General features: G+C 45.6%; 4 protein-coding genes across 5 annotated transcripts; 3 read left to right on the top strand and 1 right to left on the bottom strand.

Moving 5' to 3' along the window:
- Positions 1 to 34,113: 34,113 nt before the first annotated feature.
- LOC112890928 (serine/threonine-protein phosphatase 4 regulatory subunit 2) lies at positions 34,114 to 38,923 on the bottom strand. The gene is made up of 8 exons (XM_025957813.1): positions 38,801 to 38,923; positions 38,406 to 38,617; positions 37,203 to 37,283; positions 36,783 to 36,831; positions 36,597 to 36,705; positions 35,582 to 35,634; positions 35,364 to 35,426; positions 34,114 to 34,930 (listed from the first exon to the last, which is right to left on the bottom strand). Exons 2-8 carry the CDS (start codon positions 38,597 to 38,599, stop codon positions 34,574 to 34,576), a joined length of 906 nt encoding a protein of 301 aa, XP_025813598.1. The 5' UTR covers positions 38,600 to 38,617; positions 38,801 to 38,923; the 3' UTR covers positions 34,114 to 34,573.
- Positions 38,924 to 41,548: 2,625 nt separating this feature from the next.
- Positions 41,549 to 44,807, top strand: LOC112890990 (39S ribosomal protein L46, mitochondrial). Its single transcript, XM_025957883.1, has 6 exons — positions 41,549 to 41,869; positions 41,970 to 42,035; positions 42,764 to 42,838; positions 43,828 to 43,957; positions 44,083 to 44,202; positions 44,366 to 44,807. Exons 1-6 carry the CDS (start codon positions 41,670 to 41,672, stop codon positions 44,513 to 44,515), a joined length of 741 nt encoding a protein of 246 aa, XP_025813668.1. The 5' UTR covers positions 41,549 to 41,669; the 3' UTR covers positions 44,516 to 44,807.
- A 118-nt stretch (positions 44,808 to 44,925) lies between these two features.
- Positions 44,926 to 48,403, top strand: LOC112890989 (uncharacterized membrane protein At3g27390). 2 transcript variants are annotated; one of them, XM_025957881.1, is made up of 10 exons: positions 44,926 to 45,485; positions 45,636 to 45,744; positions 45,898 to 46,090; positions 46,184 to 46,320; positions 46,518 to 46,806; positions 46,918 to 47,024; positions 47,151 to 47,322; positions 47,407 to 47,602; positions 47,715 to 47,955; positions 48,041 to 48,403. In XM_025957881.1, exons 1-10 carry the CDS (start codon positions 45,392 to 45,394, stop codon positions 48,270 to 48,272), a joined length of 1,770 nt encoding a protein of 589 aa, XP_025813666.1. In that variant the 5' UTR covers positions 44,926 to 45,391; the 3' UTR covers positions 48,273 to 48,403. The 2 variants fall into 2 exon arrangements, with proteins under 2 accessions (XP_025813666.1, XP_025813667.1); XM_025957882.1 differs by having other exon boundaries at positions 44,929 to 45,485; positions 45,636 to 45,749.
- Positions 48,404 to 69,337: 20,934 nt separating this feature from the next.
- LOC112890294 (very-long-chain 3-oxoacyl-CoA reductase 1-like) lies at positions 69,338 to 70,719 on the top strand. The gene is made up of 3 exons (XM_025957208.1): positions 69,338 to 69,677; positions 69,762 to 70,050; positions 70,210 to 70,719. Exons 1-3 carry the CDS (start codon positions 69,350 to 69,352, stop codon positions 70,610 to 70,612), a joined length of 1,020 nt encoding a protein of 339 aa, XP_025812993.1. The 5' UTR covers positions 69,338 to 69,349; the 3' UTR covers positions 70,613 to 70,719.
- The last annotated feature ends 231 nt before the right edge of the window (positions 70,720 to 70,950 follow it).

Below are 70,950 nucleotides of genomic sequence, written 5' to 3'. Positions count from 1 at the left end.
AACTAGAATTCATGTAACCCTGTCCTCCCGGATATATAAGGGCGGGCAGGGACCCCCTCAAAACACATCAACACCCAAGGCAATATAAACCACCAAACAAGACGTAGGGTATTACGCACTTCGCGGCCCGAACCTGTCTAAACCTTGTGTTGCTTGCACCTTCGAGTTCCTGATCTCGGTGACACCCTACCTAAAACTCACCACCTCGGGTATACCCCTCGGTGGGCAGGCGGTAAAACACCAACAAGTAGCATATAATCCCTTTATGGCTCTAAACCAAAGATTTTATGAGAAAGTTGGGAGAGCATGGTATAACGTCCAGATAAAGTATCAGCAATCACATTGTCTTTCCCTTTCTTATGTTTAATGATGTAAGGAAATGACTCTATAAACTCAATCCATTTCGCATGACGTTTGTTCAGAGTAGCTTGCCCTTTAAGGTACTTCAAAGATTCATGATCCGAATGTATGACAAATTCTTTAGACCATAGGTAATGTTGCCAAGTTTGTAAGACTCGCACTAAAACATAAAGTTCTTTGTCATATGTAGAATAATTCACCGAAGGACCATGCAATTTTTCACTAAAAAAAGCAAAAGGTTTACCTCCTTGTATGAACACTCCTCCAATGCCAATCCCGCTTGCATCACACTCAAGCTCGAAGGTCTTCTCAAAATCAGGAAGTTGCAGCAATGGTGCCTGTGTGAGCTTCGACTTGAGAGCATCAAAAGCTTGTTGTTGTGCTGGTCCCATCGAAACGGCACTCGTTCTTTGTCAACCCGTGGAGAGGTGTTGCAATGGTGCTGAAATCCCGCACGAAACACCGGTAAAAACCTGCAAGACCAAGAAAACTTCGAGCCTGTGTGACCATAGTCGGAAGTGGCCAGCTTGTGATGGCAACAATCTTTACCTCGTCCACCTCAATGCCCTGCGATGTAACAACATAACCAAGAAAAGACACATGATCGGTGCAAAAGGTGCACTTCTTAAGGCTACCAAATAAACGTGCATCACACAAGATATTAAAAACAGCACGCAAATGTTCAAGATGTGCATCATATGACTTGCTGTAAATAAGGATGTCATCAAAATAAACCACCACAAATTTACCAATGAAAGCACGTAAAACCTCGTTCATCAATCTCATGAAAGTGTTGGGCACATTAGTTAAACCAAAAGGCATGACTAACCATTCACAAAGACTGAAGTTAGTTTTAAAGGCAGTTATCCATTCATCCCCTAAAGCTAACGAATCTGATGATATCCACTACGTAAATCAATCTTGGAGAAAATAACAGAACAACTCAACTCATCAAGCATGTCATCCAAACGAGGAATAGGATAGCGATATCGAATGGTAATGTTATTGATAGCTCTACAATCAACATATATGTGCCAAGTGCCATCTTTCTTAGGAACCAAAACAACAAGAATAGAACAAGGACTAAGGCTCTCAAGAATGTATCCGCGGTCCAGAAGGTCTTGGACCTGTCACTGAATTTCCTTAGTCTCGTCGGGGTTGGTCCTGTAGGCGGCACGGTTTGGCAAGCTCGCCCCTAAAATTAAATCAATCTTGTGCTCAATGCCTCGCACAGGTGGTAATCCGGGGGGTATCTCCGATGGAAAGATATCCATATACTCCTGCAAAAGGTTAGCAGCAGTAGGTGGCAAAGCAATGGACGTGATCTCAATGGAATATAAAGCATATTTGCACACTAAAGCATAGCATGGTCCAGTAGAGGAAGATAACTCATCAAAATTAGATTTAGTTGCAAACAAAACAGGATTTTTTAATTTAATAGGTTGCTGATTTTCAGAATTGAAAACACCCTTTTTGTTTAGCATTATTCTTTTTCTCATTCTCAAATTGCACAATTTTAGTGGGAGTCATTGGCAGCAACACAATTTTCTTGCCCTTATGCATGAGAGTATACTTATTAGATCTACCATAGTGAATAGCATCAGTATCAGACTCCCAAGGACATCCCAACAAAAGAGAGCAAGCATCCATAGGCACCACATCAAAATCAGCAAAGTTATGGTAAGCCCCAATTGAAAAATATATCCTTTCTATTTTTTTACCTTTGCCTTACCGTTGTTGTTAAACCATTGAATGTGATAAGATTGTGGATGCTCCCGCGTGGTCAAGCCAAGCTTCTTGACCACCTCAACATTCACCAAATTGTTGCAGCTACCTCCGTCAATGATTGTGTGCACACGGCAGTCCTTGATGACAAGAAACACGTTGAAAAGGTTGTGATGTTGGCGTTTGTCGTCCTCTCCTACCGTAGCGCTCAAAACTAGGTTCACAATTAAGATCCTGTAGTTGTTGGTCACAGATGTGCCAAGAACCTCCTCAGCACCATCATCAGAACCTGAAATGTTAGCTGCAATAAGATTTTCATCTTCAATATCAGAAGCACTAACATACCCACCGTCAGAAGTAGCAATGATCGCCCTTTCGCTAGGGCAATCTCACTGCATATGGCCAAATCCCTGGCAGCGGTTGCACTTGATGTCGGAAGTGCGACCAATGGAAGTGTTGCGCACCATAGCCTTTGCTGCAACACCAGGAGGCGTCTGGGACTTGCTGCTATATTGTCCTGTTGATGTTGAAGGTGCGGTGCTGCGTACAACACCGGTGGAGGGAGGTGTGGCCGCATGTACGCTCGAGGAGGGTGTCGCTTTGTCTGGCGCCAGAAGCTGCCGTGGTGTGAAGGTGTTGTTCCGCCGCTGCTGTTGGTGACCTGCAGTTCTTTTTCTGCCAATATAGCAAGTTGAAATAAATATTGTATAGAATGATATTCCTTATAATCAACTATGTCCTGGATCTCACGCCGCAAGCCCCCATAAAACCTAACAATCTAGTCTTCCTGATTCTCAACTACCCCACAATGAAGCATACCTTTCTACAACTCTTGGTAGTACTCTTGGACAGACATGTCACCTTGATCAAAGCATTATAATTTCTTACGAAGATCACGTTTATATGATGGAGGAACAAACCTAGCGTGCATCTCTTCTTTTAATGCGGTCCATGTCTGTGGGTCATTACGTGCATTGACAAGTTCATTCCACCAAATGATAGCAAAATCTTTAAACTCACTAGTGGATTGTCTAACTCTATGATGCTCAGGAACAAGATGGGAGCTAAATTTTTGTTCTACCATCATATCCCAATCCAAGTAAGTCTCAGCATCATAAGATTCATAAAACGGTGGAATAGAAAACTTAATCTTAGCATAAGGATCATTATCTTGCTCAGGAGCATGAGAACGACGTCGATCATTACCTCCCATACATTGACGATGATGTAGAAGGAAATGGCGTTGTTGTGCATCAATCTCGTCATCGTCGAACTTGTCCTCTGTGTCATTGTGAGCAAGGCCGCCGGCAGCAGGGACGATGGGGGGTGGAGCATGGTGGGGAAAACGAGCCTCCACCGTGTCCAGCCATGCGGCAAGACCATCAACACTTGTATGAATCCTCTGAAAGGTGTCTGTTGTAGTGGTCTGGTACTTGTTGAAAGCGTCAGTCATCACCCGCATCATGTCTTTTAGTTCCATATGGGACACGCGCTCATTATCGTCCGGAGGTGTAGAAGGAGAGATCTCGTCCATCGGCTCCTTTCCTGTCATGGTTAGAACAAAACAGAAATGAAGGCAAAAGGTTGTGAACCCTACAACTACACACTCTGAAGTGGAAGTGGAAAACAAGCAGTAAGATGTGTCTTACTCCGCTCTTACAAGCATCTTACCAGCACTGCAGGTGGCAAACGGTGACCGGTATGATAACACGAAAAGAGTGGGTGTGATTGCAAAGGTTACCTATTCTGCTCGGGAGAAGGTGGAGCTTGGAAAGGCTCAAATACAGCATATGTATGTGGCACACAAGTTAGTAAGAGATAGCAATGCTGAATAAGTGTACAAAGAACTTGACCTAGTTGCTGGCCTAAAAATGTATTAGAACAGATGTGGCAGCAAGGAACAAGGATGAAAGATGATGAACAACAAAGGTAGTATCAGCAAGTATCTAGTAGATCACACAGAAAAACACCAAATTTACCCCATGTTTTGTTTTTTAGCACTAGTAGGAATCAAATTTTTGTTTTTTGTTTTTGTTTGTTTGATATTTTTTTCTCAACCAGGGGCACAAGAATAGGAACAACATCAAGGATCTGCTCAAACCGATGAAAGAAGTGATCGGTAGAAATTCGCGAGCGTTTGGAAAAACTGGTGTTGGAACTTCGGAAGTCGAATCAAGTGCCTTCCTAATTTTTTTAATTTTTTTGAGATCACCACACCTAGTGTAGTGGGGAAATTGTATGTGCAATTTTTTGAGAGCTTTCCGAGAAAAAAAATTCACCACAATCAGAGTTCCGAGCGAAAAGTTATGCCTGTTTTAAGGAGGACCCTCCAAATTAGGTTTTTGTGGCGGTGGAAACTGAATCGGATGCGAATTGGTGGATGGAAAATTTTTTGTAGATTTAAGTTTTTTGTAGATGACAGTGGATGGAAGAAACAAAACTGAACTAAAACAAAGTTAAACGAGCAACCAAACTCAACCTAGGACACGAACTCAGAACTACGGACTCCGAAACTAAATTGTGCAAAAGGCTGAGCGAGGGTAGTATGTCGGAAAGAGTAAAAAAAATTTGGCTTTTTTTTGGACTATAGAATGGAAACAAAATGAATCTAAAGTCACACAAGTATACCTCATGAGCAACCTGATAACTCATACCACTTGATAGAAGGATGAGTCCCGATCTTCCGAGAGGTACGGTAAACTTGATTGGTGGAGAAGTCGGCGTTGATGAACCAAGGCTCCGAACGAACAGAACCTCGCAATCATTACACCACTGCTCCATTGGTTATCACCCGTGTCACATGGATAACCTCAACATGAAGGCTTATCCCTACAAGCGCAATCAAGAACACAAGTAAGAATAGGAGATGCAATTAAACAAACTTGGTTACGAGATGGGGTCTCACAAACCGATGAATGGTGACACTTTTTTATGATAGATTGAATCTAAGCAAAACTCAAACCCTAATGTAGTGACAGCTACTAAATAAAAAGGAGTTAGGGGCGTGCAAGTCCCCTGGACGCAACCCTAATGGGTTCCAACACAGTACATGGGCCAACGGCCAAACAGACAGCGACACAGCACCCTGATAGATTCTGGACGCCCATTTGTTTCGATGATTCCTGTCAACTTAGAAGGAATTTTGTGCCATTGGAAGCTCTACAAAATTCTAGTTCCAACCATATATAGAATGTCCAAATCCGACTTCGTATGTGGAAAAGGCATCAATTTTGGTGAAGTCAGGTTCTGGAATCCGAGGTGGAGTCGAAGTCGAGTTGGAATTGGACTCCTCCGTGGTGTGGATGTCCTAGCTCCTCCTCCTTGACTTATTGGCCTTCTCCAAGTCCTTGATGGTCCTCTTCATTGTTCCTAATCAATAAACATGCATGGAACCATAAGTTCTGAAAAATAATTGACAAGGTTAGAACGTACCTGGAGATCCAACTGTCGCGCACGAGCTCTAGTGATCAGTCTTTGCATTGTATGCAAAGGAGAGATATCCTCATCACTGGGGAGCCTATCAGACCCGGGTACTCGGGACTGTCCACGTGGCACACTTCTCCTAGGATACGGGATGGGACATGACCCACGCCTACATCTGTTGTAACTACTCGTAGTGCAGTAGGATTACTCGTACAGTAGTTAGACTAGTCGGACACGGTAAGACTACCCGAGAAGTACTCGGATAAGACTCATTGGCTTGTACCCGACTAGAAATTCTATGTAAACTTATCCCCTCAGACTATATAAGGGCGGACAGGACCCCTCCAGGGGGAATCACAGGGATCCTCCAGGGAACCACCCAGGAGATCACTCAATCATCATCAAAGGTAATACAAACCATACAGAATGTAGGGTATTACGCTCTCGGTGGCCCGAACCTAACTAAAAACTTGTGTTCCTTTGCACCTTTGAGTTCCTGATCTCGGTGACTCCCTCGATTGGTGTGACAGTAAAACACCGACAGTTGGCACGCCAGATAGGGGGGCTCATCGAAGATCCACCGGAGAACTCGATGGCATCGTTCAACTTCAATAGCACTATGCTCGACGAGGGCATGATCTTCATCTTCGGCTTCTGGGTTTGCGTCGCCGACGGTCTGGGTGGCTTCAATAGCCACCTGGCCAACTCCAAGGAGCCGGAGGCTTCTCCATCAACTTCAAGCAGCGATCTAGACGACTTCATCGACAACCTCGATGACATGCTGCTTCCCGATCTGGCTCAGCAGATCGAAAAGATGTCCTTTTTAAACTCCACTTCCACTCGTGACGCACCAGGTCTACTCGCATCGGATCCAAACTGATCTGACAACACCTTCCGATCCAAGTCCCTTTCCGACTTGGAGGGGGATTTGGATCTGCTCCTCCAAATCAAGGATGTGGGCACCATCGCTAGCCGGGAGACCCCCATTTTCGATATCTACTCGGATTCTGACAAAGAGTACTCCACGTACGGTACTACATCTCTAAGCTAGATCCGAAAAGGACTCGAAGACGAGGGAGCCACCACCCGTCGGGCGGCCCCACCCTCGAAAACCACCCGCAACCCGTCGGCAACCCCGAAACCTTTTTGGGTAGCTTTCTAGGTTTAAACACCACATCAACCCCGCAAGGACGTTTCATGTACTGGAAGGCCTTTGAGCCCTCCGAACTACTCGATTACGAATCCCGCCTTGTGGTCTTCATGTAGGAACTACCCTTCCATTAGGGTAGACCTCTTTCTCCTATCGTGGAGGAAGGAGAGAGTAGCACAGAGCTACTCGAGTATAGCCTTAGGGCTAACCACTCGCCGGATCGACAAGTCTGCATGGCTTCCCTTCGCAACACGGAAGAAGATGAGCTGGGCACCCAGTATGACAACGAACAACTCGCAGACATCTCAGCTGATGAGCCCACAGTAGACGCCCCTCAAGATGAAGACGAGGAGCACCAGAGGATCCAGCGGGCAAAGAATGCCAAGCGCGCTCAACGCAGGCACAATGCGCAAAACCGCGCCCGCGAACCAAGAGATTTCAACAACACCTTTGCTACAGTCGCAAATCGCGAGTACCATACGCCGATTGGTGCCATCACAGAAGCAACACTCTTAGCTCAACAACTTCCATCTAATCCTCAGATACAAAGGTTGTAGTACTTGACCCAACGCTCGCTTGTGCAACTCGATGGGCAACATCCAGTGTCTTCCACTGAGAATCAGCTCTCGAGGTCTAAGCAACATGGTGATACCGCGCTAGTCAGTCGCACCCCTAGAGGAGGTGTAACACCCTGAGGTAATTTCTTTAAATTTTAACGAATTTATTTGGGCTTAAATAAAAGTTTCTAGGGTTTTCTCTAATTTATATCGCATTTAAAGTAATTTTATAACACAGGAAAATAAAATTAATCATAAGATCAACTTGCTTGTGCATTCATGCTGGTGCATGGTTTTATTTGTGTGAGTTTGAATTCAAATTTATTTGAATTCAAATGGAATGGTTTGAATGTGTGAGTGTAGAAAAGAAAAGAGAAGGAAAAAAAAGGGAGAGGCAGCCCAGCCCAACCAGCCCACCCCCACCTCTCTTTCTCTCTCGGGCCCTCTCTTTTCCCTCCTTGCGTGGCCCAGGCCCGGCCGGCCTTCCTCTTCCCTCCTTCTCTTTCCCCGTGGGCTTTCTCTTCTTCCCGGCCCAGCCCACCGCACGGCTCCTTCTCCCCGTTCTCCCCCTCGCAGCCACTGACGGGGCGGCCCCACCCGTCAGGGGCGTCCCCTTCCTTGCGACCGAGCCGGACTCGAGCTCGAGTCCGAGCTCGACCGCACCACCGCGCTGCCCCGCCTCGGGCCCGCTCGCCAGGCGCCGCGTGGCCCCTATTTAACGCGCCGGCCGCCCCCTAGGGTTTTCCCCTTAGCCGCCTCAGTGCTCCGCCGCCCCGAAACCCTAGCCGAGCAGCGCCGCCGCCGCTCACCTCGGGCCGCCGCCGCGCCGGTCCCTCGCCGGCCGCCGCTGCCACTCAAGCACCAGGAGCTCATCCTGGTGGGGTAAGGAACACCCCCGTCCCTTTTCTCCCTCTGTCTCGCTCTTCCCGCAGTCGCGCAAGCTCGCCGGCGTCCCCGAGCCGCGCGCCGCCGTCGCCCGGCCGCTACGACCAGCCCCTCAGCCCCCTTTTGCCCCAATTGGGTTCCCCGTGTCCGCCTCTCTCTCCCCGACCTGGTCTCGTCTCAAATGGAGGCCGGAATCGCTAGATCGGTGAACTCCGGCGAGTCGCCGCCGCCCGGGTCGCCGCCGGCGTCTGCCCCGCCGCTCGCACCCCCCCAATTCCCTGGGCCGTCCGATCTTAATCCCGCGGATGAGATTTGATCAAACCGGTATCCGACCCGAGCCATTAGATCTAAAACCGACGATCCAGATTAGATCTAGAGCGTCATTAGATCCCAGCCGTCCAATTCAAATCCAGTGAACCGCGCGAGTCTTTAACCGTAGATCCGTTTCCGATCGTCCAATCTTGATCCGAAGGCCCACGTTCGCGCGTACCCCTTCGCGTATGGATTCTAATCTGGGCCGTGCAGATCTGATCCGAGGGCCCAGATTAAATCATACCCTTTCAGCCAGCCTTTTTGTTAAGAAGCCCCTGTAAGTCATGTTTTCTTACAAATAGGTTCTTGGATCTTGTTTTAAGCGTAGTTTTCGCGTTTTAGCTCCGTTTTAGGTGTTCTTTATATGCACGCGATTGTTGTAACGCGTAGAATAGTTCTAGGCTAGTTTCATGTGCTGTTTTATTGTATTGGTGTACTGTTTTCTTATATTTTGCTATTGTTTGCATGTGTGTGCATGTGTGGCCCATGTATTGCTGTTACGATCGTGAATAGACGTCGAGCCACCGGAGCAGTACCAAGAGCAGCAGTTTTCCGAGCAGTTCGAGCAGCAGCCGGGAGAGTACGAGGAAGGCAAGTATAACATGAACCTCCTATCACCTTTAAATACAATTTCATACCGCATTTAATTCTGTATGCCTATAAGGATTTCCTAGCCACCTTTATATCCTTTATATATATCCTATGGGTTGCATTTTTGATTAGTTGTGCTAGGTTGCTGCGCTATAACAAATCTTGGTCCTTTTTAATTAATTGGATTAATGGTCTTATGCAACTTAATTCTGGAGCCGACCCTCTGTGCTGTGTGCTTGAGTGGTTTGTGCGCCCTTAAAAGATGTTTTGTTAGAAACATGGTTTAGGGGGCCAGCACGGTGCCTAGTGCTTGGTTGGCCACTCTCCATAAGGACCGGTTCATAGAGCGACAACCTGGGACAACCGCGCAACCACAAGACTGGAATGGGACGGTCTTGACTTACTAATTAGGTCATTTTGGTTCGGGAGTAACTTACCTGCGTGGGCAAGAGGGGTGGTAGGCTTCAATGGTCCCTGCTCCTCCGGCTTGGTCTGTGCTGTGTGTCTTGTACCCCCGGAGGTGGGCCCCATCGTCGCTAATCCAGAATCCTTAGCGGTTACACCTTACCAACGTGATCCTTTGTAACGGTCTCGTAGTGTGCTTGCTAGCCATCTCACCTAAGGAAGTGTGATGAACAACTAGCGTAGCTCACGACTTGTGGGTAAAGTTGTGCAACCTCTCGAGAGTGTAAAACTGATATATCAGCTGTGCTCACGGTCATGAGCGGCCCAGATCCTCCGTCTGATTAGTGGGGTTATCAACCTTTGGTTAGGGAGATTCCCCGGGTGGTTGGTTTGGGTGGATCTCAGTAGTTCTTAATTAATATTGATTAATTTATTATGCAATTGGGTTTATGGGAATTCATCCACTTGTAGTAATTAGCTTTAATAAAATATGCCAAGACTAAAAGCTAACGCAGTTAAGTCAGCTAACCTCAGAGCCTCATGCTCGTGTTATACTTGTTGAGTACGAGTTTGTACTCACACTTGCCTCTCTACTCTTCTGTTCTATTTTGGATATCTTCGACTGCTGCTCAGTGCCCGGCAACGTGGAGGACTACGTCAGCGGCTTCGACGACTTCTAGGCGTTTGTCTCCCAGTCGACGTCCCTGTGGCGCCCAGCTCTTCATGTATCTCTTTTACGCTTCCGCAACTCTTGAACCGATTCTTGATTCGGTTGTAATAAAATAATTCATTTATGATTCGTTTACGATTTATATTAATGATATTCCTGACATGTGTTGTGATATCTTGATAATCTGTTGTATATATGCGTGACTTGATCCTGGCGCATATATGATTGCTCGATTTATGTTCTTATAAATCGGGTGTGACAGGAGGTCACAGGAGTCGGAGGACTAAACAATCGCCAGCGCAATGAGGGCCACCCGTCCACGCGCGGCAACAATGAATAAGAAGTACAACAACCCCGTCGAAACCAGCATAGGGCAAGGCACCACGGCCAAAAGCCAATCGAGGCCAACCTCCATGATGCTCCCACAGTCGACCTCAGGCAAAAAATCAATGAGGGCCGCGACGTGTGGCTTATTATTGAAGCGAGGAGAAGGGACTGCCTTGGCAGGTACCACGACGACGACTATAGCGACCATTTCCCCGCCTTCCCCACCAGCATCACCGGCAAGTCCTACCCCATGGACTTAGAACCAGTCGAAATCCCAAAGTACGACGGTAAGCAGGACCCGTGCCAGTGGCTTTGTTGCTACTCCGTCGCCATTGAAGTTTCAAGGGGATCCAACTCTACAAAAGCTCTCTACTTCCCGGTGGCTCTAGAACCTGCACCCCTCACGTGGCTTGAAAGCCTCAAATAAAACCCCATTGGCTCGTGAGAGGACCTCAAGCGGGCCGTCATCGACAACTTTCAGGGATCCATGATCAGGACGGGCACTCGCCACGTCTTGTCACAGGTGAAGTAGGAGATCAACGAGACCCTGAGGTCTCACACACGGTGCTTCTTTGAGACATGCGCCAACATCGCCAACATCACCGATGAGGATGTCATCCGTTGTTTCCAACACGGCCTCTTCTTGAAGAACACGTACCACAACTTCGGGCACAACCGTCCGACTACTGCCGTGGAGCTGCATGACATGATGGCAAGGTGGGCCGACCAGGAGGATGAGGAAAACGACCGCTTCCCCAAGCGCAACCATGACAAACAAGGCAACGGCAATGGCCATTTTGATAGAAGCCAGCGGAACCACTCGAGGAACCCCTGAAAGTGCAAGCCAGACCATGAATTCACGGCTATCGAGCGAAACCCGCGCGGCAAGAAGTTGGGGAACAACCACTCGGACTACGAGCAAGTCTTCGAGTGCATCACCATTTTAAAATCACTCAATGCTCCACCCCTCCCCCAAGCAGGAAATACAAAGGACAAGGAGAATGACAAAGAAGGAGGTGACAAGTCGGGGGCTCAAGACTTCCACGATCCGAAAAACATCATCAAAGTCATCTTCGAAGGAGACGGCGGATTCCCCTCCAAGCGCGCGCAGAAGCTAACCCTGCACGACATACTCTCTATGGAGCCAGTCATCACAAGGCAGTTGAGATACAGTGAGGTCCCAATCTCCTTTTCTAAGGATGATCAACGGACCAGTTTCTCCGAGCCAGAAAATTCCCACTCATCTTAGACCCCATCGTGGCGGGCTCACAGCTCACTCGAGTACTCATTGATGGTGGAAGCGGCCTCAACCTGCTCTTCACGAGTACTCTCAAGAAGATGAGACTGGACATCTTGTCGGTGTTTAACCAGCTGCCCACCGAGGGATATACCCAAGGTGATAAGTTTTGGGTGAGGAGACGCCGAGATCCGGAACTTGAAGGTGCAAGGAACACAAAGATTAGACAGGTTCGGGCCGCTAGGTGCGTAATACCCTACGTCTTGTATGGTGATTTGTATTGCCTTTGGTGTAGAATGATCTGGAGATCTTGTTTTGAGAGGGGTCCCTGTCCTCCCTTATATATCCGAGAGGCCAGGGTTACAAAGATACTAACCAACACCAGCTAAGGAATCGTACCAGAACATACCTCGAATAGATTCCCTCCGTATTGGTTAGCTCTATCTCCTATTTATACGGAATAAATAAGAGATAAATAAGAGATAAGACGGACTTAATCTCTTAAACCTCTTTAAACTACGCTATGTACACAGTCCCGTGGCCCCGGGTCTGACAAGCCCCCGAGCTCTTCATAGCTGAGTACTGCAGGCTTATCGAGTACTTCCGAAGTAGTCCTCGACTTCTTTTGAAGCTCCGTCTTGAAGTCCTTCTTCGAGTACTCACTCGGCCGAAGCGAAACTATGAGGTGCTCATGCCCCGAATTTTATTTCTGTTATGGTGTGCGATTGAAAAATCGTACTCCATATGGAGTAGCCCCCGAGCCTTAGGTTGAATCGGAGAATCAGGCTGAGGGTCACATTAATCTTGAATCTTCCTTACTTACTCTTCGAATAAATTCGAGAAAACAAGTAGTCGATGCCACGTACCCCGCCGCCCCCGAGTCTTGAATCTAAATCCCACAGAATTGGAAATAAGGATCCAAAAGTCATGTCTTGCAGGCTAAAAAATGTCAACTTGATAAATTACCAAGATGATGATACAAATGATGGAAATTAGACCATGAATCCGAAAAACCCCTTTTTTTGGGCTTATTAATCCTGAAAAAATGATTATTCGAATATTTAATCCAAGCAGTCCACCAAATAACCCCTCAACTTCGGAATATTCCCAAAAACAACTCTTAAACTTCGGAACAGTAAACTTTTCCCCAACTGCTGGTTATTTAACCCCGCGGCAGCAGTGAGAAAAAACTGTACTTCCAATCTGCAATCTGCCCAAGGCCAGAAAATTCCCCGAATTGAGCCGTGCGCCCGCCGCCACCCTCCCAGCGACATCCTTCCGCTCAAATCTCCCCGCCCCTCTCCCCGCGGCCCCCGAATGACTCGTGGTGAGCAGATCGGAGATGGCGCCCAAGAGATCAGAGCTCGAAGGGAAGAAGAAGGAGGCGCAGCCACCGACCAGGGAATGGACATACAGTAAGTGTTCCCTCCATGATCTGAAGAGGCTAGTTTCTGAGGGGTTGCTGCAAGAGAAGAATCTTGTCAACTGGCGCCCCTCTCTACGCGAACCTTTCCCCATGGAAAATGTTGACGAAATCGTCACATTTCACCATTTTGCCGAATGGGGATTGGCCCTCCCCTCTTGTTCTTTCTTCCACGGCCTTCTGTATTATTACGGGCTTGAGCTCCATCACCTCAACCCGAATTGCATCCGCCACATTTCAATTTTTATCTATTTCTGTGAAGCTTTCCTCGGAATCGAACCCCACTGTGATCTTTTCCGCTTCCTCTTCGGCATCAAGCCACAGCCCACCTTGAAAAACCTTTCCGTCGCAGGGGGCGCCGGCATCCAACTGCGTCAGCAGGCTGGCGACAAATATCTATCATACAAATTCCCCTCCAACCTTCCCGGGTGGAAAAATCACTGGTTCTATATCGAGAATCATGCTCCTCAACTCCCAACAAAATCAAACAGACCGCCTGTAGTGAGGCCGGAGTGGAATCTTGAACTTTCCAGTGGAGACATGGATCAAGTCAAGAAACTGCTAGACATCATAGAGGCGCAGAAGATGATGGGAGTGACCGGAGCTTCCGTCATGTTCTCATTTTTCAAGCACCGCGTCCAGCCGATCCAACAACGCCACCGACTTGGATTCGAGTACACAGGCTCTGCTGATCCTTCTCACATGTGTGCAGAGGAACTATCAGACGAAGCCGCACTCCTCTGAGTCCAGCGGGTGTTGCTAGACATGGACGTCATGCCTTACGTGCCTGAGTTGTTTTCCATGCGGAATCCCCCCAAACCGGTGAGTATTCGACTACTTTTTGTTGAAGACGATCTCTATTCTACCGCTGCTAACTGGAAACCATCTGCAGGGACACACAGAACTATACCGCAGCTACCCGCCACGACCTGACATCCCCCGGCCGGACCACCTCCTCCCCAACTCCGCCGTCGAAGCAAAGAGGGCTCGCATAGCCCAGGCCCTGCATAGCAGCGACTCCACGGAGGACGAGAGCCCCCTGGTGGAGAGAGAAGCTGAAGGAGAAGCGAGAAGGGACAACTCCTCCGAGCCAGCCGTGGAGTTGACCGAAACTCTACCTTTGGTACCGCAGGGACGTCGGTAGGTGCGGAAGTGGAAAGCTGAAGCAGTCGAATCTTCCGGGTACTGCCCTGCTGCTTTGCTGTATTGCAATATGTTGATACTATGACCTGCTGACAGTATTCACTTGTAGTCCTTCCGCCTCATCCTCCAGGACCGAGCCCGAAGAAGTGGGAGCAGCCCCATCAGCCACCACGACCGTCACCATCGCCGTGTCGGGGACCGCGCCACTGGCTGGTGAAACCCCGCTACCGCCAACGGAAACCCCACAAAGGGCCGTGCGGGTGAAAAAGGCCGTCAAAAAGAAATCCACACTGTGAGTTTGCATCTGGTTGCACAATAAACATTCTGCTGTTTCGACTTGTATGATGACTGACTCGACGTTATTAGGGCCGCGAGCGCCATGAACGTCTAGCTGGAACCAGACATGACTACCCCAACCCCCGGGTCATCGACCCAAGAAGAGTATACAAACGCAGGGCCAGTCACGGCTGCGCCAGCCCCCGAGCTGTCAGCCCCAGAAGGGTTGACGCCCGCGGAGTCAGCCCCCGGGGCGGACGCGACGCAGCCCGACTTGCCGCCTCCCGAGCTCCAACAAGTCGAAGCCGGAGCTGGTGGTGAGGAACAAGTCGGAGTCCCTGTTGCCACTCCTGCGGATGGCGCAGGTGAGCATCTGACCATCCACGGGTAGCTGCCGAGATCCACGCAACGTGTGCTGAAAACATTTGTAGTTGCAGGTACCCATCAGACGCCCCCGGAGGAAGCCGCGGGAACCTCGAGGGGACCCGGTGAGCAGCTAGTGACCGGGTCCGGGTGTCGGGATATCATCGCCACCGACCTGGTGGACGATCCGTTGCTGATGGACAACAACATAGAGAACTTCAAGAAGGCGTATGACTTTGCTGGGTGTTTTTCTTGCTGGTAAACACTGTCGAGTTGCTTATCTGAGTCTCCTTCCTTATACAGAATGTGATCTCCCACTCCCAGAAGAAATCAGAGAAACTGAACACCATTGTGGGTGGTCACCAAGAACTTGCTGCTCTGGAGAAACGCGTTGACGATGAGAAGACGAAGAACTTGCATCTCGAAAAAGCCAACTTCGAGCTCCAACGACAGCTCGAGGAACAGAAGAGGGCGCTCGAGGCACAAAAGAACGCGCACCAGCAGCAGCTCAAAGAGCAAAAGAAAGTGCACCAGGGTAAGCCATTGCTCCCCTCGAGTACTTGCACTTATCAATTTATCCTGGATTCTGAAAAAGCTCTTCACCACAGAACTTAGGAAAGTGTTAATATATAAAGAAGAGCTGCTTACTGACATGAAGAACCTGCTGTATCGGCATACAGATGATATCAAGAGGTTGCAGAAGGTGATCGGCGACACCGAGCGACAGTTCGTCGACTGCCTTCAGCAAATCAAGACGCTGGGCGAGAAGGATGAGCGGCGCCAAAAGGAGCTGGAAGACCTTAAGGGAGCGGCCCAGGAGCTGGTGGAGCTTAGGGGAGCCGCCCAGGGGCTGGTGGACATGGTGGATCCACCGGAAGAAGGCGAGGCGAACCCACGGTCCCTGCTATTGCGACTCCGCGGAGCCCCCAAGAAAGTGCTCAAAATGCTCTCGGAAGCTCCAGTCGCGTGCGTCAGCAACGCCCTCGCATTTGTGAAATCTTTCTTGCTGAACTCACGCCTAGAGATATTTGCTCAGGGAATGGCGGTGGATTGCACTGAGGAATGATTCGACGGGTACCTCCAAGAAGCCCAACCTGTAGCAGAACAAATAGTGCAAAGTGTGCTGTAAGATTAGGTTGTGAAGAAACAAGTACTCATTCCCCTGTATATATATAGTACTTGATGTCTCTACTTGTGTGTGTGCCTTGGCTGAATCGGAATTCAGGCTTAGAGGCTAAGTAGTAGACACGGCCCTGGGTACAGCGACCCTGAAGGTGGCCATAGCTCCAAGTAGGAACTCATCTAACAAGTTAGCCACGACTCGATCGAGCGGGTCTAAACTATTAGGAAAGGACGCGAGCATCATCGCGGAATTGCCGTGCTTAAGGCAGAAAACTACCCCGAGTGCGTCTACTCTGGGTGTAATTGAACTTGCTCCTCATGCGAGCGCGCTCTGCAAGTTACGTATGAACCGGACGAATGGATCAAACTTGTTGGGAGCCAATGCGGACACCGCCGCAGGTTTGCCTTGTTTGTGGCAAAAAATGAAACTACCCTGAGTTCAATGACTCGGGATGTAGTCGAGGTAGCTCTTTACGCGAGCCCATCCAACAAGCTGGATATAAACCAGTCGAACGGATCGATTTGTTGGGATAGATGCGACTACTGTCGCGTGCGACCATCCAAGGTCGCGGCGGAAGTCGAGTCGTAGAAGATGTGAATGGAGCGGATGGTTACGTCCAAACATGAAATCAATAAGATATAAATGTGGCCGTGGCCTCCGTACAATTCACGACAAGAAGTTGATTTATGTCAATACTGCAAGTGGCCGTAGCTTCCGCATGTTCACAGAGAGATTTACAACCTGAATCTTGTGGCGCGTAGCCTCCAAACTGATTCGAGGAAAGGAGACCGTCTGAACCCCCGGAGATTCAGCTATATCCGAACATCTTCTCATGGGTAAAACTTGCGCAGGTTCTGGATGTTCCAAGAGTTCGGAACATCTCGGCCTTCGGGATATTGTAGTTGATAAGACCCTAGTCTTGTAACCTATTTGACGATGAACGGGCCCTCCCACCTTGAGTTGAGCTTGTGTAGGCCGGACTCATCTTGAATGCGACGCAAGACCAAGTCACCGATGCTGAATGATCGCTCCCTCACGTTGCGATCATGATGTCGTCGGATCCCCTACAGGTATCGGGCTGACTGATAAAGAGCGGTGCAGCGAGCCTCTTCAATAGAATCAAGCTCTAATTGCCTCGCCTCGTCCGCCTTGCCTTTGTTGTACATTTCAACCCTTGGGGATTTCCACATGATATCGGCCGGTAAGATAGCCTCAGATCCGTATACGAGGAAGAAAGGCGTTTGTCCTGTGGCTTTGGACGACTGAGTCCGAAGCCCCCAGACGACATGTGGCAGCTCGTGTATTCATTTGCCCCCTTCTTGCTATTTTCATCATAGAGTCTCGTCTTGAGGCCGTCGATTATCAAACCGTTCGCCCTTTCGACTTGTCCATTGGCCCTTGGGTGTGCAACAGAGACATGTTTAACCTCGATGCACGCATTCTCGCAGAACTCCCAGAACTGGTTGGCCGTGAAATTGGATTCCAAGTCTGTGATGATGGTATTGGGGAAGCCGAAGCGGTGCAAGATATCCGAGATGAAGTCAACAACCCGATCTGGTGTGAGCTTGGCTATCGGTTTGTACTCAATCCACTTGGTAAACTTGTCGATAGCCACCAACACGTGGGTAAAACCGCCCGGCGCCGTTGTGAAGGGCCCAATCATGTCGAGGCTCCAACAAGCAAAGGGCTAGGATGGCGGTATGGTGATGAGGCTGTGGGCTGGAACATGAGACTGCTTGACGAAGAATTGACAATTTTGGCACCTGCGTACGAGATCCTCCGCGTCGGATACTGCAGTGGGCCACCAGAAACCAGCTCTATATGCCTTCACACCAGCGTTCTTGAGGCTGCATGGTTACCACAGACACCCTCGTGGATCTCCCGCAGTATGTTGTAACCCTCTTCCTTTGTGACGCACTTTATGAGAACACCTGACCGAGCGCCGCGCCGATAGAGCTTGCTATCGACCAGGACAAAACCCTTGCTTCTGTGCATGACGCGTGCCGCCTCAGCACTCCTGGTGTCGATTCCTGCTGGTAGCTTTTGATCTCGGATGAAGTCGATAAAAGCCTCTCGCCAGTCCTCTCGCAGCACCATAACCTCTCGATCGGGTTGTTGCGGACCCGCGTCGATGGTTACCTACGGAGAAGACCTGATGGATGGCTGCTTGAGCTCTTGGATGAAGACTCCCGGTGGGACCTGAGCACGTGTCGACCCCAGTTTGGACAAGGTATCTGCGCCAACATTGTGCTCTCATAGCACGTGATGAACCTCCAAGCCGAAAAATTTGTTTTCCAGCTTGCGCACTTCCTGCACATAGGCGTCCATCGTCTCCCTGTTGCAGTCCCACTCTTTGTTGACTTGCTGCACAACAAGAAGAGAATCGCCATACACAAGTAGTCACTTGATCCCTAGTGATATCGCCAAACAAAAGCCTGTGAAGCAAGGCTTCATACTCGGCTTCATTGTTGGACACCGCCCACAGGATTTGAAGGACATACTTCAATTGTTCACCTCGTGGGGAAATAAGCAGAACTCCGGCGCCACCGCCTTCGAGCTTGAGGGACCCATCAAAGTACATGGTCCAGTGCTCTGGCTTGTTGACCGGAGTTGGGACTTGATTCTCCCTCCATTCAGCCATGAAGTCGACTACAGCTTGAGACTTGATTGCAGTGCGTGGCTTGAAGTCGATTGACAAAGCCCTCAGTTCCACTGCCCACTTTGATATATGCCCCGTGGCATCTTGATTATGAAGAATATCCACCAGCGGTTAATCCGTAATCACAGTAATCTTGTACTCATCGAAATAATAGCGCAGCTTTCTTGATGCGATCAGAATTGCATATAAAAGCTTTTGAACGGCGGGGTATCGTACCTTGGATTCAGAGAGTACCTTGCTGACGAAGTAAACAGGCCTCTGCACTCCAAATGCATGGCCTTCCTCGCCTCGCTCGACTACAATAGCACTGCTGACAACATGAGTTGTTGCCGCGATGTAGAGTAGTAGATCCTCCCCGGCAATGGTGCTGTAAGGATCGGAGGAGACTGAAGGTGCTGTTTCAGATCTTGCAGGGTCCACTCGGCCTCCTCCGTCCATTGGAACTTATCTTGGCATTTCAGGAGCTTGAAGAAGGGTAGTCGTCTCTCCCCGAGTCGGGAGATGAACCTGTTCAGAGCGGCCATACAACCTGTTAACTTCTGCACATCCTTGATTGTGGCCGGAGACCCCATATCAGTGATGGCCGTGATCTTTACAGGGTTGGCTTCAATGCCCCGGTTGCTAACGATGAACCCGAGCAATTTCCCTGAAGGTACTCCAAAAATGCACTTGGTAGGATTGAGTTTCCACCGAAATCTGCGCAGACTGCTAAATGTTTCCTCCAAATCTGCAATCAAGTCGTCGGAATCCCTGATTTTGATGACCACATCATCCACATAGGCTTCAACATTCCGGTGCAGCTGATCCGCGAAGCACATCTGGATCGCACGCTGATAGGTTGCTCCTGCATTCTTCAACCCGAAGGACATGGTTTTGTAGGCATATGTCCCGTACGGGGTGATGAATGCAGTCTTTATTTGGTCCTCCTCCTTGAGCGCAATCTGATGATATCCTAAATAACAATCAAGAAAATAAAGAATGACACAACCAGCTGTCGAATCGACAACTTGGTCAATGCGTGGCAGCCCAAAGTGGTCCTTTGGGCAGTGCTTGTTGAGATCAATGTAGTCGACACACATTCTCCATTCATTGTTCTTTTTCTTTACAAGAACGGGATTAGCGACCCACTCTGGATGGATTACTTCCTTAATGAATCCAGCCACGAGGAGTTTAGCTATCTCCCGTTTGATGGCCTCACTCTTATCGTGGGCAAACCTTCGCAGGCGTTGCTTCTTAGGCACAGCCTTTGGGTGTACATTCAGAGCATGCTCGATCAACTCCCTGGGCACCCCTAGCATATCCGCTGGCTTCCACGCGAATATGTCTCGGTTAGCCTGAAGGAAGCTGACGAGCGTGAGTTCCTATTTGTCACCTAAGCCCGCGCCGATGACAGCGGTTTTAGATGAATCTCCCTCTTAGAGCTGGATCATCTTGAGGGCCACATCATCAGTCGATTGGATGCTCGACTTGCTAGCCTTCTTGGAAGGATTCTCCAACCCGGTCTGGGAGAGCTACTGCGCGGCCACGAGTATTTCTCCAGAAGCATCTGGCACACGAGTAGTCGAAGCATACTTGTAACACCCTAAGGTAAAATTTCGAGATTTATAATGAACGTAATTGGGCTCCAAAATTTTCTAAGGATTTATTTTACCTAGCTTGCATTTATTTATAATTTAATTCACAAAGAATTAAAATTTATTTTAGGTTCAACATGTTTGTGCATTCATGCTGGTGCATAAGTTTTATTTGGTTGAGTGCATAGGAGTTGAATTCAAAATTCAGTCATTCCTTCTATTCTCAGTTATTCCTTCTATTCTCAGTTATTCCTTCTATTCTCAGTTATTCCTTCTATTCTCAGTTATTCCTTCTATTCTCAGTCATTCCTTCTATTCTCAGTCATTCTTTCTTTCTCAGTCATTCCCCAGCTCGACCCCACCTGTCGGTGACCATCTCCTTCCTTTCCTTCTTCTTCTCTGCGCCGGTTCTCTCTGTTCCGCCTCCGCCGTCCCAGCCGCTCCCTCGCTACCCGTGGCCCCGCTTCGCCCCCAGTGCGCACGCTCGAGGCCCACTGACCAGGCTCGCTGGCGCCCTCACCTTCTAGAAGCTGAGCCCCAAAGCCCGAGAGTTCGCAAATCCGTTGTGCGATCCGCTTTCACCGCAGAGTCCGCGGCACGCACGCCTAGGGCATCTCCGTCGCCTCTTAAGCTACCAGGCCGCCTCTCCTGTGACTTCCCGAAACCGCGACCGCAACCCTAGCCACGCCCAGCTCGCTCTCGCCGTCGAATTTCACCACGACCGCCATTGCCCGTGAGCTCGGTCTCTACCAAAATTGATTGCCGCCGGTGATCCCCGGACCTCCCTAACCCCCGTAGGATCTTCGCAGGATCTCCACGAGTCGATCCACGGTGAGCAGAAGCCCGGAGCACCTCTACATCGACCTTTCCGCGAGCGCCGCCCGTCCCCGCCGCTCGGCCCTCGCCGCCGACCACCCTACGCTGTTTCTCCGGCCAGTTCGAGCCCTCGGTGAGCATCAGCACGTTCCCCTCTCCCTCTTACGCTAGCTATCATGGACCGTAGGCAGCACCCGAAGTCGGAACACCATCGCCGGCGTGCGCCGCCGTGCAGACCCGCCGTCCCCGCGAGCCCAACCAGATCGGACCAGTCCGATCCAGATCGGACCATCCGGACCCCCGCCTTGCAGATCGGACCGTCCGAACTAGATCGGGTCCGAACCGTTCGATCCAGATCCGACGGCCCAGATTAGAAGATACCCCTTCAGCCGTGGCAGTTTTGTTAAAGAGCCCCTGAGCTTCCTTGGAATCAACCCGCAGTCCACCTCCGTTCAAAGATAATTCCAGTTAAGCCCTATTTTTGCACCGAAGCCCCTGAGCTTTCCAGAAATAGGGTCCGCCATCCCTGGAGCGCAGTTCTACATGTTAGACCCTGTGTTTATAGTTTAATTACGTCTAGGTCCCTAGTTTTTGCCCAGAAACACCCTGGAAGTTCTGTTTTCTCGCAGAAAAGCCCCTGGACCTTGTTTTAGCTCAAGATTTCGTGTCTTAGCTCTGTTTTAGGTGGTTTTTGCGCTCACACAATCATTGTAATGTGTAGAACAGTTCTATCATAGTTTTATGTGCTATTTTCATGTAATGTTGTACTGTTTCTTATCTTTTGTCCTTATTTGCATGTATGTGTATGTGCTGGACCATGTTTTGGCGTTGCGATCGTGAGTAGACGCTGAGCCTTTGGACGAGTACCAGGAGCCCCTTTCTGCAGAGCAGTTTGAGCAGCAGCAGGAGAACTTTGAGGAAGGCAAGTATAACATGAATATCCTATCACTTTTAAATACAATTTCATATTGCATTTTAATTCTGTATGCCTATAAGGATTTCCTAGCCACCTTTATCCCTGTATGTATATCCTTGGGATGCATTGTGGTTAGTTTTGCTAGGTGTTGTGCTCTCACCTATGTTGGTCCTTTTTAATTAAATTTGATTAATGGATCTACGCAATTTAATCCTGAGAGTGGCCCTCTATGCTGTGTGCTTGAGTGGCTCACGTCTCCTTAAAAGATGTTTTGTTAGAAACTTGGTTTAGGGGGCCAGCACGGTGCTTAGTGCTTGGTTGGCCACTCTCCATAAGGACCGGTTCATAGAGCGACAACCTGAGACAACCGCGCAACCACAAGACTGGAATGGGACGGTCTTGACTTACTAATTAGGTCATTTTGGTTCGGGAGTAACTTACCTGCGTGGGCAAGAGGGGTGGTAAGCTTCAATGGTCTCTGCTCCTCCGGCTTGGTCTGTGTTGTGTGCTTGTACCCCCGGAGGTGGGCCCCATCATCGCTGATCCAGAATCCTTAGCGGTTACACCTTACCAACGTGATCCTTTGTAACGGTCTCGTAGTGTGCTTGCTAGCCATCTCACCTAAGGAAGTGTGATGAACAACTAGCGTAGCTCACGACTTGTGGGTAAAGTTGTGCAACCTCTCGAGAGTGTCAAACTGATATATCAGCTGTGCTCACAGTCATGAGCAGCCCAGATCCTCCGTCTGATTAGTTGGGTTATCTTGGTGGTTTGGATGGTTCTCAGTAGTTCTTAATTAATATTGATTAATTTCTTATGCAATTCGGGTTTATGGGAATTCATCCACTTATAGTAATTAGCTTTAAAAAAACTTTGCCAAGTCTAAAAGCTAATGCAGTTGAGTCAGCTAACCTTAGAGCCTCATAGTTTGTGTTATACTTGTTGAGTACGAGTTTGTACTCACACTTGCCTCTCCACTCTTCTGTTCTCTCTGGGATATCTTCGACTACTGCTCAGTACCCAGCGACGTGGAGAACTACGTCAGCGGCTTCAACGACTTCTAGGCGTTTGTCTCCCAGTCGATGTCCCTGTGGCACCCAGCTCTACGTGTATCTCTTTTCCGCTTCCGTACTCCTTGAACTGATTCTTGATTCAGTTGTAATAAAGACATTCATTTGTAATTTATACGCTTTTATTTCGAGATACGTGTTGTGATATCTTGATGATTCTGTTGTATATATGCGTGACTTGATCCTGACGCATATATGATTGCTCGATTTATGTTCTTATAAATCGGGTGTGACAATACTGGATCACCTCCTGATTACAGTCATACGACTTCTTCAAGTCACCCCGGAGAGTGAGTACTCCACTGTGTAATGGCATCTTGAGAAGCAGATAAATGTAATGCGGCACTGCCATAAACTTGGCGAGTGCCGGATGACCCAATATTGCATGGTAAGAAGATTCGAAGTTAGCCACTTCGAATTTGATGAATCCAATGCGGTAGTTCTCCCTCGTGTCGAAGGTGACTGGAAGAACTACCGTACCAAGTGGGTGTGCCGCGTTACCTAGCACAATGCCCTAAAAGGGGGACTTGCTCGGAACCAGCATGTCCTTGAAGTCCAGGCCCATCTTCCTCAGAGTGCTGGCGAAGATGAGGTTAAGACCACTCCCACCATCGATGAGCACCTTGGTGAGCCTGACCTCTGCCACCACGGGATCCAGAACCAAGGGGAACTTGCCGGGCTCCGAAAAGCTCGTCCACTGGTCATCGCGGGAGAACGAGATGGGGACCTCCGACCAACGGAGTGGTCGTGGTACCGCCGGCTCAATGGACATGATCTCCCGAAGAAGCAGCTTATGGTCCCGTCCGGAGCCGAAATCCCCATCTCCTCCGAAGATGACGTTGACGGTCTTCGAAGCGTCCTGGAACTTCGGGTTGCGCCCTTGGTCCACTTGGTCGTCATCCTCAGGTTCTTTGTCCGCAGGCTTCTTATTCTTCTTACCACCACCGGAGTTGCTGAACGTCCTCCGGAGATGGTAGCAGTCGATGGCTGCATGGTTGGCACCTGGATGCCATGGGCACTTCTTCTGCAGGAGCTTCTCGAATTCTTCCTGCGTTGTCGACTTCTTGCCTCGCGAAGGACGATCCATAGCCGCGATGATATCATCTGGCTTACGTTTCCGGGGTGGACCCGAAAAGTTCCGCTGGCCTTTGTCGTTGCGGTTGTCGTTTGGGCGCCTCAGATTGCTATCTTGACGCCGCAGGAACCGCTCCCACATCTTCTCCTCCTGTTCGGACCAATCGTGCATCATATCACGAAGGCCCGCAACAGTCTTCGGCCTGTTCCGCCCAAAATCCCTGTAGATGCCTGGGTTGGTGATGCCGTTGTAGAAGCAGTCGATGATGTCGTCCTCCGAAATGTTCGCGATCGTGGCGCGAACATCGAAGAAGCGACGTGTGTAGGATCGCAGGAGCTCATTACGTTCCTGTTTACACTGAGCAAGATCGTGATGAGTACCTGCACGAGCGATCGCTCCCTGGAAGTTGTCGATGAAGACCTTCTTGAGTTGCTCCCAGGAGTCGATGGAGTTGTTGCTGAGGCTCTCCAGCCATGTGAGCGGCGCAGGGTCCAAGGCCATTGGGAAGTAGACGACTTTGGTGATGTTCGAGCCCCCTGCAACCTCAATGGCCGTGGAGTAGCAACGGAGCCACTGCTGAGGAGCCTGCTTGCCGTCGTACTTGGTGATGCCGATCGGCTTGAAGCCCTCAGGGTACTTATAGCTGCTGAATCGCGCAGAGAAAGCTGGGAAATGATCACTGCAATCAGTCCCTTCAATTTTGACTTCATCACGTACCTTACGCCTGGAGGAGATCACAATTCGCCCATCGCGGCCTTCATTAATGTGCTGGCGCAAGTCTTCTGTAGGAGATCGATGATTGGCCTGTCGCGGGTTACCCCCTGAAGGTGGCTGTTGCCTCCCGCCAGGGGCCTGGCTCCCGCGAGCATTGTTGTTGTTGTGGCTGGGCTGAAGTCGAGGGCGACCGCCAGCCGTTCGGCTGTGAGCCTGGCTCCGACTCTCACCCACGCGCTCCTCCCTGATGGTGGAAGCTGGGTTTTGCTGATCCAACAGGATCCAGGCCCTCTGCGCGTAAAGAAGTGCTTGACGCACGTTCGAATCGTGGCTGCGCTCGAGGATGGCCGTAACCCTGGCAATGTTGGCCACCGGAGTCCTAAAACCCCGTTCGCTTACGGCGACAAACTCAGGGTCAAGCTCGCGATACATAGATCGCCTACGCTCGTTGGCCCTCCTTCGTCGGATTGCACGGGCCCTGTTCCTAGCCCTCCGCGCCTCGCGATCGCCGTCGTTTTCCTCACCGGTGTTGGCAGTGGCCTCATCTTCAGAGACCGCTTCGAAGTCGACGATGGGAAAACCACCATCATCCTCGCCTTCTTCCGCCATTAGCACCTGGCGGGAGGTGAGCTCGTCAGAACTCGTGTCGACTAGTTCAGTCGACCCCTCCGCCATGGTAGCCAATGGCCTGCCCTCTTGAAAGGGCAGGGGCTCGAGGTGAGCCACAAGTCGACCCTCAGCCTCGAGTAGATCGGAGAGCGCCATGCCCCTCCAATGCACAACGCGCCCCTCCGGCGTGGAGGTGATCATCAGATCACTGGAGCCAAAACAACCCGAAGCCCCCCGACACGCGGTGGCTTCAAGCCTTTCAACCTAAAGCAGAGAGTCCAGGTCCTTCTCTAGCATGGAGAGGGACCTAGAGACGTTGGCCTCCTGGAGATCAGTGGCCGAATTGCATGAACCGAGTTGGGGTCGGTTACGCGAATCCTTAGATTGGAACGAGTCCAACCCGAGGGAAGTTGCTGCAACACTGAATGAAGTCGAGCCTGGAGCAGACTCCACCCCGATCTTTGTCGCAGAAGCACAGGTTGACAAGTCGTCGAGATCATTGACAAACTTGTCGAGGTCGCTGCGGGGATCCGCAGCGGAAGTCCTTGGCTTCAAGTTGACGAGGAATCGCCGGAAATTGTCCACACCATCTGTGATGCAGACCCATGAGCCAAAAATGAATGTCGTACCCTGAGAGGGAACTGACCTGGTGAATTTGAAGGATGCCGTCGAGCTCGCCGGTGGATCTTCGACGTGCTCCCCTACCTAGCGCGCCAACTGTCGGTGTTTAACCGGCTGCCCACCGAGGGATATACCCAAGGTGGTAAGTTTTGGGTGAGGAGACGCCGAGATCCGAAACTCGAAGGTGCAAGAAACACAAAGCTTAGACAGGTTCGGGCCGCTAGGTGCGTAATACCCTACGTCCTGTATGGTGATTTGTATTGCCTTTGGTGTAGAATGATCTGCAGATCTTGTTTTGAGAGGGGTCCCTATCCTCCCTTATATATCCAAGAGGCCAGGGTTACAAAGATACTAACCAACACCAGCTAAGGAATCATACCAGAACATACCTCGAGTAGATTCCCTCCGTATCGGTTAGCTCTATCTCCTATTTAAACGGAATAAATAAGAGATAAACGAGATAAATAAGAGATAAGACGGACTTAATCTCTTAAACCTCTTTAAACTACGCTATGTACACAGTCCCATGGCCCCGGGTCTGACACATCTCAAAGATGCTCACTCCCAGCAAAGCTCCCTTCTACGGCATCATCCCGGGCAACGCGGCTACACCACTAGGGTCAGTGGTTCTGCCAGTCACCTTCGGGATAAAAGACAACTACCGCACCGAGTACATCAAGTTTGAGGTGGAGGATATCGACTCGTCGTACCATGCCATTCTTGGCAGGCCGGCACTAGCCAAATTCATGGCTTTGCCCCACTACGTGTACCTACTACTCAAGATGCCAGGCAAGACAGGGGTACTCACACTCCGTGGTGACATGAAGAAATCGTACGAGTGCGACCAGGAGGTGATCGAGTATGCCACGACTTCACGCGTGCCGGAACCGTCTGGAGAAGTACTCGCGGCTGCGCTAAAGCTGACCAACACAGAGATGGAGATCTCCAACCAAAGGTCAAGCCAGTGAAGGGTTGAACCTAACCCCAGCGACGTTGGCATAAAGACTACCCAGCTGCAAGAAGGTGACCCCTCCAAGACTGCTCTTATTGGAGTCAGCTTAGGCGATAAATAGGAAAGCGCGCTCATCAGCTTCCTTCGGGCCAACCGTGACATATTCGCGTGGAAACCAGCGGATATGCCAGGGGTGCCCAAGGAGTTGATCGAGCATTGCTTGAAAGTCTATCCTAAAGCCACTCCAAAGAAGTAACGACTACGACATTTTACCCCCGACAAGAGGGAGGCCATCAAGAAAGAATTAGCAAAACTACACGCGGCTGGTTTTATTAAGGAAGTATACCACCCCGAATGGTTAGCTAACCCTGTACTTGTACTCAAAAAGAATAACAATGAATGGAAGATGTGTATGGATTATACTGATCTCAATAAACACTGCCCGAAGGACCCCTTCGCGCTCTCTTGCATCGATCAAGTCATGGACTCCACGGCTGGCTGTGTCTTGCTCTCCTTCCTCGACTGCTACTCGAGCTATCATCAGATAGCTCTCAAGGAAGAAGATCAGGTCAAAATGGCGTTCATCACCCCCTTTGGAGCATATGCTTATAGTACAATGTCTTTCGGGTTGAAGAACGCAGGAGCCACCTATCAACGGGCCATCCAATTGTGCCTTGCGGATCAACTACACCACAACGTTGAAGCTTATGTAGATGATGTGGTCATCAAGACCAGATCAAACGACGAGTTCATCACCGACCTTGAGGAGACTTTCAATAGCTTGCGATGGTTTTGATGGAAGCTCAACCCGACAAAGTGTGTCTTTGGCGTCCCTCAAGGCAAACTAGTCGGGTTCATTGTCAACCACCATGGGATCGAAGCAAATCCAGAGAAGATCAACACCATTACAGCCATGGATGCACCGAAGATGATCAAGGACGTCCAGAAGCTAACTGGCTGCATGGCAGCTTTAAACTGATTCATCTTCAAATTGCTCAAGCACCACGACAAGAACCAAGTGAATTGATGAGGCAAACCAGGTACTTCAAGACCTCAAACACCACTTGCAGTCGCCATCCATCCTGACGACTCCCCAACTAGGCGAGAACTTGTTGTTGTACATCACCGCGACTACTCACGTCATCAGCACAGCAATCGTGGTGGACCGATAGGAAGAAGGCCACACCTTTGGGGGTGCAGCGACCAGTTTACTTCATCAGCGAAGTCCTTTCTGAATCTAAGGTTCGTTACCCGATGATTTAAAAAATTCTTTACGGTATCCTCATCACTTCCAGGAAGCTTCACCACTACTTCGATGCATACAATATCCTGGTGGTCTCTAACTTTCCATTGGCGGATATACTCCACAATCGGGACGCTATCGGGCGCATCTCCAAATGGGCAATGGAGCTGGGAGCCCTTACACTCGACTTCAAGCCCCAGACAGCCATCAAGTCGCAAGCTCTAGTCGATTTCATGGCGGAGTGGCGAGAAAACCAAGTGGAAGCCCCAACTAACCAGCCGAAGCATTGGGTCATGTACTTCGATGGTTCACTCAAGCTTGGTGGCGGTGGTGCGAGAGTACTTTTCATCAACCCAAGAGGAGAATAGCTCAAGTACGTGTTTCAAATACTATTCGAGGTTTCCAACAACGAGGCCGAGTAGGAGCCATTGTTGCACAGCCTACGCTTGGCAATCTCCCTGGGCATCAAGCGACTACTATCTATGGCGACTCCTTGCTAGTGGTTCAACAAGTTAATAAGGAGTGGGACATCAACAAGGACACCATGGACGCCTATATCATGGAAATATGCAAGCTCGAGAAAAAGTTCTCGGGGCTGGAAATTCACCATGTGGTCTACGACAACAATGTGGGCGCGAACGTGCTCTCCAAACTGGATTTGGATCGTGCCAACGTCCCATTAGGAGTATTCATTCACGAGTTGCATCACCCTTCCATCAGGGCATCAGACTCAAGTTCCATCATTCAGGGTCCCAAGGAACCCGATTGAGAGGTCTTGATGATCGAGATCGACTGGAGGGTGGCCTTCATCGACTACATCCAGGAGCACAAACTACCCCCCGGCATCGACCCAAAAAGCGCTGAAGCTACTCGCATCCTACAGCGCAGCAAAGGGTATGTTCTAGTCGGAGGCAATCTGTGTAAGCGTGGATCAGCTTCAGGCATACTCATGAAGTGTGTCAGCACGGAGGAAGGCAAAGAGATACTCCAAGAGATTTATGAAGGTGTGTGCGAGAACCACGCTGCTTCCCACACATTAGTTGGCAAGACATTTTGCTCTAGTTTCTACTGGCCGATTGCTTTGGCATATGTTGAAGCACTCGTTCATCGGTGCACCAACTGCCAATTCTTTGGCAAACAGCCTCATGTTCCGGCTCATAATTTGATCATTGTACCACCTTCATGACCGTTTGCATGCTGGGGCTTGGACATGATAGGGCCTTTCACAACTGCGCCAGGAGGTTTCACACACGTGTTGGTGGCCTTCAACAAGTTTACAAAGTGGATCGAGTATAAACCAATCGCAACGCTCACTGCTGATCGAGTGGTTACTTTTCTCTGTGACATCTACACTGCTTTGGCTTCCCCAACACTACTATCATAGATTTGGGATCCAATTTCCACTAGCATGAGTTCTGGGATTTCTGTGAACGCAGCTCCATTGAGATCAAATATGTATCGGTGGCTCATCTGCGGGCCAACAACCAGGTTAAGTGCGCCAATGGCTTGATTCTTGATAGACTAAAGAAAAGACTTTATGACGAGAACAGCAAAAAGGACGGCAAGTGGATCAATAAAATCTCATCAGTGGTCTGGGAGCTTCGCACACAACCAAGCAAAGCCACATGCCAGTCACCTTTCTTTCTCGTATATGGGTCTGAAGCTATATTATCAGCCGATGTGATGTGGAAGTCCCCACGAGTTGAAATATTTGAAGAAGGCGAAGCTGACACTTCAAGATAGCTTGAGCTTGACTCAACTGAGGAAATCAGATGCACCGCATTGTTGCAGTTGGCCTGTTACTTATGAGGAGTTCATCGTTACCATGACAGGAACATTCAACGGCGCTCTTTCAATGTTAGAGATATGGTTCTTCGACGAATCCAGGATGATACAGGGCTTCACAAGCTTAACTCGTGATGGAAATGATCTTACATTGTGCACAAAGTCACAGGCCCTGGATCTTATCGATTACAGTACTCGGATGGCCAGGAGGTACCAAACTCTTGAAATATTGCACACCTACGACGGTTTCATCCTTCATCAACTGGGGCCATCTTCTATTTGTGCCTAGATGTTGGTACTACTAGTATAACTCCATTTTACCGGTTCACGACTAGTACTACGCGCAAGTTTACTGAAGGGGCCTTGCTCCTATAATTCCAGTCTCTAATTACTAGTTTGCGATTAGTCTCTTGGGTTTCTGATGGGCTTTTGTGCCAATACTTTCAGTACAACTCCGTTTTTACTGGTTTACGACCGATACCATGTGCAAGTTTGCTGAAGGGGCTTTGCTTCCTTATTTTCCAGTAGCATATTACTTGTCTTCGACTTGTACACTATGTTATTGAAGGGGCCCTGCTCCCATGATAAGAATTTTCCTTGTTTACAGACGGGTTCCACACCTATTCAACTACTCCAACTACTTGTCTTGACTACAATCCTAGTCGGGATCGATCCTGACTAGATGGCTTCATCAACTGCTCAAGCACTAGCGGCTACTTGCTCAATGCCTGGCCTCGGGGGCTAGTGTCACCGTTATACTACGACTACTTTATACTCATGCTCGGGGGCTTGATGCGACATGACACTCAGCTTGCCTTGAGAGATAGCTCTTATGATTACATGTTGGATGTTGTACATCTACTTGACAATATCTAAGAGGCTTTTTAAGATTTATCTTGGGTAGATAATTTTTAACCATTATTTCAGAGATTTTATTCCGAAATAAGGGGTTTTCAACCTATTACCCAGTGGTCTAATCTGGTCATTGGCTCAAGGTACAAAGATTGGTTTGAGAGGTAATTTTGAATATTTGCTGGGGATGTTATTTATTTAACCATTTTTTTAGGAAACCCGAAAGAAGAGATTTTCAAATTTACTACACCAATTTACCCATGTTTACCATCAAATCCTTACCGTCATATATTGCATTTCACGATTTTTTGGATACTTTATTCCAAATCTTGGAGATTTGGATTCAAGGCTCGGGGGCTGCGGGACACGTGTCATCAGCGACTTACTTTTAAAATATGCTGGAAGATAAGAGCAGAAGACTTAAAATTAAATTAACCCTCAGCCTAATTCTACGAGTCAACCTAAGGCTTGGGGGCTATTCCATATAATCGCACCCCATATAAAGAAGACTGGACAAACTACTCGGGGCATGAGCACCTCACAGTCTCGATACAGCCGGAAAAGTACTCGGAGGACACCTTTACGACAAAGTTTGGGAGAACACGAAGATGCCTTCAGAAGTACTCGGACGTCTGCACTACTCGGCTACAAAGAGCTCGGAGGCTTGTCAGACTTGGGGACACGGCACTGTCCACGTGCCACACTTCTCCTAGGATACGGGATGGAACATGACCCACGCACTACATCTGTTGTAACTACTAGTAATGCAGTAGGATTACTTGTACAGTAGTTAGACTAGTCGGACACGCTAGGAGACTGCCCGAGAAGTACTCGGATAAGACTCCCTGGCTTGTACCCGACTAAGATTTTCATGTAAACTTATCCCCTCAGACTATATAAGGGTGGACAGGACCCCCTCCAGGGGGAATCAGAGCGATCCTCCAGGGAACCACCTAGGAGATCACACAATCATCATCAAAGGTAATACAAACCATACAGAACGTAGGGTATTACACTCTCGGCAGACCGAACCTGTCTAAAATCTTGTGTTCTTTTGCACCTTCGAGTTACTGATCTCGGCGACACCCTACCTACAAAATCACCACCTCGGGGGTATTCCTCGGTGGACGTGGCGGTAAAACACCGACAGAGCTTATAGCAAAACATGAGAATTTAGCACTAAGCATACAACTAAAAAAATTCATCCCTCGAGTAGATTGCAATAGGAGATGTGAGATTCCCCTCTCTAGTATCCTAATTAGGACTGTGGAAACAACAAACAGAAGCATTCAGAGTTACAACGCATGGGATAGAGAGAGGAAAATCACTCCAGCAACACCACTCCACGAGAGGTCGCCTTCAAGCACGATGGCCTAACAATTTGGCTGACAACGACATTAAGAGGATATGGCACACTAGCACATCAGAACTCCAGTCACAGCACGACACGGCACACCGCTACATACATGAAGACGTAGCCTCCAACAAGTGCCCTCTCCTCCATGGCACCTCAGGAAAATGATAGATCAAGTGTTGCTTTAATTTTATTGTGGTTTCACTTCTCAGCACAAGCATCGTGTCATGATGCAATGTATGCAGCATGCTCTAGTGGCAGAATATTGTGGCCCGTACTAGCTATCATGAGAAACAAACACCAAAGCTTCTAGAGCACATCACTAACCAAATATTCACTATGCAGAAAGGGGGAAAAAGTATCCTCAAAGGGCTCATCCAAGATAGATGCTTATGCCAACAGCTTACTGGAGTCTAAAGGGCTAGCTGGCTTTGAGTGGTAATTTACCATGGTAAAGGTCAACCTTCAAGAGAAAAAAAAATTTGGCAACAGCTTATAAAAACAGCATATGACTGTCAGCATACTTTGTTAACCACACAACCTACCCTAATAACAATAACATAAAACTAAGGCAAAATAGTCTTTTTCATCCCTCAACAATGAGTCGAGGCTCACATTCATCACTAAACTATTAAAATGACCATTTTAATCTCTAACTTATCTTTTGGGCTCAATCTCATCCCTGGTCCTATGTGGCATGCGACGTAGCTGCACCACATCAGCTCCAGCACACCACGCTGGGCTGGAAAATTTTAGGTGAATTTTGGTTGGAGTTGTACGGTTACAGAACTTTGAAATTTCATTTATTAGCATGTGAGCACCAAGAAATAGCACTGCAAATTAAAAAGATATATTTTCCTCCCAAGATGCTTTTGGATCAAGTGGTTTAGACTTTAGATTTGAGACTATTCTCCTGACATTCCTGCTCTTTGAAAAATAGTAACGTTCTAATCAGCACAAATTCAAACAACCTGGAATACTGGAGCTGAAGTGGCACGATTGCATGGCATGCCACGTAGGACAAGGGATGAGATTGAATCCAAAACAAATGTTGAAGGACTAAAACGGCCACTTTAATATTTAATATTTTAGGGGGATGGAATTGAATCTCAGACGATAGTTGATGGATAAAAACGGCTATTCTGTCTAAAACTAAACTTTAATTCCGTAAGGACCACCTCAGTTCAGTAGGTTAGCTACCAAGTATCATACAAGTGCAATAGCCTTGACTCGGCCGGAAAGCGCACAAATGGATACCCAATTTACCCGGCAGGTGCCCTATCCAAAGACAATGTACTCACATAAAGAAATGTAGAACATCTAGAGAAGTTTGGCTAGGTGGTGAGCAGGTCATTTTAGTGTCGTTATCCCCAAGTTAAAGCCACTAAATTGTCGCCCAACAACCCACCAAAGAACCAATCCAAAACCAACACAAACGTAGGAGTTTGCATCATCATTTGATAGCAACATGGACCATTGTGTCACATCATAGGTACATTTGACCATTAATCTCCACCATCGTATATGGAGAAGGAAGCACATATAGATAACCTTGGCGCGCACTTGTGAACAACACCGTTAAGATATTAACAGTGGTGAACGGAAGTAATGGAGGATGGAGATTATTTCGCTTGGGAATTCACCGTGATAAGGAAGACAAACAGCAAAAGCACAAACACTAAAAATCTGTCTTTTCAAGCAAAGGCGAACTCAGACCAGTCCTTCCAAGCAAAGGCAAATTCTTACTTACAGGGGAAAAAAAGATGAAGATAAATCTAGCACCATCAATAAGCTAGCGGCACATCAGCAGTCAACCACTTAACTTCTTATGCACAGTGCAGACAAGGGGCAATTCGTAGGCAAAATCTTCGCTCTTGATGAAGGCATCAGAGGTCATCGCAAATGAACATAATTGCAGGAGTTCACTTTCTCATGATGCATCATAGGTTTACAATATTGAAGATGCAATAAGTGAAGCCAGATGCCCATTTGACTAATCTGGATACATCATGGATATTGTCAACCCCAAAAGGTGAACCGGAACACAGACTTCTAGCCTAGATGGTGCATCATAGCACCCAAGGTAAAATTGGTGAAAATGTACCATGGCTATTTAGAACCAGACATCTACTCAAAGAATGTAAACTGATTCGTGCATATCAAGATCTACATGTTTATACAATGCCCACTACAACTTACATCAATAGTATAATCATCTAAATCCTGTAAACTTCTGAATCCACCTTTCATTTTGGTTATCCGAGAAGACCGAATCCCAGGAGTTAGTGAGCAACAGGTGGATTGCCAAATCGCAGCTGCAGTTGAACTTGGTTCCATCGCTTTCTAGTCATGCAAGCTCAAACTCAGCTTTGCGGCTCTGATAAGGGTTCACTGACATTAACTGCTTCAGTGTCAGCTGCGGCAGCAGGGTTAGCATCGGAGCTAATATTTTCAACCTGATCAGGCTTGTCCTCCTGCATCTCTATATCATGGCTACGAGACACTTCCTCAGCTTCTGCATCAGCCATCTCTTCATCACCATCTCCTGCTAAATGCTCCGTTCCATTTGGTACTGCTGTAGTATGCTCAGGCGTGCTCTCAGGCTCTTCATCAACAGGGCCAGAATTTTCTGTAATTTGTGTGCAATCCGAACTTGGTGGCCCGTGAGCAGCCGGATATGGGTCAGTGGACTTGGCTATTGTAGATGTGACTAGGAGATTCTACAAACAAGAGGCAAGAATTGGTAATGAATGGTTCAGAGCGAATAAAAAGATCAATAATAACTATCACGGAAGCATTTGGCTACCCGAACACAAATATAATGAATGAAAAGGATTGTCAGCAGATATACATCAACTCAATGTCCACCTAGAATGAGAAATCCAATTTCATTTTTCTTGCTTTACAGCAGATCTGAAGCATACTGGCACATGCCAAAACTCAGTGAGCTATTTGTTATCAAAGTGCACTCGACGTTGTTTCAGGAATTATCCCTCAGCTAGTTATGATACTTTGACTTCAGGTGGGAAACCAACCAGTGCAGGAACTTGCACTTCAGATCAATAGGGCAAACTCATACATTACATGATAACATAGCTAAGAACCAGGTGTACTGATATTCTCTAGACTACGGTGTAAGCTTAGCTAACAAACCTTCTCCAAGGCCAAAGCAAGCTTTGACAACTTTGTATAAGTTCCTTTTGGATTCAACAAAATCTGTAAATCAAAAAAGTAGTGTAAGACCATTGCTACAGAATAGGATGAATGCATCGTATAAATGAAACAAAGTGAGTTCATTGTTAAGAATTGCATCACTGATAATAAATCATTAGGACAGGTTTTTGAAGTAAACAGTAAGGGAAAAGTCTCACCTCACAAAGCCTTTGCAGTGTGAATGGAGGGCCCTCTTCAAACCTCCAGAGGGCTGCAAGATAATTCAACAAACAATCACATATATGCAAAGAGTTCAAAGAAGAGCTATTGCAAATATTCCACAAAGTAGCCATCTCTCCTGATCTGTAAGAATTAAATCAGTTGATGCATAAGTAGATCTTGTAAGAGCAGCAATGGAAACCCACCATCAGCTTCCAAGTGCCTAGTTTGGTCAATACATATATATTATACCCAAAGTTCCAAACCCTTTTGAAAATTGCAATGCTAAAAGCAAGTCAAAAATCCACTGAATGCTGCTCTCAATGCAAGTGTTTGACAGCAGTAATAAAGGAACAGAGGAGTACATGTTATATCATATAAATATAAAGTTACCAATTTCCAACTATGAGTTAGCAACACATTCAAGAGGCACAAAACCAACAGTTTCAAGCACAAATTCTTTTCCCAACAATTCTTGTTGAATCTTTGATCCAGCAAATCATAAAACATCAATCCAGGTTAGTAACTACTCCCTCCATTCTCTTTTGATAGTCCTATTTCACCTTGACACAAATGACCAAGGAAAACAACCTTACTTATCATATAATAAATGCAACACAGACTTTTTAGTTGGTCCTCTAATGTTTTAACTGGGAACTCCTCGTTACTAGTGCTATTTATTGCCATAGCCCATGCCAATAGCAAATAGGACTATCATTTGTGAACATTTGAGTTTTTGAAATAGGACTATCAAAAGAGAATGGAGGGAGTAATGTCTAGCTTTCATTGTCATGAAAGAGTACTATTTCAATGCTTCAAGTTCTTAGCAGCCAAATAAGCTAAATGGATGCACAACTACAGAGCTCAAAGTGGAAACCAAGAAATTTGGAATTGTAGTCAGCAAGAGAACTATTCCAGCTTGAAAAATATCCAGAAATGCATATGCCTTAACGTCAACCAGATACTCACTGGAACTTTATGTTGAAAATTAATTGTAAAGACTAAAGACCATACCATCACTAAGTCGGCTAACAAGCTCAGAGTATGTCTCCCCTGAAAAAGACCTCTGTTGCTGTACATCATCTTGGCTCGCCATTTGAGCCTCAGAATATTCATCCAAGACCTCACATCATGAATACCAGTTTAGATGATAAACATGCACTATACGATCATAACATCCAACATACCCAATACACATACCTGCTTCAATTGGAGAGACAGTAAACTCTTGAGGAAATCCCAGTCATGCCTGCAAAGAAATTAATCCAAGCATAAATGTGTGACTCCAATTATTTGTCCCAATGTTCTGCATGCAGCACCTATGCCTTTAAAACAAAATGCAAGGAACCTAATCAACCTAGTACATGCTTGCTTTACTTGAAGCTTGAAGTCAACTGAAAACTTCTTTCAAATGTTACATATTAAAACATTACAGCAGATTCTACTCAAAGATCAAAAAACACATGTACCATCAGTTTAAATGAGGAAAAATTACTACATTATATCTTGTTCAAAAAAGATGGAGTCTTTCACAATGTGACTTTAAACTTGATCAGAACATGTGAATATGTGATTCATACAAGAATCATAAGTACGAAGCGGTATGAGATAAGTTTGTACCAGAATTTTCCTGTCTCAGCTATGACTTCAATGATGCTTCTCATTTCCTCAGGACTGACATCTACATTTGTCACTGTCTCCCTGAAATGAAATTCATTGCAGCAAAGCTCAGAAACAAAAGAAAAATAAAAAAGGTATATAAAAATTCAGTGAGCTGGCATAGCAAAACTGGAAATTTTATAGTTCCATGTGGACAAAATTGGAGAATTAAACTATCACTACGTTTATGCTGTCCTACTGTATTCCAGACATTTTTTAACCAATGTATCAAAGAGATGCAATTTTATACATGAAGGAAACAAGAACAATGGTCAAGATGGATGTGCTGTGAATTCCTGAACAGTTTTGAGTCCATGTGAAACTTTCCATCGTGTCATAAAAAGGTGTCGCCATGAACAAAAATGCAGTCAACATTTAAATTTGACCAACACTTTGGTGAATATTTGATATGGCTGTATACAAAGTCATATGAACAGGTTAGTTCCGAAAATATGTTCACTAATGAACGACTGCATATTCATTTTGGACACCATGCTATATTGCAAGCGACCAATCTTTTAGTGGAAGGACTATCTTTACTGATGCGGTGAAATAAAAAAAATACTTGACTCACAGTGAGATCAAGAATTTTTAACTCACAAGCTTACATAATATAGCAAAATAAACTTGACCAAATACATCTTAAGAACGAGAAAAGAGAAGGTGTTTTCATGCTTGGTAATTCTGTTTTCACAAAGACGCTAAAAGGCCTCAAAAGGCCTGCTGAAATTTAATATTTGGATTCAAAGTAAGCAGAGTCAGATAAACCAATAAATAGCCACTGCATATCACGGCACAGAACAAATAATTGTGCATTTGTCCATTTTATGTACAATGAACCAGACCAGGCAAGTGCTTTGACTTAATTACAGAGGGATGCTTTCTCTGTTCACTCATCAGTTTTTTGTAATTTTTATCGCATTTGAGGCAATTCGCTTTTACATCCTTACCAGATTTTGCTTCTAGCGAGCATTCTTCTCATAGAGAAAATGCACAAAACAACACTTGTAGAATGAATTCGTCCTTGGCAACATCAGTCGCATCGCATAGATATCCTTATAAATTATAAAACTCTACGTATGCAAATCTAGGTATCAGTTCCTAATCATCATGAGAGACTGCAAATACAGATGAATTGCTGCCCCATAAATCCGCGTCACTTACCCGTGCCTCCCGTCCTCCGGGGGTGCAACCTCGATAATCTGATCCGCGTCAGAAGTTGCCTCTATCGCCACCGTGGGCGCCGCCGAGTCCTCCACCACCGCGCCACCCTCCCCGAGCGGATCCGCGTGGACAGCCGCTTCCGGGGCCGCAGCGCCCACGGGCGCCGCCGCATTCTCCGTCACCGCACCCTCCATTCGCGGTTCTTCCCGCGCCTGCATGATAGGGGCGGAGAATTCTTAGCCCGTACAATCGAGCCGGAGTATGGCAGGCCACGGTGGCTAGGGTTTCTACATTTCGAGGGCGAGGCAAGCTGGGAGCGGGGGCGGGGGCAGGGGGTTGCCATCTAGGGTTACGGGAGCGGTAAAAGCGGTGGTGGTGGATGTAGTGAATCTCACCTGCGGTTTCGTCGCCGGCGGCGGAGGGGAGCGGCGGATTCACTTCCGGGGGTCGGGATGACGACAGAGATGTGTGATGTGCCCGTTCGTAGGCCGGCGAAAGGAAAGGGGAAATTCTGCGCGGTGACTGAAAGCTGGGCCCACCGTTTATGCCAAGCGGGAAAGAAATGCTCCGATCAAAGCTGCTTTCTTGCCTAGCTTGGTTAATCGGTATTCCAACCCTCTAAGCTCAGAGGGAAATTACTTTACTAACTGGCAACTAAGATTAGCATACTGCAGTTAGATTCACAGTTCATCGTAAACCAATTATAGCGACAATATGGGATAAATCTAGGATACTGAACATTGGTTATTAGTACTGATATCACGGTCATTTACTGTAGAACTTATGTGTTGGGTTGGCAAAAAAAAAGAACTCACTGATGTTAAGTGACAATAGTGAAACATATGAATATGTCACTACCCCTGGCCCTGAGTGAGCTATAATTTTAAGGGGTATTCATTAAGAAAATATAAAGCATTCGAATAACGATACATGTGGTTCATGCAACCAAACTACTTGGTAGGTCCTACCAAGAGTGACTAAGGAATGGATAAAAAATAGATAAAGAAGAATAATATAGAGGTAAATGAAAGAGATCCATAGATTTGGATCAAAGTCGACATGCAACCATTATTTTCATAAATACATTCATGTGTTTGTCTAGACATATCAGGGAATCATAAAATAAAATGTAACTCACTACTTTGAGCTTCGACTCGAGAAAGTGCAAACGGCATATATTTATCATAGGAATTCCTTTATCATATAGCACTTTGACTTTTTTTTAAAAAAAACTCTGGACACATAGAGTGCAATATTTGACTTCAAATTATGGGGTCAGATAATAACCCTTTTCACAATGACATGTAACAACCAATCAGCCACAACCATGTCTCCTGGTAGTTCATGTGGAGACACACTTTTACTTGCAGCAATGTGCTAAATATAGCAGTCTTGTTGCACCATTGACATGCACCATTCCTTGGTTCGTCATGTTTTTTATTTTTTTACGACCTTTCATGATAATATCTTTTAGAATGCTACTTTTCTTAAGGTGAACACCACGAGTCACTGTAAAAATTAGGATTAAGCTAGTGAAACCGCAAAGGGTTTAATATCGATGTTTGATCTTCCTTTGGTCAAAAGACAATGTTCTTCGCAGTATAGACTTCTTACAACACCAACAATAACGATTAATACAACATATATGGCCAACAAGAAAATGGTACAGACAAAAAATTTTAGTTTTGGAAATAAGTATCTAGTTACCTTTAGAAATCTTAGGAAAATGTCTTGCTAATGAGTTCATAACCGTTTATGCTCAACCATTCATAGTTTGACTGTTAACAAAGTCCGTAATACTTAAGTTAATCAAAATGTAAGTGAAAATGCAAGACGTAAAGAATATGTCTAGAAGGCTGTATACTATTTTATGGACAATAAAAGTGAACATTGGTAACATATGACGTTTTAGGAAACATAGCCAAAGGTATAGACAATATACTGAGCAATGAAAACTATTTTAAGATGGAGGGCGTACCATTTTGTCATGACAATATGCCGTGCATAAACCGCAAGAACCAACTCCAGTGTTTGGAGAAATATAACTATTTTGTAAGTATATCTTTAAGTATATTGAGTGTTGCAGGATAATCTATTGAAAGTAATGTAAATCCATCTTTTTCACAAATACTCTAAAAGAGAAAGATACAAGTAAAAAGTTTATATAACCTAGATTCTATTAGTAAAGAGAAAAATTTAAGTACAATAATCTTTGTGTTACAATCCTAACGTGTAGACTACTCAATCCGTCCTATAAAGAGTGAAATCTTTGTGTTTGAAAAAAAATCTTACAATAATGTAATTCTAGAAATTGGATTTCAACTATCTGCCTAATTAATAGGGTCAAATTTGATTTGCATGCCAAAACTAACCGCGCATATAGTAAATAAATAAGAGCATGAGAGTCTTTTCACTCCACCGCCGATATGTCTGAAAAAAGTTAGAATATTACTCTTCATGGGATGGAGAGAGTATTTATTATAGTATTGATTATTTTCTATGTAAATAATTTTAACCATTATATCTTGAGTTGTGCTTAACTTCTGTTTTGATGGTCGAAACCATCGAATGGATGCTAACAAATACACTAGATGCATGTTGTATTTGAATCATACTCGCACCAAATCTTGTATGCAAAGTATCTTTTGAGAGGTGTAAAGTATTTTTTTTAATTGGGGGAGGAAAAAAAAGAAAATGAAGGGAAGAGAAAGTGGGGGCTCCTATATATTTTGTGGAAGATGGTTAAGCAACTCACCTATAAAAGCCCATCAAATTTCGAAAACATTGAATCAACATTTCGAAAATATTGAACCTAAATACTTTTTTCCCACCTTCTCCGTCGGTGGCGCGCAGGGCCGGTACGGGCTGTGGCGGCACTGCGGGGTGCGCTGGCCGGCCGGCCGCGGGAGAGGTGGCACGGGCAGGGGAGGGCCGCCGGCGGTGCGGCGGCACGGGCCCGTGTTGGAGCGGCAGCGCGGGCACGTGGTGCAGGTGAGAGAGGGTGAGGGTTAGGGTTAAGTGTATTGATCTAATAGTTGTATATATTTGTACGAATCTTAAATACGGAAAGGTGGGAAAAAAAATCGATGTATAGGATTCCCGAGAGAAAGTGAGAGCACAGAAGTTGCGGGCTTGCGGCCCGTAGGGGGGAAGGCCCACGAGGCCACGGTTTAGGCAGGGTTCTTCCTCCGCCAGTTCTTCCCTTCCCACAACACCACCGTTGCGGCGCGGCGCGGCCCCCGAACCCGACCGCCGCTCCTCACCATGCTGTCCCGATCGCCGGCGACGGCGAGTCTTTTGCTCCGGTCGCTGCTCCGGCAGCCGCGAGGCTTCAGCTCCTCCGCGGCCGCTGCGCCGATGGCGGCGAAGGAAGACGGCAAGCTCGTGGCGTCGGTGCTGTTCGAGCGCCTCCCCGTTGTCATCCCCAAGATCCACCCCGTCGTCTACGCCTTCCAAGAATTCTCGTACGCCAGATCCACTCATCTCTGTTTCGCTCTGCCTTATCTGATCTCGCTTCCTTGCGCTGATTTGGTTTTGCGTGGTAATGGTTCGTTTCTCTGCTAGGTTTCGGTGGAGGCAGCAGTACAGACGGCAGTACCCGGACGAGGTCCTCGGCAAGGCCGACGCAAGGTGATCCTTTTTCTCATCGCGTTTTATATATTTTTGGCCTTTTTCGCCACCATTCCTGACTAGCAGATTCTTTGGACAATGGGATGAGTGCAGTTTTGTAGTGCATAGGCATAATAGTTTTAGAACAGCCCAAGGGAAATTGCAAGAAGATGGTGAAAATGTGCGATGACTTAGTAGTTAGTGCCCATGCCTTGTGGCAATGTGCAAATGTGTCTTTATTAATATTTAGATTTACATGGTAAACATGGGAAGCATAGAAAATATACGAGGCAACTATCTCATCAGGATTTTCGGTATTTACCCATAGTTCTGATCTGTGAGTAAATATCAGCGTAGACTTTCTTTTTGTAATGGTCTATGCATGACAAAAAGGGGCAAAATGGTTAACCGTCCAACTTTATCATGTGAACGAGGATTACAAGCCTTGGGTCATATTGTAACTTACTTCCAGAGTTTGAGTGCATGCTTGTGAGTTGTCAACTGGCAGTCTTTAATGGAGACTGCAGAACAATGTAATGCCATAGACCTGCAGTCATTGAAAGTGGAAAGATATGGCTGTTAATGATCCCGAATGGAGCTTAGCATGAATGTCTGTAAATGATGCATATTCCATATCATATGAATTTGGCAATTGGCATGACCTGCATGAGCTTAGCCGAACCCTGCACCAGAAAGTAATACATGGTGAAATTATCTTCTGATAGCATATCCGAACTCTTATTTTGTAGGGGTAAGGGTGATTATCATATTGATTATGTGCCTGCTCCAAGAATCACAGAGGCTGACAAAACAAATGACCGGAAGTAAGTTTTGAACTTGCATTTATGTTTTAGTTTCTATTTTTCTCGCATTGGCAGATGCATTTCGAGACTAGCATATCTTGTGTTTATTGTATGTACATGTTACTTTACAGTTATGCAAACATGCGCTAACTGACACACTCAGGTGTCCTGCATGTTTCTGATTACTATGGTAGCTAGCCCAGCTGCTTGAATGATTCTGCAGTGATGTTACAATCGTATTTGCTATGGATTCAATACATACAATTAGAATATAGCTTGTGTTGGTTAGGCAACCACAACAACCACCAATCCAATATTACCAATACCTGTATTAATTTATGCAATTTTACAATTCAGTCATGATAGCGACATGCATCTTCTGCTTTTCCTTTTGGTTAATTATATTACTTCTTGGATTTATCCCATGCTATTATTTAGGCAGACTTTAGAGTCTAGCCCTAAAAGCTATGGATTTGTCCAATTCTTTAACAATCAATGGATGATCTTGTTTGGCTTCTTACAGCAGCAGACAGATTGTGATGATCCTGACTAGCAAAGTTCAAATATGTATCTTCAGTTACCTGGTTACTTGCTGTTTGTGACCCTTTTTTAATTTTTTTTTAATGGGATTGTGACCCACTTACTTATACTACAGCAAGTTTTAAGGATCGATGCGGTTCAGATACAGATGCAGAAATCTTAAATTACTTTGTGGTCAAGTAGCCAAGTAAAGCTACAACAATACATATTTGAAGGTTGCTAGCTACAACCATCAGTTCATCACAATCTGTGTGCAGTGTGCTCCTGTAAGAAACTGAAACCGGAGAGAATCCATGTATCTTTCATTGCTAAAGCATTATTGATTCTCGTTGCTTCTCATATAATGACAGTAATAGCATTGCATCATACAACTGCACTGTAAGTTGAATCTATATATCATGGAGCCATGCGCTTGCTAGTCTGTCAGCATTGCACTGTACAAGCATGTACTAAACCATTGTTTTATGTAGGTCTTTACAACGAGCTCTTGATAATAAACTTTATCTCCTCCTATATGGCAACGCATATGGGGCTCCTGATGGAAAGCCTGTCTGGCATTTTCCAGAAAAAGTCTATGAAAATGAAGAAACTATGCGATCGGTATGCAGTTCTAAAAATATATGAATGAAATATCATCAATTCGTGCTGTAGTCTGATTCCTGTTTCTTTGACTGGTTTGAAGCTGTTGTTTGAAACTGTTTCATATGTACTTTGATTTATTTCAGTGTGCTGAGTCTGCATTAAAATCTGTTCTCGGGGGACTTGACAATACATACTTCGTTGGCAATGCTCCAATGGCTCATATGGCGGTTGAACAAATGGATTCAAGTGTTTCACCATTCAAGGTGCCTAATCGAAACTTTGTGCAATACATTTTAGTTCTTTGCCATGGTTTGCTGATTACTTCGTAGCACTGTCTTGTTCATTGTTCCGTTTACAAACTTTATATGCTAGGAAGATATGTTCGCAGGCCATTCTCTGTATCCTTAATCGTTATGCTTGTCACAGCGTTTCTTTTTCAAGTCACAAGTGGTCGGCACAGCAAAATACCATATTGGAAAATGCAAGGACTATGCGTGGGTAACCAAAGATGAGCTGCTGGAGTATTTTCCTGAGAACAAAGATTTCTTCAACAAGATGATCATCCACATAAGATAGCTTTCTAATTAGGCCATGGGCAAGCTGAGGCCTATCTGAACAATTAGCATTTCGTTTCTTGACTTTGTACAAGTTTAGCGCCACTATTTATGGTCATGAGCAGAGTTAGCAGGAAACGACTACTCAAAACATACTCCATTTTACCTCAGTTTTTTTGGGCCAACTCTGTATGACAATATGGCATTGTTGTAGCATGTAGTCCTCTCCCAGCTGCTGTATGAACCATATTATCAGTTTGTTATCCATGGGAGAAAATAATTTCAGGGTGGCCTTTGATTCCCCTGCTTTGTTATGCTTTTATCTTGCTAACTTGTGCCAAGATGGTTGAGCCTGGAAATCTCTACTCTGCATTTCTGTATTCTGGCAAATGCTCCTGACAGCATGTTTTTTATCCAGCCTACTCTGTCAGCAACTCGAATGACACGCCGTACGCCTTTGTGATGTGTTCAAAGTTCTATGCTACTTTCCAAATTTTTTCCCTCTAATCTCTTCATTCATATCTTCGTCCAAAAATGATGGTCTCTGATCTATGCACAGCTCCTTAATAATCTGCGATTGTCATTGGAAGGTTCGCCGCGGGCCGACTCCATGGTACCAATAGAAAATACCGGGCTTCAGTAGCGTCTAGCGTGTGACCCATGCAAGCCAACACGCGTCAAGTCCCAGCGCTTCCACAGGCCACAGCACACCGCCCCTGATTCTCTGCCCACCTCCAGATTCAGGCTTCCCACCCTCTCCCTTCTCTTCTTGTTCTGCCTGTCGTTTACTTGGTCTCGGCTTCTCTGTGCTTGTTGCCTCTTCTCCCAGAGCAGAGGAAGAAGAAGGCTGCGGGAACGAGCAGGAGGAGGTTGTGCTCGCGGCGATTGCCCGGGATCCATGCAGGTCCCTGTGGGCTTTCTCGGCAAGCTCTGGAGCTTCGTGTCCTTCCTGCCCTTCTTCATCCTCCTGCTGCTCCTTGGCTCCGTGAAAGGTAACAGCAGATGCATCATACACTCCTGTAAATCTGTAATATCTTGAGGATAATTACAGCACTGTGCAAAGAGTTTTACAGTTTCTGATGATCAGTTCAGACTGGATGTTAATGAGGTAGGTAAATGGTTTACTGTTTCTTCCCCTGCAGCTGTCCTGATCGGTCCAGTTGCGGCCGCCATCGTTTTCTTTGGGAACTCTGCGGTAATTATTGGACTGTGGCCTGCACATTTCATCTGGACGTACTACTGCGTGCTCAAGTAGGGTATATTCTTCAACTTCGGCAAATTTGGCATGAATTCTAGCAGTAGATGTATATTCTTATTCAATGAAATGTGGAACTAGTACTAGTTAATCTTCTATTGGATAAGACCAAGTGGAGGTTTAGTTTGTAAAGAAGGCTTGTCTTGCAGAACTGAAAGGATCGGGCTAGTGTTGAAGATCTTCATTGGAATATTGTTGCCATTACCCCTGCTCCTATTGCCAGTACTTGCTATTATTGGGAGCCTGCTGGGTGGTATAGGCTATGGAGTTTTTGTTCCCCTTATGGCAACTTTTGAGGCTGTTGGTGAGGGTGTCACGGACAAGCTGGCTCATTGCTTTATGGTATGCATGTGCCTATTGAAGTCCAGATAGGATTATTGATTTTCTTTTATGGGTAAATGTCAGGAATAGTATTACAAAATCACCTCATTTTAGGATGGAACTGCTAGTACAATAGCTGGAGCTTGCACGGTCGTTCGCGATGTCACTGACTTCTGCTTCCACTCGTACTTCTCCTTCATGGATGATCTTATTGAGAAAATGGGAGAAGATGAAACCCCTCTTGACATCAAGTATGTTTTAAGTTTTCATTTTCTCTGTTTTGAGTAATCAGATACTGGGGCCTGTTACATCTCATTCAGAAACCAATGGTAGTTAAGAATATCTTCTGGCCAACTATACTTGTACCCTCTGGTCATGCACCCTGATAGGAATACTTATATCAAATTATGCCTGTGCATTACTGATATAATTTGGTGTTTTTGTGAAGGTTGTCTTATCTACCACGAAGTGCGCTCGTTGCCTTTGTTGCTGTTCCAGTAGATGTACTGATGATAAGTGCAGTGGCTTTGTGGAAAAGCCCTTGCATGTTGTTGAAAGGATGGCAAAGGTTATGTGAGGATCTAGTTGGAAGGGAAGGGCCATTTCTAGAAACTGTCTGTGTGCCTTTTGCTGGTTTAGCCATTATACTATGGCCGCTTGCTGTGATTGGGGGAGTAATAGCTTCATTTTTCAGCAGCTTCTTGTTTGGTTTTCGTGCAGGACTGATTGCGTATCAGGTCTGTTTAGCATCTTTTCTGATGAAGAAAGTTTCCTTACAGAGCATTCATATGTAGAGTAGTAGTGTGACGTGAATCATTAGTTATATATGCTAGAATGTTTATGTGCAGGAGGCTTCTTTCCAGATGGGGCTGGCATACATGATTTCAGCAGTAGCAATTTTTGATGAATACACCAATGATTTGCTTTACTTAAGAGAAGGTTCATGTCTTCCGAGGTATGTTTCAACAGCTATTTCCACTACATAGCAGTTTTCTCTTGAGACTTCCCTCCTTGTTTGCATGGTATTGCCTCCATTCATAGAGCTTTTGGTCATTAGTCAGTAACCACTTTCGACAGACAGGCCCAAATACCGAAAAGAAGATATCCAGCAGTGTGAGACTGGCCAGAACAAGGAAAGGTATAACATTACAACTGAACCTGCAGCGAGGCAACATGGCCATCATAAGCATAGAAGGGCGTTGCAGCGATCGAAGACATTCATGCAAACTATCCAGCGACTAAGACCAATTCAAGTGAATGTCTCTTCATCTTGCATAGTGTATATACCTGTTCGCAGTGTAAGATTTACAACTCTCGTTTTTCACTTTACTATGTAGATATGGGATTGGTTCTTCCGATCCTGTGAGCTCAATGGAAGGATATTACTGAGTGAGGGTCTGATCACCGCTGAGGATATGGAGGAATATATCACCAAAGGAAAAGGCAAAAAATTAAGCATCAAACTACCAGCTTGGTGCATTCTTCAGTGCCTGCTACGATCTGCAAAATCTGATTCGCACGGTTTGCTCATATGTACGACTACCTACCTAACATATGACTGTCCACTTTTAAGACTTCATGGTTCATGTATATCAGTCCTAATTTCGCATCTTTATGGTTCACCGTGTCTCATCTGTTCTGGTAGCTGATAATGTCGAAGTGACAAACTTCAACTGGCCTAAAGACAAAGTATTTGACTGGATGCTAGGACCACTTCTGGTCATCAAAGAGCAAATGAAGAATCTAGATATCAATGAAGACGAGGAGATGTGCTTGAGGAAGCTCATCATGACGAACAAGAATGAAAAGCCATCCGACTGGGACGATTCCGGTTTCCCAATGGACGATAATATAAAGAGAGGTCAGCTGCAGGCAATAATCAGAAGGTAAGAAAGCACCCTCAGTTCAAGATGTCCAGCTTTTAACAATATTTCTGAAGCAAAGTGACCAGACTCCTTGATTCACACACAGGTTGCAGGGGATCGTGGCAAACATGACCCGAGTACCAAGTTTCAGGAGGCGGTTCATCAATCTGGTTAAGGCGTTGTATCTGGAGGCGATTAAGGCGGGAGCCATCGACGGATCACGGGATGTGAAGCGCAGAGTGAAGGCTGATGTTGCTTCTGGAAAGATTGGAGAGGAAGGCACGTCAGATGTCGCGGGTTCATCAAATCATACTTTAGGGAACATTGACATGGTGTGATACTGTAATATGCACGAATTTTTCTGAAAGTTGCAGCATTCACTCTTCTGGGCCTTGTTTTAGTTGTGCAATATGTCTCTGGCACACGGATTATGTGACTTATGTGTAATACAATCCATCTTTTCTGTTCACACTATGTGGAAAATGATGTGCCTTTGTAGTTGATTGGGATAGAAATTACAATGTGCTCTGTTGCACGAGTTTGTTCGAACGATTATATATGCATGTCGATCCTTGGATCATCAAGCGTGCGACTTAAATGAAGACTTCAGAAGAATAAAAGAATCGTCTCGCTCCTTATATGGGTTCAGATGCTTGAGCAACATCCATGGACGATTGGCTTCAGTTGCAGCATGGCTCAGATGCGGAACATCCACCTAAACAAGAAGCTGCATCGTCAAATGCATTCAAACAAACAAACAATTTAGTACCATCTATAGGATTGTAACTCATCTTCAAGGCTACAGATTCCAAACTCCGAAAAAAAAAGAAAGAAGAGAAGTAGAAAGCCTCCACCAGCCCACGTATCCTTTTGGATTTTTGGCGTTCTTGCCCTGGTTTGAAATGAAATGGTGATTTTACCCTTATCTTTTTAACTGCATGATTTTACTCCTACTTTTGCAAAACGAATGCATCGTTTACCCCTATTTTTAACTCTGTTAGCTAGAGGCCCCAAAAAAAATAGGTTGGAAAAATATTCAAAGCAATGAGAAAAGACTGTAGTACCCCTCTTCTTATCCAAAAGCTCTTTCCTTCCCTTTTATCCCCAAATCTCACAAGTCCTGCCCATTATTTACCCTATTAGACGGCTCCAAATCTTACAATTCCTACCCATTATTTACCCTAATAGACGGCGGCGGCGGAAGCAGGCTCGGCCTCCTCACGCACCCCCGCAGGCAGCAGGCGCCGGTGGGAGCAGGTGCGCGGTGGGAGTAGGCGGGGCCAGGCTCGGTCTCGCGTGGCCCCTCACCGCACGCAGCGTGGGCTCGCGCCCCCCCTCCCCCGGGGTGCGCGGTCGCCCCCCAGGCGCAGGCGTGGTCCCCCAGGTTGCGAGATTTGGTGGATTCGTTGGGAGGCGCTTGATTTTGCACCCGCTTGATTTCCTTGCCATTCCTTCCCCAAACGTGACTCCAGCCTCAGCCCTCAGCATCTTCAAGCGGGCAACGGCAAGGCAAACATCATGCAGAAAGATACAGAAGTTATGGGATGGTGTTCACAGAAAGGTAATGGCGAGTTCAGATTATGCACGATCAGTTTCATCTTTTCTTTCATGTACAGACTACAGACGAGGCAGCGCGCCATACGGCCATACCTATACATACATTCTCTGAGTGCCATGGAATGTGATATGATGCTTCTGGTGGATGTATTTATGTTTGTTAGGATGTTTTTGTTGAACATATATATGATCTAGCACTTATATTGGATACATATGCAAGTTATGTGCACTTAAATTTAAATGCATGTTCTGTCATTTTTGCTGCCAAAATTTTGAATTAAATTTCGCTCATGTTTGGAAGTTATAAAAATCTGGTTTGAATTTTCTTGATAAAATTCTTTTTAGACCTGTTGTCAAGATGTTGTCTAAGTCTTCTTTTCAAAATATGGGTAAAATCATAAAGTTCACATAATAGTAGGGGCAAATCTGCATGAGCAAACTAGCTTTTTTATAGCAATTTTAACACCGTTAACCAGTCTTCACAGAACAGGGGTAAACACTCCCTTCATTTTCAAAAAGCAGGGGCAAATTTGGTCAGCCGCAAAAATGAAGGTAAATCATCATTTAACTTCGAAACAGGAGCAAGAACGCAAAACCTCCTATCCTATTCCTAAAGTGGGAATGGATTCACATCCATATCCAAATGAAGAAATATAATTAAGATTCAAATGAAAAAATCGACCACTCAATTAAAACCCAGTACGAAATGGATAATATCAGGGTGCCATCCCAAATGTTAAGGCAAAGTCCAACAAGTACAGAAGTTTGATGTTCAAATATCAGCATGGCCTACGCACTGCAATTTTCATGAAATCAATCAGAAATCATGTAGACGATTCAGCTAGTCTTGGATCTACCTGCAGGTTTGAATCTACCTGCAGGTTTGAGGGCCTAGAGCGGTAGTTAAAGGGTCTTAAATTTTAGTCTAGATAATCTAAAGATCGGGCTCTAAAAGGACCGGGTTTTAATTTTATTTAATTTTGAGCTAAAAATATGTAAGAGCTAAGTTGGATTGTGAAGAGTGTACCAGGACCTTGATCTGCTACCGCCCCTACGCATGGTGGAGGTGGTGGGTGCCGAGTGGAAGTTTCAAATTTAAATTCTTAACCTCACGTCCACAATATAAAATTTCTCAAATTTTTCTATTGTTTTAGATAATAGTCTAGAAGCTATTCTTTGCAAGTTATCAAATCTACCCACTTGCATAATAGAAATTTGAAAAAGATCTTTAACCTCCACTGCCAGGAAACTGCTGATTCCTTATGGCCAAAAAAACCAACAGAAATACCTATACATCGACATGAATATAATTTCTGACGGCAACCGTCATGAATTAGCCGACATTATACCATGGTCTAGAAAGACACACCTTTTGTGATGCTAGGTTGACAAGAGTGTTTTTCCTGACTGGAGTTCTTAACCATTGGCCAGGTGAGGACTAGCCATCAGGAACGCCTGTCAGGAAGCCCACTACTGATTGTAAATTTTTTGTCTCGAATATGCAGAAGAACTGCATATCATTGCATTAAGAAGATAATTGACTGTAAAAAATTATTGCATATAGATTTGTATACATCAAATTCAGGTTGTATGATAGTTAGATGTCCATCATATGTTCGGACGGCCATCCATCAAGCTATTGGAATAAAAATGAATAAATAGCTAATAAACCGACTTACAAGTAGTTCTTGTATACATGTCTCGCTCAAGGTTATATCACCCTTAATCAAATGAAAAGACAACGATGACATCTTACACTACTATCTTGACATGGTAACGTTTACATACAGTACGATACAGAAGGGCAAAAATTCACACGATCCACCATAAATGTCTTTGAATTAAGAAAGAATCCAGGGTGGATCTAAGGAGATCGAGGAAGGGACAAAGGAGGTGAAAGATGACGGCAGGGCAGGAGGTGAAAGATAAGCGCCTTTATTAGAACAAACACCGTCCCGTTTCAGTTTCACCAACTTTTGGCTGGTTCTAACACAGGGATTTTGTAGTGTACGTACCGGTTGGTGTTATTGACCGGTACTAAATAGCCTCTGAGGACCGAAATTTCTATCCTGTACTAATTTCGCGCGTTAGTACTGGATGAAAAATACGTCCGGTACTTGTTGGACAAATGCTCAATTTTCCAGTAGCGAATGTTGTCCTCTCCAGACATGTGCTGATCAGAACTGCACAGCTCAGCAACGCTGCCACCAGCCACCTGAATTTAACCACTGGTTACCTGATACACGTGCAATTTCAGGTAGTCCATCAGTGGCCAATAATGTGTCTAGGTGAACACTTTCGGCTCGAGTGGACTAGATAGAGTGGGGAGTGTTAGTTGTATGATCTCTGATCCGTCAAAGGACCAATTCCTCCGCCTCCTACGTGCCCTGATAGGGGGGCACTGCTGTTCACTGGCAGTGGGCCCCTCTTATGCAGCGCAATATAAAGTCAAGGGGAGCACGTTGGGGCGCGCTATCCAAAGATTGTTGTGCCATAATATCCCACCAAAATCTTAGACTCGACCCGATCTAAGAGAGGCGCTGAAGCGAGAGGAGAGAGCCCACTGCGCCGCCCTCGCCACTGCTTCCCCTACTCCAAGCCGACTGCGCCGTTGCCAATTGCACCGCCGTCGCCACTGCTTCGCCTACTCCGACTCATCGGTCACCTCGTCGTCGCCTCGCCGCCACACCGTCACCGCCATGAACTACCCCAGATGTAAATCATTGTTGTTTATTCAAGTTAATGCAATGTACCCGTCAATCTACTCCTAGCGATCTCTGTTAATCCTATCAATGGTATCAGTTAGCCGATCTCGAAGCAGATCGAGTTGGGGAAGAAAATAAAGATAGAATAAAGAAGAAATTTCGAGTCGAATCGAAAGAAGCAAAGGAACACCCAAACCCTAACCCTAACGAATGAGAAGAGAAACTCACCTTAGCCGCCGGCGCGCCACGTCGTGAGGGCACCCCGGCAAAGCTCCTCGATTGAGCCGCGCGCGACTCAGTCACACGCGACGCTAGCGAGAAGGCCTGCAAGGGCGCATGGTGATAGTGGCGGCGTGAGCTGCATGGAGCCATCGCTAGAAGAGAGAAAAGGGGGGAGTTCGAGGTCGCCAGCCATGGTGCGGCGTCCGGTCAGAGCAGTGCGGCCATAGCGCGATGAACGGAGGACTAGGATGGCGGCGTGAGGCCGCCGCCAGTGCACTTGCGTCAGGCCAAAAGAAGAACAAGAAAGGGAGAAAGGAAGAAGGGACACTCGGGAGTCGCTGCCATGGGCCGGTGACTGGACCTGGCGGCACGCTGGCGAGAGCCGCCGCCGGCTTGGGCAGGGAGTGGAAGAGGAATGGGAAGCTAGGGTTAGGGTTTTGGGGGCTGGACTGGCGCATTTTTATTACCCCATCTGCATGGAGAGCCATTCGATGCGCATGGAGGGCTCAGATTGAGGGGGGGGGGGGGTGCAGACGCAGTGAGTTGGGCCTAATTAATGGCCTAACCGTTGGTTTGTGGGCTCAATTCCCAAGCAAGCCTTGTGACGAGCTGAGATTGTCCGTGCAATGAGTTGGGCAGTCGGGCCATCGAGCTGTGTCGCACGCAGGTGAGCAGGCTGAGTGCTAGCCGCCCGAGCCGAAAGTGAACAATCCGAGCCGCCGAGCTTTTGGGCTGGGCCACGCGCGCAGGGGAGAGTAAGCGAGCGGCCATGCTACTGAGCAGGCTGAGCCGAAGCAAGTGGGCTGCGGGCCGCTTCTGCTATCAACAGTAGTGGTTCATTTTAGTTTTTCTTTTTTTTTTCTTTTCAGAAGCACCTTTTTCTGTTTTCAGTCTAGTTTTGATCTCTATTCATTTTGAACCAATGGGATAAATTGTTTAGAGAGTAGATGAGTACATGGAAATGCTTCTGAACTAGAATTATTATTTCCGCTGCTACGATGTTCATCTCCAAATTAAATTGGAACCAATGGGAAAATTTAATTGGAAGAGAGTTAATTATGATATTGTTATTTGTTGACCAAAGTTGATGATAGCAATATTATAAGATGTATTTGTGAGTTTTCCATGCATTAGTTCTATTTCTGCCTAACGGTGATGTAGAATTAATGTAGAAGAGCATTGTATGTTTTGCCCGAGAGAAAAATGATAGATAACCGTTGATTTCCATCAACGTATGGGATTACTCGGGTGCAAGCCAAAGGGCTGATTTGTTGGGCTACGTGAAGAGAAGGGCCTTGGGCTAAAGTAAGTTTAGTAATTCCAACACTAGCTTCTACTATTGTCAATTTATTAATTTTATGATTATGTTGGAACCAACGGGAAGATTTAATCGGAAAATGAAGTGTAAGTGAATGTTTTTTTTTTGACTAAGATTGTTGCAATAAGTCAGTTGCATGTCTAATTTGACCAATGTTGAATTAAACATGTGTGTTACAGAGTATTCGGATTTATTTCTGAATTTGATATCTTGGATATTCAAACACTTCCTGTGTCCTGAGAGCTAATTATGGTATTTACATCCTTTGTAGGGAATTATCCCGCATGGCGGGAGAAGTATAACATTATTCTTATATTCTGCATGGCAGGAGAAGTTCGTGATGACTCACGTGCAGCTTGTATATCCCACACAACGAGAGAAGTTTGGGGTAGCTCTTGTGCTTTCCTAGAATCGATGGTACACTTCTATTGTGTCATGGTCATTAAGCACTCAATGGGTTAAGGCCATAAGGGGAGCTATCCCAAAATTGCACCATTGCTAAATCTTATGAAGGCGGAGAGTCAGTTAACTGACTCTTTACACACGTATGCAGCCACTCTAATTGAGTAGCTCGTTGCGAAGTAATCTAATAATGGCAGAATGCATATTTTTTAATGTATAATATGGCCAGTAAGATGGAGTCATTAAACATGAACCGAAAGAAAAGAAAGAAAAATTAAGGCTTGACAGGTTGAATCTATCAACCGAGTTGAGCACATCAATAAGAAAATGAATTATTTGAATAATAATCCAAATCTTTCCTTGTAGTATCATGTTGATCTGAAATGAGCTTCAGGATAAAAGAAAGTTGTATACAAAACCAAAGGATAAGAAAAACATGCAAGCATGACTTGCAGAAGTACCGCTAATAAAGGACTTTGTTAAGTTCTTGAAGTAGAATGAGGAAAGAGTATGAATGAAGTGAGTAATAAATGTCTCCTCATTCACGATAACTTTGAATAGTTTTCAAAATTATGGTAGTAAAGTTTATACCATATTTCGAGGAGGAGGATTGTGAAATTAGTTAAGAAAGATACCCTCCATCGTTAGATTTGTTCCATTCCCTTATATTTTAGATAGTATGTATTGAAGGCAAGAATGATCTATTAACAATGACTATGACCGTTGGGGGAGTACAACGGTCATGATATCGATACCCCTATGCAAAAAATAGCTAAATTTCTGGATCTTTTTATAGTTCCAATAGGAAGATAGCGTAGTTGCCAGTATTCATATTGGACGAGCTTCAAAGTAACTCAGAAATAGTAAGGCGGTGCTTATAAAGCCATATGAGGTTTTAACAGATTGAACCCAAATAAGAAATTTGAAGATACGATGGGATGATCAGGAGAGCATGGTACCCTAAGAAGTTAGCCTTGAGGAGAAGCGGGTATACGCACCGACTCCGATGATTCAGAAACCGTTGTTAGTTCTCCTATGACAACAATGAATGAAAATGACAAACCTTTCGTTCAGGATCCTATAAAACCCGTTGTTGCACATAAGGAAGAGCATCAACAGCCCCAAGAAGAAGTGCCAATTGATGAAGGCCCTAGAAGGTCTCAAAGAGCTAGAAAACCAGCTATCTCTAAAGACTGAAGTCTATATTAGCGAAGAGATTCAAATGGAAGGTGATCCCACCTCATTTGAAGCAGCCATGAGAAGTGCTCACTCGTCAAAGTGGCTTGAAGCCATGCAAGATGAGATGAAATCAATGAGTACCAATAAAGTTTGGGACTTAGAATAAATTCCTAAAGGAGCCAAGACAGTAGGCTATAAATGGGTCTACAAAACATAATGTGACAACAAATGGAATGTAGAAAGATATAAAGCGCGACTTGGGGTGAAGGGCTTCACGCAAAGAGAAGGAATCAATTATAATAAGATATTTTCTCCAGTCTTATGCAAGAATTCTATTAGAATCATAGTGGCACATTACGATTTAGAGTTTTCTAAATGAGGATTTGTATGAAAATGTTTACATGACATAACCCAAAGGTTTTGTCGTGGAAGGAAAAGAACATATAGGATGCCGCCTGAAGAAATCCATTTTTGGATTAATACAAACCTCTAGACAATGGTATTTGAAATTTGATAAAATAGTAAGAAAGTTTGGGTTTAAAAATAATTTATGCAAAGCTCAAGAATGGGAAATTCATTTTCCTCATCCAGTATGTGGATGGTATCTTACTCGCTAGTAGTGATGTTAATCTACTATTGGAGAAAAAGGAGTTTTATCCTCGAATTTTGATATGAAAGATCTCGGTGAAGATTCTTTTATTTTAGAAGTTGAAGTTCACCGAGATAGAAGAAAAGGGGTATTAGACTATCGCAAAAGGCATCCTTAGAAAAGCTTCTAAAGAAATATAGTATGCATGCGAGTAAACCTACGCCTGCTCCTATAGTCAAGGGTGATAGTTTTGAGAAATTCCAAAGTCCCGGGAATGAAGAAATGATTGATCAAATGAAATCGGTTCTGTGTGCTTCAGCTGTCGAAGCTTAAAGAGTACTCAAGTAAGAATTTTCCCTGATGTAGGTCACGTATCCGTGATGTTTTGGCATAAGTCCAGTCTAGATATAGATCACTGGAATGGAGTTAAAGAATATCTTGTATTTTTGCAAAGTATTACATGCCTCATGCTAAGTTAGAAAGAACAAGTACTCTCAAATAGTTGTGGGTACAAAGACAGAACTTCTGGGAGATGTGTAGTGAAATCCACAGTAGTTGCCAACCTTCGCAGTTCGAGTTTTATTGTGGAAAAGCTGCCAACAAATAAAGAGACAGTTGTGGTATTATCAGTGATGCATACCTATAGTATAATATGATACGAGGCCACCAAGCAGACACTTAAGGTTAATAAAGTCATACCCGAAATTAAATATTTCGCTCCTATGACAACTGGTCAAGTGTGCTGCCAAACATATTGACATTAAGAGATACATTGTCAAGGAGAAAATCCAGAGTCATATTGAAAGTATTGAACGTATAAGGACCATGCAAGTGCTTGTGGATTCGCTCACCAAAGGCTTACCGCCCAATGTGTTCAAAGAACACTCAGTCGACATGGGTCTATGGTAGAGCCTATGATTTCTGGATTACAAAGGGGTCTAGTGTTTATTGTGAGATGGATAAGTGCATTGTGGTCGTTGCGTCTGATGGTATGGAAGTAACTGTTATGTTGAAGCGTGTATCTTGATTCATTGAGAAGTAAATGTTAAGTATAAGTAGTAAGAAAGGCAGAGAACAAAGGGGATAATGTTAGTTGTGTGATCTCATATCGGTCAAAGGACCGATTCCTCCGCCTCCCACGTGCCCTGATTGGGGGCATGCCTGCCATTCACTGGCAGTGGGCCCCTCTCGCGCATCGCAATATAAAGTCAAGGGGAGCACGTCGGGGCACGCTATCCAAAGATCGTTGTGCCACAGTGTCCCACCAAAACCCTAGACTCGGCACGATCTAAGAGAGGCGCTGAAGCGAGGGGAGAAAGCCCACTGCACCGCCGTCGCCACTGCTTCCCCTACTCCAAGCCAACTGCGCCGTCGCCGACTGCACAGCCGTCGCCACTGCTTCCCCTACTCCGATTCATCGGTCACCTCGTCGCCGCCTCACGGCCACACCATCACCGCCATGAACTACCCCAGGTGTAAATCATTGTTGTTTATTCAAATTAATGCAATGTACCCGTCGATCTACTCCTAGCGATCTCTGTTAATCCTATTAGGGAGTTGCAGCAAGTTTTCCTGTATAGGACATGCTAGTTTGTGTTGTGCTTCACTCTTATTTATTTGTGATCTGAAACTAAAGAGGGCAATTGGGCAAACTCAACTACATCTACAGATGTATACAGGCAATCCAGGTTGGGAAAACATGAAGCAATCAAACAGGTGGTTAGTGGTCACTTCTAGTGGAGGCTACGTACCTTTTCTAGTGATATGAGAACGCAGCCACGAGCCATGCCCAAATGTGTTAATGTTACACATGACAAGCTATACTCCGTAGTAGAAATGTAATAAGGGCAAAGTACGAGGATCAGGGAACATGTTGTAAAAGTGGTATTTCGGTTTAGGATTATTGCACTATCATAGTGAAAACAGATAAAACTATCTATGAAAAACAGATATAAAACTATCTCATTCCTGCATATGTGTGTGATTGTGCGCACGCACACGTATGTGTGACATATATAAGCGCGGGCGCGCGCACACGCACACGTGTGCTAGAGTTAATGTTTTACTTCATTAAAAGGTGTATGGAGTCAATATATTTACGGTTTATATGCAAATGATACAAAAAGATGAAAAATACTGTACACTGTAAGCATTCTAAGAAGGAAGAAAAATGTGGTCTTATTTGGTGGGTTCCGGCCGCTTACAAATAAAGCTAACAATTTTGCTATCCATGATAACCCATATTTCTTTCATCCTAAAATATAGCTATTTTTGTTTGTTAGTTCCTTTGGGTGTTTTGAGCTATGAACTATAAAAATATCCCTCCCTTCTATCCACATCCGTATGATGCCATGCAGGTTTAATTTGTTTGTGACATACAAATAGATTTGCATGGCGCATGCATGCAAACAAATTATTTCGTATTCCAACGCAATGTGTGTTCTTTCCTATTAAAGCTGCTTGGGATCATAGACAGTACTGTGTCATCACTTCCATGAGCGTGCTGCAACGAGCCAAATGGCGACTGGTGAGATGATATTTGTACTCTGGAATGATGAGCGCCGTGTTGTCATCATCTGAGAAATTGGATCGGAGCCTTCTCTTTGTGTGCACATGTATGTGTGGTAACTTCTGGATAATGGTGCATGTGAAACAGGGGAGGTCGCTGTCTAAATATTAATTAACCACATGCTCCTAGAGCCAGATATAATCTCAAATTCATATCAACTAATTAGGCCCAATATTATTGACATGTATATTCAAAAATATATAATGGACTAGACGAGTGGTACGGTGCAAGTGTACCAATGAAAATACACTAGTTACTTGGCATTTAGATGCATGGTTTGTAAACTTAAGCCGGTATATTGAAATTGGTATTTTCAATATACCGGTATATTAAAATGCATGGTTAACTAAATTGGTATTTTCGAGAAAAGATGTGAGAGCTAACTCTACATGTCCAATTCAAATTTCTCGGGAAAAAATATCTCATAAACATAAATGTAGAGGTGTGGTCATCGACTTCGTGATGTTTTTGTTTGACAGACTACTTTTTTAGTTCTGCTTCCAGCATGCGCCTGCCCTTTTTTTTCTACTGTCTTCTCTAGATTAACTGATTGACGTATATATGATTTTTTTTCCTTGTGACATATTTTGGAGGCTTGCTAGATCCATAAGTTACCAAGATTATTATTAGTAAAAAAAATAGAGGGCATGTAGCATTGGGGAATGCCGGTTTACGGTAGGGATTTACATTCTCTCATGAGTTTATTATTAGGAAAAAATATATATATGAGCTTCAGCTCAAGGTCAAGATATGATGGTCTTATATATGCAACATATATAGGAATTTCGACAGGATAAATATATGTCACAGTGGAGTAGCTCTTAACAAATACCTTAAGTGCTTGCTTAGCTCTATTTATATTAGCTAGCTAGCTTTACCTTTAAGAGTCATCATGTACATTCATGATTCTCCATGGGATAGTGTCTTATGTCTCTAGAAAGGCATCATCATCGGCCAGACCACGTACAGATCGATATGCATGATGATTACATCATCTTCTTACACTTACACATAATAATAGGTCTGCCTGCAATGCAACATACGCACCTCACAGTTGTTAGATATGCATGGTCTCCCCTACCCTACCAACTGATCTCTACTCGTCAAAAGCTAGGGTGGTAAAGATAGCACCCGAAAAACTGCTAGTGCTCAGCCATGATACTTATGATCACCGCTAAATACTACTCTCTCCGTTCCAAAATGCAGGTTGTTATTTTTGCTATGCATTTAGATATATGTTATACCTAAATGCATAGCGAATACTATGAATCTAAAAAAGCCAAAACGATCTACATTTGGAACGGAAGGAGTACAGCAAGATCGCTTAGGGCTAATAACGTGCTACTGCTCGAGCTTACTAATTTCACAGGTAATCGATGCATGTAACACAAAAAATAATTAAGCTGCATCACAAGGAGAGATCCGATCCGTGGTAAAGGACATAGATGGGGATGAATATAGCGGGTCACTATCTTCTTTGACATTGTAATAGTAGTCGCCTGATGAAAGGTCGACGTAATCATGGGACACATAGCAGTTTAATAATAGCTAGGAAATTGACAGCACAAACCCTAGCTAATGTGTAGAGAGAGATAGAGAGATAGAGAGAAGTTGTAGGGACAGTGCAGCTTATCTATGTAACCATGCATCTAGCTAGGCAATACATACGGCGGCCATGGCTTATTTACACGTTGGTAAGGATGATGATGGATGCCGTGCCGAGAAAATAGAAAGAGACGCTGGGAGCGCTGATCCGACAGAGCTGGGTCGATGGAGGGTTGTCAGGCAGGACAACAAGATCGGAAAGCAGCGCACCTAAAAACCCTTTAGAAAGGCCGGAGACTTTTCCATCCACGCACAAAGCTAAGGGTTACACCAACCAAAGAAAAACTCTCTCTCTCTCTCTCTCTCTCAATCTGTCTCTGCAGGTAGTAGCTAGATAGAAGTGGAGGAACAACTCGATTGCAAAGAGAGCGAGCTCTCTCTAGACTTTGTGTCACCGACTGACTGTGTGTGATGATGGCCTACTACTCCTGAATCCCCCACTACCATACACATGCACACATGGGCGGACGCAGCAGGGGGGCAGCCGGGGCGAGCGCACCCCCTACGCGCGGAAAGTCCACGGGTACCCCCCATCGCACCACCTCCCGCTGGAACGTGTATTTGCTCTGGAGACTCGTACAGCTCTTGCTGCTTTGTTTGTTGGGTCATAAAGATTGTATTATTGCTTGTTGGGCCATAGCCCACAGGCCAAGCCCCAAAAGGCACCGGCCACGATCAGCCCAGCGGCCAGCCGCGTATAAGCGTATTCGATCCGTATTCAGCCACGATCGCACGACTCTCCGGCTCCCCCACAACGCACGATTGATCGGTTCAGTACTCTGGCGGCGCGGCGCCGGGCGGCAGGATCAGGAGAGAACCCTACGGCTACGGGCTACGGCTGCAGATCGGCAGGCTCACGAGCGGCAAGACGGTAAGTCAGAAGTCACGATTGTGAATCGGCACTGCCGCACAGACGGACAACGATCAGCAACAGCAACGGGATATCCCGACATTGCATTGGTAATTTTTATTGCTTGCTAGATTGACGCATCCATTGATGATTGATACGTTCTCTTGCTTGCTAGATTGATCTAGTCGTCATCTATTTTTTTTGTAGATAAGCAACAAATGGCCAAAAGAACATTGCATAGTTTTTATTCAAGTGATACACGTTCTATTCCTCGCACTAGTGACAACAGTAATGAACCAAAGAAGGCTAGAATGGATTTTAATCCGGATGACATTATTGTTGATCCAGCAAAACGTGTACCGATTGATGAGTATGATAATTCAATTAGAGATGAAGTAAGGTGTGCATATTTGTTGAGAGGTCCAACCCAACCAAAAGATCATGAATTTCCACGCAAGATGCAGAACGGTTGTCCAAGCCTCCAAGGTCATTTCAAAAAGCTTGGTTGATAGGTTTGATTGGTTGGAATACAGTGTGGAGAAGGATGCAGCCTTTTGTTTCTATTGTTTTCTCTTCAAAAAACCAGGAAGGTCTGAAAAATTTGGTAGTGAAGTCTTCACAAAAACAGGTTATTCCAATTGGAGGAAGGGTCTAGAAAATTTAGAAAAACATGTTGGTGGACCTAATAGTTCTCATAATATTGCAAGGGGGAATTGTGAGGACTTTAGAAACCAAAGGGCAAGTGTGGCTCAAAGATTTTCAGATCATGGTAGGGAGGCAGAAATTTATTACAAAATCCGTTTGTCTGCTTCTTTATCTTGTGCTCAATATTTATTGATGCAAGGTGAATCTTTCAGAGCACATGATGAATCATCCACTTCTATGAATAAGGGAAATTTCAAGGAGTTAGTTGAGTGGTACAAAAATAGAAATGAGAAAGTGAAGAAAGCATTTGATAAAGCTCCCTTGCATTGTGTGATGACATCTCCTAGGATTCAAAAGGATCTTGCAAAAGCTTGTGCACAAGAGGTCACGAAGGTGATTCTTGATGAGATTGGAGATAAGAATTTCTCGGTCCTTATTGATGAGTCACGAGATGTATCAATAAAAGAGCAGATGGCTGTGATTTTAAGGTAATCATGTAATGCATTATGTGTTTATTTCTTTATTCACATAACTAGGCAGTGTTGTTTTAACTTGGAAAATTTCACATGCAGGTTTGTAAATAATCAAGGAAAGGTTGTTGAACGGTTTCTTGGCATTAAGCATATCAAAAGTTGTGCATCAGCAGCAAGCTTTGTTTGATATACTTGGAAGCAGATTATCAGTTTGTAAGATACGTGGGCAGGGTTATGATGGAGCCTCAAATATGAGAGGAGAGTTTAATGGCCTACAAAAGCTCATTCGAGATGAAAGTCCGTATGCCTTTTATATTCATTGCTTTGCTCATCAGTTGCAATTGGTGGTTGTGACAGTTGCAAGTTCTAGTAGATCAATTTCTGATTTTTTCAATCAAATCCCTTTGATAGTGAACTCGATGAGTTCATCTTGCAAGAGAATGGATGCATTACTAGCTAAGCAACAAGATGTGTTGTTATAGAAATTGGAGAGTGGCAATGCCAAGACTGGAACAGGTCAACATCAAGAGATAACTCTAGCCAGACCTTCAAATACTAGATGGGGCTCCCATCTTAAAACCTTGTTGCGTATCTATCAGATGTGGGAAGCAGTGATAGAAGTGTTAGAGATTGTGAGTCAAGATGCTTCAGGTACGTCAAATCATGGTGAAGCATCAGGTTTGATACAAAAAATGGAAAGCTTTGAATTTGTCTTCATCATGCATTTCATGATAGACTTGTTGGGCGTTACCAATGAGTTATCACTTGCTTTGCAAAGGAGTGATCAAGATATCGTTGAAGCAATGGGTTTGCTTGAAGATGTCAAAATGCGCTTGCAAGACATGAGAGACAATGGGTGGACGCCATTGTTCCAAAGAGTCAAAAGCTTTTGTGAAACAAATGCTATTACAGTGCCAGACATGGAAGAGTTCATACCAGTTAGAGGTAAATCTGCACGCAGGAAGCATACAGTGACACACTTTCATTATTATCATGTTGAGATTTTTATTGCTGCTATTGACGCTATTACATCCGAGATGAACCATCGATTCAATGAATGTTCTTCTGAATTACTGGTATGCATGTCTTGCCTTGATCCAAGAAATTCTTTCTCGAAGTTTGATGTAGACAAGCTAGTTCGACTTGCCGAGATTTATGCTGATGACTTCACCATGGCTGATCGTTTGTTATTAAGAAATCAGCTTCAAACCTTTATTCTCAATATCAGGAGAAGTGTAGAGTTTCATGGATGCGGTGATGTTGCAAAACTAGCTGCGAAGATGGTTGAAACAGGGAAAAATAGGACTTTCCCATTGGTCTATCGTCTCATTGAGCTAACATTGATTCTACCAGTGGCAACAGCATCAGTTGAAAGAATCTTTTCAGCGATGAATATTATCAAGACTGATTTAAGAAACAGAGTTCAGATGAGTGGTTCAATGACTTGATGATACGCTGCACCGAGCGGGAAATATTTCGAAGCCTTGATGATCGGATGATAATGGAACGCTTTCAAGCCATGAATAAAAGGAGAATGGCATTGCCCACTACTCGTATTACTACTACTTAATGATAGCAACTTAGTGAAACACACGTATATTGTATTTTTTCATTGTTTGCCACTATATATACCATTTTAAATGAACTTAATTTTTGTCCACTAGCACCCCCTCAATTTTGTTCCTGCGTTCGCCACTGCATGCACAGCCAGCAAGCATGCACTAGCTAAGCCACGGCGAGCGCCGGCCGGCCGGCCAGCAGCATCTTTTTGCCTGCCTCTCTCATGCATCGATCTCTTGGATCCATGGAAATGAATCAATGATGATGCCCCACGCGCGCCTTGGCAGCACATACATTTGTGCCATCATTTCACCATTTTTTAGACTTGCTCAGCACCAATCAAGCATGATTGTTTGTGCGCGCCTCCGCGCTCCAAGCCTCCAATAATCCATTCAGAATGCAGCACGTCCTACGATTACTACTCATTGTTATCCTAAACATTGAATGTTAAACATGCAGTCATGCATCTATCGTTTAGCAATTTATTTGGGCTAAATGATCATTGGAACAGATTAAGCAACCATTAAATAGGTTAAGAAACGGTTGATTAAACGAACACGGCATGCACGATACTTGGTAGCGTGTACATAGCGCTTGAATAACGGGCTAAACGGCCATTTAGGTGAAAAGTGCTTCTCGTAGGACACGTTAACCGTCAACCTTAACTATTGTAGCCCTTCCTTCGATTTGGCCCAAAGACAGCAATGTGTTGTTGGACATGTGTTTGGAAAGCGCACTTGCGATGTGCTTTTCCCTGCATCTTTCTCGTAATCTAAAAGTTGGGCAATCCAAAACATGTTTTTTTAATCTCAAATAGTGTTATAAAAAGAGAAGAATCGAGATGAAGCATACATTGTAGAACTAGATATATTCTACACCAGAACTAGCAAAAAGCTCAAAAAGCTCAGGAAGGCAATATTATACAAAGACACTGTTCCATGGCACCATCCCTATCTCCACCACACGGTTTGCACTTCGCAGCAGCTAGCTAAGGTGCGGTCAAGACAAGGGTGCCCGGCAGTGGTTGACAGGTGGGCCCCGGCGCACGTTCGATATTCGCCTGTCAGCCACCCCGGCCACACGGTTGGTGACACATGTGCCTCCACTACGTACTGGCTACACTACTACCTAGAGCTAGTTCAAGCCCCAACATGCCGGCCCGCAAAGCTTTTGTTCCATTTAGCTATTGCTCTTTTCAGCGAAAGGGGCCCAGATGGAGCACTACAAAAGGACATGCATGTGTGGTCGGCTGGATCGTTGCATTGCCTTCTCGAAGAACATGACGGCATGAGATAGATTATGCATGCGTCATTTTGTTCCATTCTTGGGTTTGTGTCTGTGCACAATTAGCAAGTAGGAACAACTTTTCCACAATTAGTATGGTGGGAATCAAAGACTAGTGTGCAGGTGCATGACTCCACCTACTAGTGTTTAAATCCTCTTGTATATATTTTTTTCTGGTTGTTTTTACAGTTTGCAGTCGCTTTTTTTTTCCCGTTTTTCTCTCATCTAATAAAGATTTCAGTAAAGCTTTTACCGTTCAAAAGGCATTTAGAAAAATGAGTTATTCCGTCCTTTGATGGTTGCATTGGGTGCATGCCTTATCCGGATGAGATGCTAGATGGCTCCTCCTGATGGACTAAGCAAGCACCAAGACATACATCCAATCCAATCCCCCCCCAAAAAAAGAAATCTTTCTCGCAGAGCCTATATATGAATCTATGATATGTCGATTCTTGTATGTGTGATACATACATACATACATACATTTTCACGTTGGGTATACTAGCTAGCTATGTGTTGTTCCAATTCATTTTAGCCTTTTCGGAAGTATTGTCTAAGTACAAATTTATTCTTTTCTGAAAAGCAAATTATAAAACTGTTCTCGGAATCTTTTATGCTTATTTCTATTTTCTTCCTTAATAAATGGTACGGCTCTCATAAATAAATGACCGTCTCTTTGGATATAGTACAGATGAGGTGTGTGATGATGTCATTTACACATTACCCATAATTGGTCTAAAACAACTTGCATTTACAATTAGAGACTATACAGAGAGGTCCCCGTCCATCTAGACATCTCAACGACAAATCCAATGAGATGCACAAAATTGCTTTTAAAGGGACATCTAGTATTCATTACTTTCTTAGTCTCGCAATGCATGTTCATTTCATAATATAAGCCCATATAATAATGATCAAATGCCACAACACGGAAGAGAGCGCTCCCCGCTGGGCTGTGCCTACTGCCTTGTGGTGGACGAAAGCTAAAGCGTTGGGCCCCTTCATGGGCTCCCGGGCAACTCGCTCCTGGGCGGCTGTCGGCTCACTCGAGGCCTCCCGCGGGCCGTGTGCCAACTTGGTTGCACAACACAACTGAAGGATCCGGCCGGCGAGCGGCTGTTCACTCGTACGATCGCAGCTCGTCGCAACCGCTGCTGTCTCGGTGCGGCACACGCCACGAGGAAGCACGCGAACCGCTCGCCCGACTCCGCCCCCGGATCTGACGACGGCAGGTCACGTCGCGTGCGCGCGGACCAGCAGCAGAGCCGACAGGCGGCCATCGAGATCTCCGTCGTCCGGCGCGGCCGTCCCCGTCGGCCCCCAACCGCCTCGCGCCAGCAGGGCACGCGTGTGGTCGTCGGACCAGCAGATCCGGCAGGCGGCCGCCGGGACCTCCTCCACCCTCCGGCGCGGGGGGCCTCCGTCGGCTCCCAACCGCCCGCGCCCCGCCAGCGGCAGAGCACGACGCGTACGTGAGACCGGTGGCGGACGACGTGACGTGTCATGGCGACGTTGGTTTGGACTTTGGACATGCTACTGTTTCCGCGGCGAAAGGCAACGGCACCACGCCAGCAACACTGTTTTGTCGCTTGCTTGCTTCAAGTCGGATTGGGATTGAAAGCTACTCACGTTACATTCTGTCGCATGACAAGGATATCTGCTTCTCGATCACAGTTTGCCACATTTCGTTTTAGACGAATTTGACTACGTTGGCAAGTGTCTTGTTGGGAACTAATCTTAGACAAGATTTTTTTAGGCTCCACGTGTCATAGAGTTAAAAGAAATGATATACATGATTCTAGGAGTGGTACAACACAGAATAAAACACATGTGCCGCTTATTAAAACCCATGGAGAGGTTTTGGTTGGTGCATGTTACGGGATTAAATGATAGAAAGATTTGACTCAAGAAATCAATGCACACATGAAAAAGAGGCTGCAAGAAAAGGGTTTTTTCAATGGACAAAAATATTTTGAAACGGACGGAGTGACGTGTATGGCGCAACAACATATCTCGGCGTTGGTTCTCTCATCGTCAGCAAATCAATGGTAGCAAGCTAGTTCGTTAGACAGTTAAGTGAGCCCGAGCGCCGCGCGCGTGTCCTAGCAGGAGTTGCAGCTTCTTGTGCATGGGCATGGAGCTGATTGCCTGATCTGCACAGTTCTGCCGAGGGAAGTTAGTTTACTGTCACTTGTCTGCACCATGTTCACGTACGTAGAGGAGCTAGTGTGAGTGTGGCAAATTAAGCATTCAGGCAGGGGTAGGTCCCAAACTGGCTTGCGGCCAAAGTCTCGCCATCTTTTCCTATTTATTTCCCGTGGTCACAAGTAATAACAAGGTAGGATTATGGTCAAAGTCTATACTCGCACGGGTGTTTGTATTTCTGCTAATTATTCTTTTACAGTGGAAGGTAATATGAACGTCAATGGAGAGAATTCGTAGTGATATAGTGTATGCCTTCTAGGAGTATGTACACAATGTTTGTGGTCATACCATGTTTCGAAAATAAGAATAATTATCCACCTCAAATGCCACATGGGGCCGGCTGAAAAGTTCCTTTTATCCTCATGTCTGATATGTACGCAGATGGCAAACAATTGAAGGAAGAAGACAACCAGAAAGATTTTCCATGTAATTTTATTTTTTAATAAGATTGTTTTGTGTCAAGTCATATTCTTCTTTTATACTAGCTATATTTTTCTAGATAAAATATCAGATACGAGACATCTTTGATTGTCTGTAAAAAAATGTATGTACTGTGTAGCTGACTAGTACTCCCTTGCTTTAAAGTGAGCTATCCATTCAATTGTATTAAAACTATTAAATGGAGTACCCTGTCTGGATTCATTTGTTTTAAAATTTTGAACTTATATGAGATATTTTGGGGGGGGGGGTGGGGGGGTCTAAATAACAAATGAACAAATTGTCAAATAAAAGGTTATGATCTCCTTGAGCACTACAACTACGGTACATGGTATATCTTCCTCTGAGGTCGTTTGAATCACTTAATATATGATGAGAACTTACAATGACTTTTCGGACCACTAAATGCTTTCAAATGAGAAGCTTATATATTATGAAGTTTTACATCTCGTCGAGCTCTATAATTTTATTATAATATTTGTCTTCATTTGAAATCATATTAAAAATTAAAAATTTATTTGTGAGGGACCATTTCCGGACGCGGGCAATACTATCACTCGCCTCTAAAAATCATTTTCTAGGGCTGTTGATGCTCTTATCCAATCTTAAATATAGTCCCCATTTTTAGGGTCAGTTCGCCGCTTAGCCCACTCTTGAAAATGCTAATTTCTAGGGACGGTCCATGTTTTGATCCGCACTGGAAATCTAGGGGTGGACTAAAACATGGACCTTCCCCAAAAAATTAATTTCTAGGGGTGAACCGGCTGGTACATTGCACCTGGAAGCGAAAAAGGGCAGGTGAACTCTTTGTCAGTTCTTGAAAAAAATACCAGGCACACTTAAAATTGTTTTTGTAGCAATGATAATATGCAAATGACATGAAGAAATCAAAGGCAAAGTCTATTATTGTTTGTCCATCCATACTTGGCAAAGATATTCAAGGTGATGACTTTGAGTGCCTTACTTGCCAAATGGAAGTCATTACGCTCACCAAAAAGCAACATGCATAAAAGAGGTAAACTATTTTTCTCAAAAACCAAATCGTCACGTAGATATCGAATTGCCCATATAATAGCTACAACCCCAACAAAATCAAACTCTATCATTTTTTCTTGTGCCCGTTAACCAATTTTCAATCGTATGCGCTATTGACTTTGGTGAATTTAACTTGGTAACTATATTAATAACTCTCCAAATTATCCTGGCATGTCGACAATAAAAAAAGAGGTGCTTAATCATTTTACTACGATCATAGAAGCAATATTTTTGACTCCCAGACAAGTTTTTCCTGGCTAAGATATAACACCGGCCTTGCTGGAGGTATCAAAGTAAGATATGTATTTTTAGAGAGTTCTTAAGCTTCCATATAAATTTATTAATGAAATGAGTATCCTGATTATAGGATATTGATATATAGAGCTCACAGTAAAATTACCATATCTATGCTAGTCCCAAATAAATTCTCTCCCCCATCAGAAAGTTGGTAAGAAGCTATTTTAGCTACATGGTTATACCAGGCAATCAATTTATCCCGAACTATCTTCTAAAAGAGATATCCCATGGCGTTTGATTCATAACATTTGCCATTACATTGTAGAGCTAACCCATGGATAGTAGACTATATTGTTACGTGCTACAGCATGCGCATGCATTATATAGAACACAGTTACACACATTTCATGTACAAGCAGCCACCCACGGCTTCGCCTATATACATGGCTTTCTCTGGCTGCCACTGCTGCACCGTCACAGAACTAGAGTAGCTGCTGCAGCTAGCTAGCCTGCAGGAGCAGAGAAGCAGAGACGACGAGACGATGGACGCGCCGGTGTGGTTCATCTCGCTGGCCTGCCTCGGCGCGCTGTACGTCGTCGCCCTCTGCGCCCGGCCCCTCGCCTACCTCGCGCTCTGCCTGCGCCGGTCAAAGGACCTCCACCGCTACGGCTCCTGGGCCATCGTCACCGGCCCAACGTCCGGCCTCGGCCGGTCCATGGCCATGGAGCTGGCGCGCCGGGGCCTCAACCTCGTGCTCCTCGACCTCGACGCCGCCAACCTCCAGGAGACCTCCCAGGCGATCGAGGTCTGCCACGCCGTGAAGATCAAGACCGTCGTGCTCGACCTCGCCCTCGTCACCACCCCTCAAGGTGGTCATCAGTTCGATCAGCTGATCCTGCGTCCTCATGTGTGATCTCTCTACTGATCAATGATGAGCTTTGGTGTTGGTGCAGGCGACGAGGCGATCCGGCGGCTCCGGGAGGCGATCGCGGGGCTGGACGTGGGGCTGCTGGTGAACAACGCAGCCGTGAACACGCCCGGCGCGGTGTACCTGCACGAGGCGGACATCGAGCGGTTCGTGCGAATGATACGGGTGAACCTGTGGGGGCTGACGGAGGTGACGGCGGCGGTGCTGCCGCGGATGCTGGCGCGGGGGAGGGGCGCCGTCGTCAACGTCGGCTCGGGCTCCACGGTGGCCGTCCCGTCCTTCCCGCTCTACACCGTCTACAGTTCCACGAAAAAGTACTAAACCTTATTCATGGCTCACACTTGCTCAACAGTGCACACACACATCACAAAAGTGTTTCTATTTGTAGCCAGTACTGGCTGGTGCGAATCTTAGCTTCTTGGTAGCCATACGACTGATACTGAATGTTGTGTTGGCTCCAATCCAACCTGCAGGTATGTTGCTCGGTTCTCCAGATGCCTTTACGTCGAGTACAGGAGCAAAGGAATCGACGTCCAGTACCAGGTTCCGTTCTACGTGCACACGCGCATGCTGTCGAGCGCCGTGAAGGCGAAGCTCCGGCCGTGGTTCGTGGCGACGGCGGACGAGTACACGCGCACGGCGGCGCGGTGGATCGGGAGCGGCCCGCTGTGCGTGCCCGGCGCCGCCCAGAAGCTCCAGTGGTGCCTCACTGGATTCGTCCCCGACTGGGCCCACGACTGGTACCGGATCCGCCTGCACCTGCAGCACAGAGCCGTCACCCGGGGCGCTCGCCGGGCCGTCATCCCCGATGGCGGCAGTTCATCACGGGGTCAGTTGATCGCCATCGGCAATTCATCATCAGGGGGGCCAAATTAAAGGTCAGGGACTAATTGGCAGGGCCCCGGCCCTATCTGCCTTAAGTTGTGGTGGTATAAAGTTTAACAGTGACATATAATATCATGCAAATTGAATAAGGTGGTGATGTTGCTCAAGTTATACACATGTGCCCTTAGTCTTTTTTTTTGTTTGTCTCGTTGGATGCAAGTGCTGGATAATCGCACAAGTAGATGTTGATGTTGCTGTGGCATGGAATTTGCAAACAAAGCGTGATGGATATATATTAATCTTAATGATATTCTGTTAATGCGATAACAATATGACTTTTTCCTTTTCCTTTCTTTTTTTAAAAAAAGAGGCACTCAGTATAGTACTAT

The sequence above is a fragment of the Panicum hallii genome, chromosome 4 (genome assembly GCF_002211085.1).
Source record: "Panicum hallii strain FIL2 chromosome 4, PHallii_v3.1, whole genome shotgun sequence".
Taxonomy (NCBI): domain Eukaryota; kingdom Viridiplantae; phylum Streptophyta; class Magnoliopsida; order Poales; family Poaceae; genus Panicum; species Panicum hallii.
This window is presented reverse-complemented; position numbering and strand designations above follow the sequence as displayed.

Coding starts and splice junctions, on each gene's coding strand:
- LOC112890989 (XM_025957881.1), top strand. CDS start 45,392: ATGCAGGTCCCTGTGGGCTTTCTCGGCAAGCTCTGGAGCTTCGTGTCC. Junction 45,745..45,897: donor ACGTACTACTGCGTGCTCAA/GTAGGGTATATT, acceptor CTTGTCTTGCAG/AACTGAAAGGATCGGGCTAG. Junction 47,025..47,150: donor GAAGGTTCATGTCTTCCGAG/GTATGTTTCAAC, acceptor TTCGACAGACAG/GCCCAAATACCGAAAAGAAG.
- LOC112890990 (XM_025957883.1), top strand. CDS start 41,670: ATGCTGTCCCGATCGCCGGCGACGGCGAGTCTTTTGCTCCGGTCGCTG. Junction 42,839..43,827: donor GACAAAACAAATGACCGGAA/GTAAGTTTTGAA, acceptor TGTTTTATGTAG/GTCTTTACAACGAGCTCTTG. Junction 43,958..44,082: donor ATGAAGAAACTATGCGATCG/GTATGCAGTTCT, acceptor GATTTATTTCAG/TGTGCTGAGTCTGCATTAAA.
- LOC112890294 (XM_025957208.1), top strand. CDS start 69,350: ATGGACGCGCCGGTGTGGTTCATCTCGCTGGCCTGCCTCGGCGCGCTG. Junction 69,678..69,761: donor CCTCGTCACCACCCCTCAAG/GTGGTCATCAGT, acceptor GTGTTGGTGCAG/GCGACGAGGCGATCCGGCGG. Junction 70,051..70,209: donor GTCTACAGTTCCACGAAAAA/GTACTAAACCTT, acceptor TCCAACCTGCAG/GTATGTTGCTCGGTTCTCCA.
- LOC112890928 (XM_025957813.1), bottom strand. CDS start 38,599: ATGGAGGGTGCGGTGACGGAGAATGCGGCGGCGCCCGTGGGCGCTGCG. Junction 35,635..36,596: donor TGTTAGCCGACTTAGTGATG/GTATGGTCTTTA, acceptor ATTATCTTGCAG/CCCTCTGGAGGTTTGAAGAG. Junction 34,931..35,363: donor TTGCTTTGGCCTTGGAGAAG/GTTTGTTAGCTA, acceptor TCTTGTTTGTAG/AATCTCCTAGTCACATCTAC.